Source organism: Lepidothrix coronata, unplaced genomic scaffold, assembly GCF_001604755.1.
Source record: "Lepidothrix coronata isolate B3197 unplaced genomic scaffold, Lepidothrix_coronata-1.0 Scaffold9, whole genome shotgun sequence".
In the NCBI taxonomy this organism is placed as follows: Eukaryota; Metazoa; Chordata; class Aves; order Passeriformes; family Pipridae; genus Lepidothrix; species Lepidothrix coronata.
In genome coordinates, this window is record NW_016690189.1 from 4,332,927 (window position 1) to 4,405,015 (window position 72,089).

General features: G+C 36.8%; 1 protein-coding gene across 4 annotated transcripts; it reads right to left on the reverse strand.

Annotated features, from left to right (window-relative positions):
- Positions 1-8,356: 8,356 nt before the first annotated feature.
- Positions 8,357-45,289, reverse strand: SLC6A15 (solute carrier family 6 member 15). 4 transcript variants are annotated; one of them, XM_017804577.1, is made up of 12 exons: positions 45,188-45,289; positions 34,316-34,795; positions 25,141-25,298; positions 24,566-24,692; positions 22,552-22,733; positions 21,224-21,334; positions 17,525-17,766; positions 17,227-17,419; positions 15,857-16,049; positions 13,894-14,053; positions 11,155-11,317; positions 8,357-9,717 (listed from the first exon to the last, which is right to left on the reverse strand). In XM_017804577.1, the coding sequence occupies exons 2-12, from the start codon at positions 34,602-34,604 to the stop codon at positions 9,346-9,348; spliced, it is 2,190 nt and encodes a 729-aa protein (XP_017660066.1). In that variant the 5' UTR covers positions 34,605-34,795; positions 45,188-45,289; the 3' UTR covers positions 8,357-9,345. The 4 variants fall into 4 exon arrangements, with proteins under 4 accessions (XP_017660066.1, XP_017660068.1, XP_017660067.1 ...); XM_017804579.1 differs by lacking the exon at positions 45,188-45,289 and adding an exon at positions 44,805-44,825; XM_017804578.1 differs by lacking the exon at positions 45,188-45,289 and adding an exon at positions 39,968-40,101.
- Positions 45,290-72,089: the final 26,800 nt, after the last annotated feature.

A 72,089-nucleotide genomic window follows, 5' to 3' on the forward strand; every position in this document is an offset into this window, starting at 1 on the left:
TAACAACTCTTATTCCTTCATTCCCAGTTGCTGGCAGTGTCCTGACTCCTCTAGGCTGACACCTGGCCCCTTCCCAGGGTCAGGGGAAGGAGATGTATCTAATGGAAATTGCACAGTTCTATCTGCACCAGAAGAATCCTCACTCATGTTAATTTAGAGAATTTTACAATATTACCAAGCATTACTCATTACAAAGATGGCAATTTCACAGGTCTGGTAAAAATCTGACCTGACTAGAATCAATTCCCAAATCTGTTTGTATTCCTTTTTTTCTTTTTCTGTTTTAATAGAAAGATAGAGATGAAAATTTAAAGGTGGGGAAATATCACATACACAGTGACCTACAAGTATACTTGCCCCTGCATGTAAGATATTGTCTTGGCAAAATTGTCTTTTTTTACAATCAGAATAATTTAATCTTAATGACACCTATCAGTGAGTAGAACTGTCTCCTCCATGTGGAAAGGAAGCACTTGCCAGCACAGATGAATTCTTTCTAATGCTAGTGATGATGCAGCTATATTAGTTCAAGACTAAACTGTCAACACAAATTAGGGGCCAGAGTACTGAAAATTAAAAATATACTGGCACACACTGCACAGTTTGACACAATTATGTGACATGCAAACCAGGATGTGTAGTACATGAAAGATTTAAAAATCAAAATCTTCATCCTTAATGGTTGCATAAGGACATGTTTTCACGGGGTTAAGGTGCATGACACCCATTAAAGTAAACAGAAGTTTAAAGCTTAAATCTTCTGTCCCACTTTCAAGACCTTCCTCTTTTTAGTATATATAGAGCATGAAATATCACATTTTCCTCTTAAGATTAACTTGCAGACCACAAAACAAGGGGTTAATCCATTTGGTTTATTATGCACCACCTGACTCACCTCCTTAACATCAAATAAACAAAAAAGCTGTAGAGCGGCGTTATTTTCTCAGTTTTGGAGGGGTTTACTCCTGTATTTTGTCTGTTAACAAAGGAAAGTGGAGAGGAATATAACTGAGCATCTCATTTAGTGACTCATTTTGTTGCTTTTGCATTTTTCTCCCTCTTTTAACAATTGTCATAAATCTTCTGGGGTTAGGGAGATGCAGACTCGGGGGACAGAGTGATGCTACCCCACAATTTGCTTCTGTCATAAAGGACAATTGTAAGACTGTTCAAAATCTCTGAAACCAAATGAGGTTTCCTTGGCTTTTGTTCTATTTATATTAAAGATTTACATCTAGGTCTCACTAAAGCTGAGTACTCATTTCTACTAGCTCAGTAAAACACTGTCTTGAGGGAACAGTAAGTATGTCCCACTGAATAGGTTTACCTATACCACCGTCTGTCAGTACCTTGCCTAAAGAAAACCCCATTTTTCTTCATTTCTAGACACAGTCTTAAAATCTGTTATACCACATGCTGAGTTGCTAAAGTATTTGGCCTGGACAGCACTCAAAACTTTGTATATGTCTATAAATGTGTTAGGAGTCAAATCTCAGATCTGGTTTTAGACACATTTTCAGTCTTTAAAGAAATGGTTTCCCATAGCTAAGTAATGCTATACTGTTAAATAAAATTAGCTATTCAGTATTATGACTGTGATGATGAAAGGTCAACAGCACACTCAATCACATTTCTAAACAGGGAAACTTATTGAGTCAGTTCAGCAGCAGCAAGAAAGCAGAGTTAAAAACTAAAGGAGTGGCAAACTATCATATTCACTTTGAAGACATGACAAGGCACTAACATATCTCCCACAATTTGTTCCAGAGACTATTAACATGCTTTAATAAGAATGTGTTTTACCAATTCAATACATAGTGTGAAAGTTCATGTACACATAAGATAGTTTTTTTATTATATAGGGGATTTGAGAATTGTTCCTACTAGGCCAAAATTTAGATTATCCAGGCATACATCTCTGTCTTGGTCTACATGATTGAGCACATATAATAATTTCATTAGTACTAAAAGAGAGAGGTCCATCCCCTATCCCACTCCACTGTCTATTCCTTTCCTGACTGTACAGCACCTCCTTTCTCATGCATCTGTGCTTGCACTCATTACATCCTTGTGACCAATCACTTTGACTCACAGCTTAACAAAAGATAAATTGGAATCAAAAGTGAAGCAGTCTGCTGGGCTGATGAAATGGATCTGTCTGTGAATGTGTGATGAATGCCAAAGTGGGAAGGAGTAAGAGTAGGAAGATAAAAAACAACCTCCTCCTCTTCCTCACCAAATTGCTAGATTTGTTCAGTTGCTTGTTCAGCACATCCCACAACAGGTGCTCCATCTAAGAACGGTCTGAAGTGTTTCAGAGAATAAGAATTATACCCCTGTGTCCTTTATACGGACAATACAAAGAGAAGCAGCATGTGTACACAGTCAGACTGTGATTTGGACCAGACTCTTGTGACCTATGCAGTGCTGGCACAAGGTTTTCTGTCCAGCACAGCAATACAGGCTCAGCTGCTCTGCATTCAAACTGTAAAGGCAATGAAGAATGTAGATAATTTGAAAGTCATTTGTACGTGTGTGAGATAAATGCTCTTAGCTTGCTTCTGCAAGCTCCAGGTACTTCAACAAACTGGTGAGTCCTGAAGGTTGCTGATTCTGTAATGGGTAAAAGACAGATACGGAAGGCTAGAAAAAGTTATCCCTGAAAACAGAAGAAAAAGGCTGTGTAAAGAAACTTGAGAATTCCAATTCAGTCCATTCTGTTGTTATTTAGTGATTGTTATAAAGTCATGATTTAGTGCCACCAGTGCTTTTTATATGGCTATATGACCATATTATCTGTATGCCATGTGTTGTATAATTTTCAGCTACCTGACAACTCCAAATTATCTAAAACCTTTAAGAGATTGGATATTTTTGCTATTGTTTATTTGTTCATAGTATAATTTCCATAGAGAGTACTGAACATTTCTAAAGCTGAAACCAAAAATCCATGTTTCTTTCTTTGGTGGCAGTGCACGTTTAAGCAATTTCTGCTCTCAGCTTTGCCTTCCTTTTTCCACACCGTCACATCCATTGTGTCAGCACAGCTGTTTGTGCAGCCCGTGGTGAAAATGGGAACCATCTGAGAAATCCTGGGGCAGCAGAGAGGAATCAAAATCAAAAGGAAGCTTATAACAATGTGTCAATTGAGATGTATGAGAGGCTGACCTTGCATTGTAACATCTAGGAGGTCTATGGAGGCCTTGTTAAGTTGACTCTAGAGGATCTGGGGAAAATTTTAGAGTCTCTTATGAAATTTCAAAATTTCATAAGAGAACCATCTTGGTTTTTTAGTTCAAAACCTCTTTGTTTATCTTGTGACCTCACTTTTAGCCTTTCACTGCTTTGAAGATTCTTTATGGAATAATATTAACCTTATTTGAAAGTAAACCTTCCTGAGGAGTAAAGACAGATCCTTAAGTGCCAACTCTTCTATCCCCTTTTTGCTCTTCTCTCAGAAAGTAAGGTGAATTGTAGCTAGATATATGTTTATCTATACATATAGATAGATACAAGGATTGTGTACAAAATGTTTGCAACATTTTTCACAAGCCTCTCTATTTTTTGTGTGAGGTAAGCAGTTTGTCTTTTATGTTTTTGCTACCTATGGGAGAGCAGAACATTCGTGACAACTTTATTATATACAATATTTGTGTAATTAAACTCAGATTTATTGAAAATATTTTATAGTTGAATGGAATTGAACATTCAATTTCTGTAGCGATGCACAGACATTAATGCCTCACCTCTCCATCTGACAGTTTCTCCAGAGTGCCTCAGTTTCTCCTTTTGTGATAGCAAGGGGTTGTCACACTTAAGTTTCACACAAAATGTTGCCCATTTATAGGTATATAATTCTGGAACACTTCACTGCCCAGATGCGTTGCATATGGGAGGCTGGGTATCTGGTTTCCATTCCAGGGACCAGGCAGTAAAATGTGTATCATTTAGGTGCTTTGAGTTTTTGGCTAATTTCAAGTCTGTGAGTAATGGCGGGTACTATTCATATCCTTGATCTAGGCAAATGCTCTGGAAATTTACCACAATGCTAAATCACAGTAACACAGTGGTCTCCATATCAGAGCTTTTAGTCACAAACTCATTTTCCTTCACCTCATATCATCATACATTGAGCTTTCTGTGCTTTTAAGTAATTATTTTTCTCCTTAAACCTTAAATTTATGGTACAATTTAGCTTCTATTTTACCCTGATAGTTACCCTGTCCTCAAATCAGACAGCTAAAATGAAATAATTTTGGAAGGCTACATTTCTTTAACATCTTTCCCCAGAACATCTCAAAATGCTTTATGAAAAGTAACTAAGCTTTTCAGTATGTCAAAGGCACTTGAGTACTTGAAGGGAAATTGATTCTGACACTGGCCAAGTCTTTCCTCCCAGCCCAGCATTTTCCTGTCCTGATTCATTCCTCCTCTCTCCTTCTTCTCCTATGCTAACAAAACTTCAACTACCTTTGATTCATACCTCTATTTAACAGCTATATCTAACTGAAGACTATTTCTTCTGATGGTTTGATTACATCATACTTCACACAGCCATCAAAATCTGTTTTCTTTCCGAAGTCCTTTTTTTCCCCTATACCTCTTAATCTTTCCGATCACTTACTTCCTATTCAATTTACGCTTTGTCATTTATGAATGAGCCTTATTTAAGCAGTATCTTTTTCCTTCTCCCTTCTTTTAATGCGCTTCGTTTCAGTTCCAGTCCCCTTCATCAGTCTTTTGACATTTCTTAATTCTGTATTTGCAGGATTGCAAACCTGACTCTTCTTTTGCACGTTTCCTTTTTGCTTGAATCAAAAATCTGAAAATCAACTGGACTTGCTTTGAAGGAAATTTCTTTTGTCTTTTCAAACCATTTTTCTTTTCACCAATTAGTTCAACTTAGTTAAGAGTAGTTCATATTCTTGAACTTCTAGTGTTGGAAAACACATTCTTCTTTTTCCACCTGTTGAGTTTGGATTGGACATGAGACATTCGGAGGACTTCACAAAACCAGAAAACAACATACCGAATAAAAAGGGAGAATGTTTACATCTGTTTTTTCACTGAATATATTATTTATCTTAACACACTAATTTATAGACTATGCCATGGGAGCTTTCATTGCCATTCTGTGCACTTTGTTGAGAAAAAATCAACAAAGACATGTACTGATGCTGATTTCGGACAAGAGTGTCTTGGTTAATATTTTTCACTCATTTTGCAGTAATGACATATACAGTATAAATGAAAGGCATGGTGGCTCTGTCAGAGCTAGTGAGAAATACTTTACACCTTCCTTACCAAAATGGTTAAACAGCTGCCCAAGGCATGTTTTACTAGCTGTACTACTTTTAAAACACTACCAGACATCTCAGTAGCTCTTTTCCTCAGAAGCAAAGTTGCAGGCTTAGGCTTAGCAGTCGTTCTGCTGCTGCCCCTTCTGAGGGCTCCTTGCTGCTCCCCCTCCCAACTTTCATCTACCTCCTTGCAACTTTCAGCATTTACTGATGATGGCAGTGAGAAGCACTGCAGTTTTCAATGAAATTATTAGTGTTAGTAGTAATATTATAGTCTGGGATTATCTTATTCCACTAATTAATTTGTCAACTAATTAATCTGCTAATTTAAGAAATGAGACTAGCAATTAATACAATATTAAAAAAAAATGCTAGAAAGTACTTATTTCAAAATATTGAATCAGGAAGCTACTGCTTGCTCTCAAGAACCAAAAGTGTACTACCTGGCAACAGGATACTGACAGCATGTTGTTGCTTTTGTTAGCATTAAAGATTTGTTTAGTCTTTCCTTTTTGAAAACAAACCCCAAAATATTATGAAAGCAGCAGAAGGTACAGATTAGTAAAGTTGTGAGCTTTAGAAAGACCATGATCATTCTAAAGAGTTCTGTTTTGGTAGAGAATAAAAATACGTTATCCTGCCCTTTTCAGAACTCCTGAAATTGCCATTTTACCAACACACATGAAATATGAGCACCATCCAGTGGCAAAGCAAGTAAATTACAGCTTATATGTAGATTTCCTTCTTTTTCTCAAACTACATAACCTAACTTGACATTTAGCTGTTTATATTAAAATCCCTTCATCTGTTTTAAACTAGCGTAAGTATATCTCTGCTAATTTCTCAAAGATGTGGTAGAAGTAGAAAGCTTTTTTTTGAGTACACTGCATCTCAGCTGAATTCATTTAGTATTCCATTGCAGATAATACACTCAAGTATTTTCTGAGTATTTAAAGCCCTTTTGCAAACACATAATTTTTTCTCTGCTTACCACTATCACAATCATAACTAATTTCTCCCTAGTGTGACAAGATCACTGTTCTCCTTATGCCAGCATGAGGATGGCCTAACATGTATCTGCTGCTCCCCAAGAGTAGGGTTACAATTGTTCAATCAGATCTCAGAAAGCATATTGGTTAGAGGACCCTTAGGCCCACTGCAACAAATCATATTGGAAATCTATTTTCACTTTTCGCATGGATGATTTTGTTTTAGGCCATTTTTGATTGTGTAAGACCCAAATAGGATTTTCTTTAATTTTAAGCATGGCTGACTTTCACAATGATCTTTTCCTTAAAAAAAACCCTGCAAATTAATTTTAGTTATGACTGACACAACATACAGTCATTCTGGCTTTTAAGTAGAAAAATACATTAAATCTCTCTCTCCTGCCCTCTTCTTTCACTACTTTGCTCCCAAAGTTGAAGTATCAAAGTGTTGCGTATTTCCTTGACTTTAACAGCAACTGTACATGCAATTTCATACTTTTGCTTCAGCAGTTCTTTCATTAATATGGAAGGACTTGGATGTCTCACTTTATAGTAATTATTTTTATTTTTTTTAGAGATTTAACTTTTTTTTTTTCAAGTCCTGTTTCTTTAGGCTGGACAGATAGTGTCTTTTTAAGCCCATCATACTAAACAGGTCAAAGAACTTCTGCACTTGAGGGCATTTCAGTCATGGTTATGATCAAATTATGAATCGAACATCTGGCAGTAGACAAGACATATTTTCTGGGCTTTCTGAAGCCTGAAACATTTCATGAGGCTGAGGTGAGACGTGCCTAACTGAAGTTAATAGGAAGCAACCAAATGAGAAGTAGTTGTTTAAATGAGTGGAAAATTTTAATACTCATTAAGTGTTCAAGGAAACAGCAAAAGGGTAGAAACAAGACATATATTCCCCAGCAGAATAATCTTCAGCAGTCTGCTAAAGTAGAATTAATCCCCGTTGTGATGCTTTAAACAGAAGTAGCTATTGCACTTTAATAGGAAGATCTTGCTACATTCATTTTAACAGATCTTCTGTAGCAGCAGACATTTGGCCATGACTTCACATCTAAAACTAGAGTCTATATAAGTAAAAGCATGTGTTGCTACAGTAACTAACCTGTAAGAACAGACTTCTGCACCCTGTGGACTGGGCACAGAGGGATGCATAACAACTACCCTGAACAGTCACTTTAGAAGCCTGATGTTTTATGATGTTAGAAATTTGCTGCTGCTCTGCCACAGCAAGAATATTTTGTACGTGCTTGCCCTGTGTCTCTACTGGTGATCCATTACAGACATACTAATATTGCCAACTGGTCAGTTATAAAAGAATAACCTGTTTAAATTATGCCAGTTCTTAATGTACCATTAAGTGCATTTTAGAGGACTATTTTAAATGCTATTTTATGTTCACAACCTTTATCAAATGTAAAATAAGCCTGATAATTAAATATAGCTTTTAGTCAACTAATGCTAGTTCAACTTTTAAATGACTGGAAACATTTCAAAAGCTCTCAGGTTAGAAGCGGAAAATTATCTGGGATTATTCTCCTATGACAAAAGAGATACGGAATTTTATCGAGTTGCTGAAGTGCTTTGGTTTAGGATTTTGCTCCTTTTCATTTGTTTGACATAGCTTTTCCACACTGACATGCTCAAAACTGTACTCTTGAGGCACAGAGCTTCAGAAACTTGCATTTATCTCAGATGAATTAATCTGGTTCTTTGATGCTGGGACAACATAACTAGGTTCTGCCCTTTGCTTTATTAGAGGTAGCTAAGTCAGAATTTATGCCTAACTTTAAAGCTCTCTAAGGTAAGGAATAGATCATGTACTAGCTTCCAGAGCATCCTGCCAGTTTACAGTGCTACATCAACTACTGTATTAACAGTAAATGCCCCTAAGAATAAAACACTGTCCAGTAGTTTATTAAGATGACTGATTTAGCGTTTTGTTTCCAATTTCTTTTAACATCTTTATTTGGCCATTCTTTCAGATAGTCCAGATGAGGGAAAAGCAGCCTGTGTTATATATAGTAAGTGTACTAGGAAATCACAGCCAAATACCTTATCAATCTCTTTATTCATAGGTTAAAATGTAATGCCATACAGTTCTTAACAATTACTTACTGAAAAAGAAATATCTGCATATAATAGAAGCAAAACTGAAGGAGACTAATTAAGAAAGCCATCTTGCTTCAACTTTTGAAACAATTACATACAGAATAATATACATATTTACATTATTAGTATATTATATAAATATAATATATATGTAATCTTGTAACCACAATAAATATCAAGGTCTTTTTTAGGCACACAGCATAGAAAAAAATGCAGAATCTGCACAATCTTTAAGATTCTTGGAGTGACTCACTCTAACATTGTTTTCACACTGAAAAAGAAATATTTTACACAAAATATACAGCCACGGTTTATGCAGTCCCCAGTGAACAGGGAATCTTTGATCGCCTTCCTGTAAGTCTACTCCTTGATTTTCTAATACTATTGCTCTATACAGCTATTACATAAGAAAATAGTTTGCAGGTTTGTTTTTTACTCAGCTAAAAGCCTAAGTAATTATCAGTGCTAACAAAATAAGTACAGCATATCTACACAAAGTATATACAGGTGTTTATACAAACACAGGTGAACTACTACTGAGTACACCTTTAATATTGGGGAGTTAACCTGAAATTTAGTTGAAAAAAGGGATTTTCAATTATATAACCTCGGAAATATTTCATCATTTGAGTGAGACCTGGGCTTCAGAGACAGAGAGCTTTAAACTTAGAAATTAATTTAAAAAATCAAATTCTTGGCTATGGTGGTAGAGTAGGCTGCCATTGAATTTGAATGTGTTTCCTTCAGTGCAAATAAAAGCCCAGACAATTTAAAGGGAGTTTTCTCAACCTGTATGTACAGTCATGACATTTAAAAGACTGTCACTATGGAGCACCTGAGATCACACTCTAGTAAGTGAAGCTGACCACTTCTCATAGGAGAACCATGATCAGTGAGAGAAGAAACAAACAGCCATTTTTTCTCTGTAGTTACAAATCAGACTCCGGCATGTCAGGCATATCTGCCATCAGGTACCCAATACCATAACGTCCATTTGGAGCAGTGTCCAGAGTTGGTGAGCCAGTCTGTTTTCGATATATGTTTTTGCCAAAGTTTGGAGACGGTACTTCACTTGGACTCTTCCCATGAATCAGACTTGTACTATCTCCCTCCAGATTAACAGGTTCCTTTATTATCCGACCTCTTTTGTAGGATACAGATGCCAAACTACCAGAACTGTCATCGATAAGGTTGCAATGGCGCACCATGAAGACTATTGGGACTGGCAGTATGGCCAACACCATCAAAGATATACAGACAATCATTCCCCAAGTTGGATAGCTGTGAAACTCTTCCGTAGCCTGAGAAACACAATAGAAAAACTATTAATACATCTTTACCAAAAAAGAACAAACAGGCAGTCCTCACCAAGGCCTGCCGTTTTCAAACACATACCTTTTTGTCACCCTGCACCCACAATGTGGGCACCACTGCAGATATCAAATTTGAACAGTCATGGAGATGTAGGATTTCTATCTGTCTGCCATTGTGTAACACTAACTGTTGCACAGTTTCTGAGACATTCAGAGCACTCTAGAGGCACCCAAATCAAGATTTTCACATTAGGCTGCTACATTTCTCTGTAGTTGTTCTTCTAAAGGATGCTCATAACAGTCAAGGGTGCAGTGGTATCTGTAAACTATGCCTGGCAAATAAGTCCTTGTTCTGTAGGCTAATAACTGGCCTTAACAGAGACTGTCTCAATTATTCCACTTTGTATAAACTTCATGTAAACTATAATGCATTTACTGGGGCACTGACTATCCCTCACACCTCCACCGCATCCATGCATCACTGGCCAACAGGCTTCCTTTGCCTAATTTTGTATGTGGAAAGGAATGATACGTTTGGTATTCTAAGGTATTTCTCTTTCTAATTTTTCAGGGTAAGAATCAAACGCAACAGGAGCATTGTTCTGAGAATCATGAGAAACCAGTAGTTGTCTGGATAGAGGCAGGCATCTATCTATAGTAAAGCCAATCTCTTGTATTTATCTTTTACCTGTCTTTGCTGCGGTTTCCCCCCAGCTATTTTGGACTATTGTCCCAAGATTATTTTCTCTGACATTTTACTCTCTATATATTTTGCATGACAAGCCTGCAGAAACAGCTGAGGGCTGATGAGCCTATAACTAGCAGAACTCTTAGAAGTTACCTTAAGTGAATCTCTTCTTGGAGCCAATGCGCAGAACTGATTGCTGCTCACTCTGGTAAGTTTTTTTCAAATCCAATACTCTTATTAGAAAAAGGTTTTAATGCAGCTGCTACCTATATTTTGATATGTGTTTCCAAAAGGAAAATTTATGATATGGCTAAATTCCAGTATTTAATGCCACTTAAAAAAACACTGATGAGATATCGAATTGATTTATTCAGTGTTATCACCCAACTCTTTTCTGCAGTAAAATAAGACTTCATGAATGTGAACAACATCTCCCAAACTTAAGAATTTCTTAATCATACATCAACAAATTAAAAGTCACCAAAAGCATGAAGGTTTGTGTCAATCAGTTATATTTTAAAGCAGAACTACTCTAAAATTAAAAAATGGTTGGTTTTACATCAAAATTAGTTGAGACAAAAAACCACATCATTATTTATACCGATTTTGAATTTCTAATTCCAATTTTTTTGTCTGTTCATGTATTTCTGAAATACTTCAGATACGGTCATTATGATGATGATGGTATCATGTATATATATATATAACATATATACACATACATACTATATACATACCGTATCTTCAATCCAAGCATTGTAGCCAGGAGGACTTAATCCCATTTGGACAATGCTAGCTACCAGCAAACATAACAATACAAATGGTGAAACATACTTCCACATGTAGTAATAATACTGGCTTGGAGAAAACCCAAGCATATCCTTCAGGTCCTCCATAAATCTGTGAAGGGATTAAAAGGTTATTGTTAGTGCAGACACTGAGATTTTGAGCACTGTAATTGATACATATCACCTAACTTGAGGGAACACACTGAAACAATGCATATATAGAAACGGCTGCAGTTTAAATTACTTGATGGACTGAAAACCAGAGCTTGTATTACTAGTTCTTCAGAACAGATGAATAAAAGGCATTGCTGCACAGTACAGTGACTTAGTAAGCTGCTTGCTGGACTGTGCTGCAAAGATATTTAAACACACCTTTTTTTTTATAAGATTCTTTTTTATATCTTCTTGTATTGTCTACTGAGTTGTTTATTGAGGCATATGTCATTACTTCCGAGGACATACACAACCAGCACCTCTCACAGATTCTGCAAAATTAATTTTTAACTCACATGTGTGCTGCAGTGTAAAAAAACAACTTTATGCAGAAGCTATGGTTTGCATCATATAAGCTGCTTAAATAAAACTTTGCCAAGTTATAAAACTGCCTCCTTGTTCCTCAAAATTTTAAGTTATAATATGAACAAAACTCCTATTTTTATACTTGTGACGGAGTATTCCAGAGCCAGAAGAAAGAGAAAATACTTTTAGAAATAACTTGTTAAGAGTTTTCACAAGCAATGATTAACTCCCTTGTGGTCCTACTTCCTTTTGAAATGTCCATCTAGAAAAGGTTCTTATAGCAATAAATATGTTTTCAAAGAAGTTACACATATGAAGTTTCTGTCATATAGACTCTCAAAACATTTTTTTTAACTGCACAGCTTGGGCCATTCTATTGTTTGTTTACACTGAAATTAAACACATCATTAAAAAGAAACTGAATTTACAAATGGATTGTGCCCTTTACAAATAGCCCTCTTTCTGAGATCTCCAGTTCTTCATCCAGTTGAACATAAATCCGTTATCTTTAAAGTTTATCATTGACTCCATCCTACTTATGCTCTTCTAAAAGCTATCAGGCTCCGCTAGCAGTGATTCCAGATTTTCCTTCTTGTCTACGTTGTCTCTTTTCTATCCTTTGGTTGTAATCCCTTTGGATGCTATGTTTTGGTTTTTTACTATCTGATCAAAGACAATGTGTCTAGGAAGACATATACATGGAACTTCATCTACAAGGAACCCTTGGTACTATTAGCCAATGACAACCTGAGGTTGTTGATTCTGACAGTGTTTGCAAACAAGACTGCCATGTTTCTTAAGGATATTCTGGAGAAATATACATCAGCAGAAATATTAGGAATAGTCCAGAGGGAATACATGGGTGTCATTATGAATGAGAAGTCTGGCTGTTAACTTTAGACTGCATCCTGTCAGAACCCCTTCTGAAAACATGAATCACCTGCACCCTGAGTCAGAATCAAAGGATTACCATATTTTAGCTATGCCTAAACATCAAATTCCTCACAGGTAAGCTGCTGGTTTTTGGCATGTCTATCTCCATTCACAGTGGAACACTCCCTGACTGATAACCAGGTCATTTGTTTCATCTTTTGTTTGCCTGTGTAAAATCATATACATGGCGTTTTTATATCTATGTGATTGATTATAGGATTATACATGCGGTCCAAGTGGGAATGGTCTGAGTAAGCAGACCAGGCACTATTTGTGTAAACCAGAACCAGTGTCTGGGAACCATATAATTAAGTTTTCTTATTACAGTTTTGTTTCACTACAACAACAGACTGGCTGATTACTCCGATCAAACAAGTGAAAAGTCAAATGAAAAACCACCCATTCTATGTCACACTTTTTGCCTGTGTAAAGAAATCACAGATGTTTTCATTACTTTGACATGTTAGTATAGCATACTCTGTTTGACCTGTGGGTGGCAAAAGTTATTTTTGACATAAATCTTTCTACTGAAGCACACGTTGATCTTGCTTGGTGAACACATTCTGCTGATTTTGGTCATAAAATGAAAAAAAAAAAAAAAGGGGCTTGATGGTCTTTTCACCCCATCACTGCCAGGTCACTTTACTTCATTGTCAACTGTTCTGCTTCCAAGTAAGTTTTGACTCGGTTCTTTGCTGTCATTTCCTCTATTTCCTCTCTCACAACTAATGCAAAGAACAATTAATTGCTACAACACCCCAAACTAAATCTAGTTCATAAACTGAAACTTTCTTCTTGTTACTTCCATTGAGTTTGCTTTGTTCCTTTCTCAGACTGCCTGGAATACTGCAGACCTGTTCAGAATACTCATTCTCATCTGCTGCTTAGACCACGGCTATTACTTCTTTAAATCTTTCTTTTCATGACTTATTTTGATACAAATTCCTCATACTTTCATATCCAGCCTCCTTTCTAACTCTCTCATTTTGCCTCTTTAACTTTATTCTCATTTCTTTGGACCTCTTACAATCACTCTTTGGGTTTCAGTGCACTGTCCTGATGTAATTTATGTTGCTCCAAACCTGTTCTTAATAACAGACTAGATTCTTGACCAGTTTCTATTTACTTGTATTTCTGTGTACATCACAAATACTTCACAAAATATAATTAAAATAGTAATAATTATTGTAACGAATACTGTTGATATGGACAGGGAGATACATTTCCTTCACTTACTTGTCTATTCCATAAATTCGGATGACCGCAATATTCTCCAAAATGACCACAATTAGCAGGGGCAGAGTAGCTGAGTAGTCATCAAACATTGTCACAAAATAATTTCCAGAGCGCTGCACGAAGATCAGGCCAATAAAAAATGCTACCAAGCAGCATATGACTGGAATAAAGAGAAATTCATTATTTCATATAATTGAAGTTGATAACATTTTACTTTTTAGAGAGTTTCAATTTTAACATTAGGAATTCTACCTCTTCCCTACATAATGGAAAAGTTATGAAATTAGATTTACTCGAATTGCCACATTACAGCAGTCCTGATTAAGCAGCAGACATTAATCAAGTGACTATTTCTCACTAAATGTAATGTGAATGCAAGGGTAAAATGAACTGGTAAGCAAAACATCATACATCACGTTACTTGGTCACTACTTTTTGGAAATCAGAAGTGAAAAGAACTTAGAAGTGAAAACATGGAAAAAGATAGTGAAAACGTTTCAGACTGTGATTCTAAAAAATATCAAGGCTGAATAGACTTCCCCAAAAAGATCATTCATGGCATGAAGTTCAACTAGGATCTGTCTAAATGTATTTGTGCATTAAGCATCAACATTTTCGTCCCTTCTTTTCGTTAGAACAACCTGAAATGTATTCTTTAATGCCTGATCCTGCATAATGGATCTCAATATAATTTTTTCCTACTAAATTTGTCAATAATATTATTACAAATAATATTATTACAGAATGCTTAAGTAGACATAAAATAAGTCAAATTTCAATAAACTGTGAAATCAATTGTAGGCTGAGCATCAGTCAGGCTGATTATTCTAGTTAAGGTGGCTTCTTTTCTCCCCACTGGAAACTTAGGCTAAGGATGATCCTCATCCCTGAGTGAGCTGTGGGATATGCAAAATATTTCAGCCACTGTGTAAATGAGCACATGACTGCTCCAGTGCTGGGATAACTGGGCTAGTAGCCTGGAATTAGAGGGTAGGAAAGTCAAACAGCTGGGATCACTTTCTCTGGAAGGGGGCATTGACAAAGCGATTGGAAAAGGGACACAAGTTCTTAGCCTCTGGATATGATCCTGTCAGGCATGAAGGAAAGACATTCCCTCATATAAGATGTTATATGTCACCCAGGCAAGTGGACCATCATGGAAAGATGTATTCAGTATCTGAGAGAATTAGCTGTGCTAGACATTACTTCTTATGACCCACCTGAGACTCCCTGATTCCCACTCATAGGATGATTTGAGTGACAGCCTAGAAGCAATCAGCAGGACTCGCTCACCCTTTAACAGCCCCATATGGTCACTGTGGAAGTCTATTGGAGAAGGGAGACTAACAGCAGGCTATCATGGCCTGCATAACGTCACATCACTGCTGAGCACAGCTGTGCTGGACATGCTGGAACTTCAACACACGCTGGAGTCAAAGGCAACCCGGTGGTATGCCACAATTGATATCACTAATGCATTTTTCTCAATCCCTCTGGAGGAAGAGTGCAGGCCCTCTAATTCCAAGCTACTAGACCCATTCACTTCCACTTGAAGGGATGTCCGTTTCTCTAGAGAGTAACTATACTGATTTTAGCATAATAAAAAATTCATCATAAATTAAGATTTCATTTAGCTTATTTAGGGATAAGCTAAATGCGTGACACAAATTGGAATGGAAAGTATTCTGGAACAGCCCAACAGGACTGACCATACAGAAACTTGTAACAGAAATTAGTCCTCCAATAAAATTTAAGTTCTAGGATGTTCCTGCTCATGTAACACTCAGAAAAATGTGTTACTGGCATATATTAATGTGCCTATGTACGGAAATACAGTCTGGAATACAGTGATTTACTGCTCTGTAAAATGATCTTTACACTTTCATGTCAAAAAACAATTTCATACTCTCAAAAAAAAATTAGCTTATTCCTCTATGGAGAAAAGAAAGTTTGTGTAACTTACCAGTAAGAATTTCTTTTCTGACTTTGAATGTATCAACAATGGGTGTGATAATGCCTTCAATGGTTCCAAACATACTTCCAAGTCCCAGATTTACTAACATGAGGAAGAACATGACTGACCAGAAGGGAGAAGCAGGGAAGTGGGTCATTGCTTCTGTAAAGGCAATAAAAGCTAAACCAGTTCCCTGAACTGCCTGTCAGTGAGGAAAAAAAAAAATGTTATTGTTCCTGAACTTTTTTTTTGGTTTTGGTAGTGTGACAGTCTGACTTGGTAATCATGCAGTGTCATCAACTACATCTTGGAAGGCAGAGTGGGAAGTTGCTATCTAATATGCAATTCTTCCACTTAATTAATACTATTTAGTGAAACAGTGGATTTGGCTGAGAATTTGTAACTTGATTGACATTAACAGTTCTTTCATAAAATTATAGAATACTAGGCTGGAAGGTATCTCAAGGATCATCTGGTCCAACCTTTCTCGGCAAAAGCAGTCTAGAAAAGATGGCCCAGCACCCTGTCCAGCTGAACCATATAAGTGTTCAATGCTGTGGAATCCACCACTTCCCTGAAGAGATTAGCCCAATGTCTGATTACTCTCATTATGAAAAATTTTCCTCTTGAGTCCAGTCAGAACTTATTTCTCTCTTTCACTGACGATTTTGCATGAGAGCTATCATAAAGGACTGCTACAAAATACACTCTGTTTTCTCCAGTAAGTATAAAAAAGACTTAATTTCTGTATCTTTGTTTCAAATTTAAATGGTAGGAATAGTACAGAAACTTTTAAAGTCTAAGTCACAGATTTTACATTTTATCTTCAGATCCTGGTGCAACTATATAGAGATCAGTGTTTAAATATGCAAGTCTCTCCCTAAAGCAAGAAGACTATAATTTCTTTTACAGATCTGTCTTACTGTAAGATTTCAAAACAGGATGCTATTCATTAAACAATTACCTGATAAGTAAAGAATAATTTTTTACTTTCAGTATAGTAGTATTTATATCTAAAAATGTATCTTAACATTGTAAGACATTGCAGTGTGAGGCATCGAATAGGTAAACCTCTGTTTAGTCTTTGAAAAAATCCTCATGGTCAATTCTTCTAAAAAACAGAACTTTAAAAACTTCTCACCTCATAAAGGGAATGATATAATGATCAAAAAAAGTGAAGACTATATTAAGACATCAGACCCAAAAGTCCTCAAGTGAGCTGGAATGCAACCTTGTTTTCATCTAGGTATTTATAGATGCACAACTCATAGGTACATTGTACTGATACTCTCTGTAGGTACACTTCACAGTTCATTTCAGGCCTAAAAATACGCATCTGTTCATATTCTCTGTATTTAAGACTTACTTAACACTCTCACCTTGTTAAGCTCATCTTCAATTTGACAAGATTTCAGACCAAGAGAATCAAACTCTTCTTCTTTAACTTTCTGTATAATGTCATAAACTAAATTGTAATCTTCTGCTGTAATGCTTGAGAAATTGATATGATGTGGGATCATATCCTGGCTGAGATTGCCCATTTTCAAAAGTTTTAAAATCTTCTCTGAATTCCTGTAAAACACAATAAAATAGAAAGATCAAACTCAGTGTTCTGTGTTAATTCATGAATGAAATAAACCATAAAAATAATTTTAAAAAAGAAATGGATATTCATACTGGATAACACATTTTTCATTTATGATATTGGCTTTGAAGCCCAGAACTGCAAACACCACCAAAGTTGCCAGCACAGAAGTGAAAAAATTGATGAAGGACACCAGTACAGCATCAAAATGGCAGTTGTTGTCTCTCTTGTTGTAGCTCGAAAAGGCAATGACTCCACCAAATCCAAGCCCTAAGGCAAAGAACACCTGAGTAGCAGCTTCTCTCCAGACCTTGGGCTCCAGCATTATTTCAAGCTGTTTGAAATTAGATATAATATATGTCAGCTATAATATGCATTTCTATTATATGAAATAAAACAACAGAAAAAAGATCAGGAAGACAATCTTTATCACAAAATTATCATACTCCACTACAAACATATTTTCATTATGATAAAATGAAAGCTGAGGCATCTAAATTTAAGCAAACTTATGGGCCAGAATTTCTATTGACTTTATATTATCTAAATGTCAGAGAAACATGCTACACATTATGTTTCCAAAAACGACACACTACTGGAGCTATGTAACTGAAATAGCAGCAAGTTACACTGAGAAATAAGAGAGAACTTTTTTTTTTACAGTATATACTGTCTTTGATATTTGTTAGAATTAAGATGCATTTTGGGATGATCAACCCTCAAAAATTCAATGAGTATGATGAAAGTTGCTTTGTTGTTACTTTTCAAACAAACATAAAAAAGTGAACATAAGATACACATGCTTATATGGAATTCTATTACATGCAAATATATAAAGCAAAATGAAATATATGAACACTGCCCATCACAAGCTGTATAGTCCACAAGTCAGATCTTCCTTAAGTCAGATGCCTTGAACTTCATCCAATATTAAATGGTATTTGAGGGCAAAACAGGTTTTTCTCAAAAAAATTGAACTGTATTGCTCATTTAGAGGAACTGTATTGCTCATTCAAAAAAAATCTTTGTAACAAAGTTACAAGTCACCATTTGTCTACCTCAAATTCTTCTAGATACTGAATAACAAAAAATAAAAAAACCTAGATGTCAAACTTAAACATTAGATTTTCTCAAGCTGATTCAGGGCCTCCATTAATGCATATGATTTTTATTTTTTTTTAAGCCCTAGGTTTACTAACAACAGTAAAACTAAAAAGCATCAACACAGATGACAGCATCATTAGACTGACTGTCTTACTCTGAGGAAAAATAAATCTGCTACTGCTGTAACATTTTGAAAAAAATTTCAGTTTTCCATGAAGATATAATATTTATTACAGATAGGTATCAGATAGCCTCTTTAGTCATTTATATATAGATAAAATACAATATATTTGGGGAAAGAAAAGGTATGTACGGGAATAAATTTGTTCCTGACTTAAAATTTTTATTATAATTACAATGCACAAGTAGCTATTTCAAGTAGTTCAACCTGCCTGTATCACAGGCATGCCAGAGTTTTTCCACCAGAGGGAGCTCGAGGAATATGCAGAATTCTACCAAATCTCCAAATGGTTGAAATATCAAAACACTTATCACTTTCCTCAATGTATCATTTGGTACCATCAAAAGTATTGTGTTCTCAGATACACATCATCTAGACTTTCAAAATAAGCTTGTAATTGATTTCCTATCAGATACTGCTTGTGAAATTTTGGGAGCTCTGCATTTCAGCTTCAGTCCTACAGTTTAACTGCAGTAGTTGATTTAAGTGGGTTTCTCATATATCTTTCTTTAGGTTTTCTGTTAAAATTATTATTTAGAATTTCTGCTTTGTTCAACAACCATGCCAAACAGAGAAATTCTCCCCTTCTACATTAGCCCTGGGCTTTCACATATGGGCACCAATGTGTGCCAGTCCTCTGCCATGCTGGCACAAGTCTTGTGGGAATGTGCTGTGATCGTCTGTGGTCAAAACGTGGTCATTTGCTCAGCTAACTGAAGCTGAAAAAGATGTCTCCTCTTCCTCTCTCACATCTATCTACCTGAAAAATTTTCAAGCTAGATTGGTTTAGCACAATTTTGTACAGTCTGTCTGCCCAAATACACTGTTAGCACTATGGAGTAAATGAACAACAGATGGGGCAAGTCTGAATTTCTTCAGGTAGTCTTATATGAACCTACAGTCCAAATTAGTGCCCAGATACAGAAAATTATAATTAAAATACTTTTGAAGGTTTACATTCACATATAATATACGTGACATGGAGGTCTCCTAACTTAAATTTAAACCACAACTTAAATTTTGGGATACAGAACTAGAAACTAGCAGAATAAATTAAAAACAATTTTTCTTTCGAGATCATTTATCTGAACACTTGAGACAATTGTATAATTAAGTATAACGTAACTATAAAGTAAGCATCAGCTGCAACTTATTTTAAGTCTAACTCAGATGAAATAGTGAGTAGTGAAGAGGTGTTGGTATTCAAGGGAAGTTTTTTTATTTATATTCCTTCAGCATCTAGTGGTACTTCTCCAGTCAAAGAAAGGATTAACACTGTGGTTGAGAAACCAAATTATATTTTCAAGACATCTGTATTCCACCTCTGTTCTAGACATCCTCTCATTAGTAAGCATTACATTTTTCTGTTCCTCAGGTTTCCCAAACTTGCTTGAGCAGCCTGCAAGTTCCTGCAGAACCATGACTCTCTAAAGTGGTGACAGTGAGTGACACGAAGCACAACTGCACCAAGGTGATAGCTAACAAAGGTCATTTTTATAGAACGACATTTCTCTAGACTCAGAACACCTGGAGTCAAAACAACTGACAAGACCCTGTCATCTGGCATTAGCCACTATGTGCATTGATTTTCATCATCTTATTATTTAGTTTTCATTTTTGAAATGTTAGTCCTGTTCTTCTCAACTATATTATGAAATGGACCTGTTGGAAAGTGCATTTCACAATACAACAGGAAGCCCAGCATTGTACATTCCTGAGTACGGCTCAAACTACTCAAACATGCTGTTCCTGTAGTATAGATACAGTTGCAAGCATTTGAGATGGGTGTGGGTAGAACCTAGATCTTCAAGCTAAACAATGATTCATAACATCCCTTATCACCTCCATAGTTAGAAAATTTAAAGCCCTGTAAGGCATGCTCCTGGTAAAAATATTGGCAGTACAAAATGTATGCTTAGAACTGCTGCTATCTTGGTGTGTCAACCACAAAAAACAGGACAAGGAAAGCTGAGTGGTGAGTACTTACACTACTATTAAATACAGGTCTCCTGTACTTGGGGCTACTATGCAAACAGCATTAATTTATTTACAAAAAAGGAAAAAAAATTGTTCTTTTTCAAAAGGGATGAGATAACTATGTAATGTCATGTGACAATTCAAAGTAAGGCACTGTGACATCCCAGGACAGAGCATTTCAATACGAGAGAATGGCAAAATATGAAGATTCACTTCTTCTCCATATTTGGAGCTCTCTAAACATCCTGAATCCTGTAAATAGCACTTTTAGTTGCTTTGTAGAGGCATCTAACTCCAGGAACCCTTATCTAAGGGAAGTAACTTTACACAGACCCTTGGAATACTTAAGGGCCTTTGGACTTTAGGGCTTGATATTGTGCCACTGAGGTAAACAACAATTTTGTAATTTAACCAAACAGAAACACAGCCAAATGTTCTATGAAGACAATAAGCTTAAATGAGAGCATTCATAAATGGTCAAATTGCCACCGAAACGTTAATACTCTACAAGCAGAAATTAAGCACATACCTTAGGTGTGAACATGTGACGAATTCCATCCACTGACCCATTAAGGAGCAGTCCTCTGATCAGAAAGCATAAAAGTACCACATAAGGAAAAAGGGAACTAAAATACATGATCTGAAAAACATTAAGAAGAAATTTAACATGACATTTAATGTGGACTTTATTTTCAATAGCTTCATTCACTACTCAGTATCCTCTGGATACATGACTGTATTGATAATCATATGCTCCAAGAACTATGCAGAACACTTCCCATTCCCCTTGTCTCTGCAGAAGAAAGCAAAGTCATATGACTATAATAGAAATTCTGTACTTTACTAAAATAATACAGTTGCCAGTGTTCACGAACTGATAACGAACCACTGGGTTTCTGGGGAAATTCAGTATGAATTCAATGAGATGACAACAAAGACAGAAGCAGACTTGTAGAAATGCTTCGCTTTACAATTGCACTTTGACTTAAGTACTGAGGATCGTTAAGATATGCAGTGTGCATAGGAACTCATTGTGTCTTCAGAAGGAAAGAAAACAAAGAGTCAATAGAAAGCACATAACCAATGAATTCAATCACTAAGTAATGCTTACTGCCAAACCAACAAAAAATATTAATCAACTCTGATCTTTCATTCCCCATCACTGAAAAGAAAACTTATTCTGTTTAGTTTAGTAAAATGATTCTCTGGTTAAACTTGTTACTTCTTTAACTGCAACGCTTTAACAAAAATTGGCATACCAGTGCCAAACTTTCTAATAGCAAAGAATTTTGATACTGGAACAAATTAGTTTTCCTCTGAAAATCCCATTGAGATCAACAGATCTAGCAAACCATTCATTAGCCAACCCAGCTGGCTGCATGCAAAGCAAAGAAGACAAGGTGACAGTACTCAGATGGCAAGGGATGGTAAGTCATTAGTTAAAAGAAACAATCCAGAATCCTACAAAGTAGCTGTGTTAATGACAGAAGCTTGCATACGTGGGTGCACTGCAATCATAATGTGAGTACACATGGAAACCTAATTCCTTAGACATTCAAAACACACAGACATGCTGCACAATAAAGCTGAGGTACAGTTACTTGCAACAATTATGCTGATGAGAAGCAAAATATTTCCTTAGATCTCAATTCCCACTATATTACTACAATTCCCTCTAAAATTACTGTAATTCTAATGCTTAACTAACATTCCTCTACTTGAGGATATACAAATACTGGGGTGAGTTCCCACCTGCTCCTACAGATTTCATGAGAATAAACAGAGGGTTCAGTGAACAGAAATATCCTGAAATGCTTCAACATAAAACAATACCATGCAGGTAAACAGTATACTCACTTTGCCTGAAGACTGAATGCCTTTGATCATGGCTAAGCATACCATGACCCAGGCAGCCAGCAAGCAGATAGTCATCTTCCAATTTAAACCCCCACTCTCTGAAAGAGAGCTGGAAATATTCAGTGCTTCTCTGTACCAGTAATAAGTGGTTGCAGAACTTTTTTCACACTCTGGCTCCACAACTGTCAAAGAGATGTTAGCAAGTAAAGAATAGGTTTGGGAGACATATTTCATAACCATTTTCTACCAATTCTCAATATTTGTAATTGTGCCATCATCATTTACTGAGAAACTAAACTCACAAAAAAGTCTTAAGACATTCTCTAGAAGAAAAAGTGACTGCTGTCAGTCAAAGGTTCTGGGTATATATTTTAAAACACCCCTTTGGGCTAATGTATTCCTCCACATTATGGTTAATCCTAGTCCAAGACAGAATTTATTTCTCACTTCACTACTAAATAGTAGGCAGGCTTAGATGAAGACATACATTCCACTTATCACACATAAGATTACATCATCTATCCATGACTTACATACTATGAAAACTATCTCTCTGAAATGAACACAAATTTGAAAACATGGAAAACAAAACCTCGATTGTATCCACTTTGATAAGACACTAAAATAAACAGGGACTTAATTACTATTATAAACAGTAAAATAATAACATGATACCAAAGTGATGAGAAAAGGAAATAAATGGTTCCTACAGTTATGTTAAATGAAAGTTGCTCTATGTATTCCAAAAGTGATTTTTTTATTATACTGTAATTGTTATACTCATATTTCCAAACAGTTTAAGAAACTGTGTGTATCTAGAGATATAACACATAAAAAGATTTCTTCAAATAAAATGTTTAAGTTTTTGTAAATTATTTATAACTAACAATCAAGTACATAGCTAAGGTATGTCCTGAGTTAAGATCATTAAGGGAAAAAAAGGGAAAAATATACTAATTTTAAGCAACCTAACACAGATGTCAGATCTTCACTGAAATAGCCTATCAAAAATGATGTTATCAAATATAATAACTTTCTCTAAGATTAGTTCAGATGGCCTCTGCTGAAGTTAGCTGACACATTGTATCTTAATATTTAGGCAGAATAAAGAGTACATAAACAACCACCGTGGTTCAATTAATGGACAATAGCTTGTGGACTACAGTCAATTTGACTGTGTGTCAACATTCACAAATACTGATTATTTCAAATAACTGAAGCACACAACTCTGGAAAAAAACAATATAGAAAGGTACAACTTTTCAAATGTCCCTAATTACATTCTTTATTCAAGTGGTAAATAAACCCACAAAAGATAAAGAAAATTTAGGATCTGAAATAAAAACAAAAATAAATAATTCATATTTCAATAGCAACAATAATGCAAAATGTGTAAGTGTTACAAGATAACCAAACTCAAGGAATAAGGAACTTTTAATGCTGTTATATAATAAACCCATGAAAGATCATCCCATTACAGAACAACCCAATGATCAATTATCTCATCTATATTAATTTACAAAGCAAACAGTGCTTTTATCACTTGCAATTCATTGATGTTTACAGTTTTCCATTTTGTCCTTTGTTAGTAACACAACTTTTTTCTGGGAAGTATCCTACTAATTGAAATGTAAAAATATTCTGCCACCTTTGTTTTTCACCAAGTAAGCATAAAAAGTAGTATCAACATCAGAAAAAAAAGAAACCACATTATTTTTCTTCTCCAACACACTAAATAGCATTCTCTTAATTTCATGACCATTTAAAATGCTGTTGACAGTGATGTTTCTTTATAAATACAGTGTATTTCTCTTAGATTAAGCTTCTCTGTTGTATTTTTTCCAAATACTGTAATGTGGCATCTTATTAAGACAAAAAAACAGCTTTGCATACAACACTTTTGCCCACAAATACCTTTTTTAATTGTATTTTTTCTACAATTCTAGATTTTCAAAATCTCAAATTTTATATATTTTATATAATTTTTGAGAACTTTAAATTATTATTGACTTACAGGTATGAGATGAATTTTTAACTAAAGGACACTGGTCCCATGGTAGTGGATGCTGAAAAGACTGGGAAAAATAAAACAGACTCCATCCAATAATGACATTGTAGTATAGAGCCACAAAGAAACATACCTATTAGAAAAAAAAAAAAAAAAAAGGTCAAAAAGTTACATTTCTAAAGTAAAATTAAAAAATCCCTGCTGAACTTCTGCATATTCTGCACGTTTGCCACTGAACCCAATTTTAATTAAGTCAGAATAAAAAGGGAATAGCTTCTCCCATTTAAGTATCTGACATTTTCTAAATTTTCATTTTTCTCTGTCTTTATCACATTACACCTATACTTTCACAGGCCTTTTTTTTGCCCAGAAGACTATTCCATTCCATAGCTCCTAATTTCAAAAGAACCATAAAACACAAGTTGACTGGTTTAACAGACATTTTTAATGGACCAATTCAAGTTTTAAGATCATTGTAAACTGACCTTGACCCGGCTACAAATAGAGGGCCTTTCCCTGCAGCAAAACAAAGTCTAAATCATGCAGCCTAAAAGCAAACCACACAATGTCAAAAAACTTACTACACAGCTTGCAAATCCAATTCCACCAAGTTTGGGGCTGATATAATTCCACACACCAATACTCCCTCGGCGTATCCTCTGCCCCACAGCAAGCTCCAAGAAAAAGAGTGGAATCCCTATTATCAGTAGCAAGATTAAGTATGGCACAAGATAGGCACCTATGAAGGGAACAAAGTATAAATCAGAGTAAATGAAAGAAGAGTCATAACTTGACAGAACAAATGTGAAAACTCCTAATTGCTTCAAGGTTGGATTACTGTCATGCACTGCAAAGCTTTTTGATCACATGCAAAGAGTAATTTTACCAGAACCTTGGTCATACATCTTTGTAAGATATTAAAAACCCAGACACACTGACTTTCTAAAGCACTGTAACATTTTTGAGGCAAACCTTACTGAAAGTGGGATATTATTAAAACTAGTTGTTCACTTGTGTGAAATTCTGGGCATTTGATCAAACTTTTTAGAAATATAAGCATCAGGAGCCGACTTAACACTTCTTAAAAAACCTTACACCTTGACTTGTATTGTAGATCCAGATCTTACAGTACTCACCAACTCTCTCCTTCAAGGCATATTTGAAAATGCAACTATTACTTCACTGTTATGCAAACATATGTAAAAAGAATTCCTGATTTTTGAGGTCTTATTCACATGAAGTGATCATACACAATCCTAACCAAAGGATGTATATCCATTTATTTCAGTAAGTCTAATTGCAAGCAAATATATACTAAGTGCACTGAAAAGTTCAGAGCCTAACCTTCTCCTTAATGTTGTGGAATACTTAGTACTAGAGCTAAGAACACATGTAGGCATCAGCAATTAGCAATGGGGCACTCAACTTTCTTTCATGTGCGACTCTTATACTGCAATATAGACTACTGCGCTGGCTGGCCAACTAACTCAAAGGGCTTAGAATTTCTGTTTGCAACCATTGCTTAAGAAAAGCATTTAAGAGATGCAGACTGCAGCATGTTAAAGCAAGACCACAGAAGCTTAGACTCAGAGCTATTAACTTGTATGATCAGTCTATTCATCTCTGTAATGAGAGAGATGCTGAACAAAGTTCAGAAACGAATTTGACATTTACCCTCAACTCCAACTAAGTCTTAATTCAAGTTTATTTATCCAGTGTCGACTTTCTAGGGCTTGTTTAGGAGTCTATCAAAATACACTGTCATTTTCACATACCTAGTGGGCAGCTTATCTCATGGAATACAGTTTATTTTAGAAAACTTAAACTTCCCTAGGCTCAGGGAAGGTGGTCTTAGAGGTTTTGGTACCATCCATTCCTATTCAGGTCCACTTGCTATTTTGCTCTTCATGAAATACACACTGATTGGACATCCCCTTCCATCACAAGTATCTTACATAGATACAAAGCATGGAGTAACTGCAGTCTTAAGGCCAAGACTAATGGGAAAAAAAGACAGAAGAAATAAAACCTGTGAAAAAACTAGGGCCCCCAGCACAAGACATTGACCTGTTGGAAGGAGCCCAGAGGCAAGACACCAAGTTGATCACAAAGCTGAAAGACAGACCTGAGAAAGTTGGGGTTATTCAGCCTGGAGAAGAGAAAGTTCCGGAGAGACCTTACAGCAGCCTTCCTGTAGCTAAAGGGGGCCTACAGGGGAGCTGGAGAGGAACTTTTAACAAGGGCATGTAGTGACAGGACAAGGACAAATGGACTTAAGCTGAAGGAGAGTAGGTTTATATTAGATATTAGGAACAAATTCTTTAGTATATGGTTGATGAGGCACTGAAACAGGTTACCCAGAGAGGTTGTGGCTTCCCCATCCCTGGAAGCATTCAAGGCCAACTTGGATGCGGCTCTGAGTAACCTGGTTTAGTGGAAGGTTCCTTGCTCGTGGCAGGGGAATTGGAACTAGATAATCCTTAAGGTTGCTTCCAGCCCAAAACATTCGACAATTCTGTGAAAAACTACTGGTGGACCAGACAAAGAATATTAATCTTACATACCTCACAGCTTCCAGCCCAAAACATTCGACAATTCTGTGAAAAACTACTGGTGGACCAGACAAAGAATATTAATCTTACATACCTCACAGTCTACAGGCTATGTTAGCATTGAACTAGCTTCCGTGTTTTATTTTCATGACATGATAATATGCTATGCAATGATAGTGTCTGAGCAGCATTTGGTCAAAACCTATGCCAGGCTCTGAAAAATATACCTGTTTTGAGGTTACAATACTCCCTTCATAGAGCCAAACATCACGGCCTATCTACCCATTTCAGCACACTACAGTGTCTACTGAAAGATTGTTTTTACTGAGGTAGCAGCTACATTCCCATTCAGTACTTCGGTGTCTCTTGTGGTTCACCTTCTATGTGCACATAATGGAAAGAATACAAAGGATTTACTTTCTACTAGGAAAAGAGAGACAGCAGAGACAGAAAGAAAAAAATGTGAGGGAAACTGAGGAACAGAGCAACAACCACATTCCAAAATGAGGGGTACTATCTGTCTTAAGAATATGTAAGACAAATACCATTAAATACCTGTGATTTATCATCAACATCCGCTCAAAACTTCTGCAAGGCAGAAGTCAATTCATATTGCAAGTGAGAAGCTCTGGCATCACTATCATTAAAAATCCAGTCATACAATTAATTGAAAGTCAACAGTACATAGTTTTTATATCATATAACTGTAAATTGATACAGTAATTGATACAGAGCTATTGTAAATGATACATTAGATCTTAATTAGGCAGGTGTGGCATAGCTGAGCAGAGACAAACCTAAACAGCTCAAAAAAAATTGGGGCCTAAGTGACTTACCCTGTATCCCACTGGATGACTGTACTAGAGCAGGAACTGAACCCAGCTCTTCAGTGTCCCAGTCCACAACCTTAATCACAAGGCTGCAAAGTTAAGCACATGTTTAAAGACTGGGTGGATGTGGGTATTTTATGGTGCAGTATGAATGTAAGTTGCAAGATTTATCAGTTGGATTCTACTAAATGAGTTAAATAAATGTGGTGTTAAATCTACATTACATTAGACATGACAAAACCCTGTAATTCAGCGTGGGTAGCCAGACAGCAGAGTTCACCACTATACTGCTAGGTTTGTGGAAAGCACCTGAAGTGCTAGTTTTCTGCTGAGCTCCTTTCAGATCTTTCCCCTCCCCAAAAAGGACATAGGGAAAGTTGTGCATGTATGAGTTTCAGTATGATACAGTTTGGGTGGAGCTGGATTATACAACTGCATATCACAGGTGCAAAGGGCTTCTGTGTCTAGAGTCAACATGAAACCACAGCATCTCTGGGCATATATTTTGCTGAAGTCTTCCCTTGAAGCTAGACATACTTCAAAGTAAGACATCTTCCCTTCATCCTAAAACAGAATTACTATGGAAACAGCTCAGCATGTCTCTTACTTGTCTGGGCATGAAAACACGGGTCCTTGCAGTATTGGATAAGGACTATTTTCATTTGAATTAGAATAATAAACTATACACACTGGTCTTGAACAACATCCTCCAATCAGTTGTCTGCTACCTCTACCAGCTAAGCTGCCTTCTGAATACTACAATTCTGTGTAGTTCTGGATGTCCAGGTCTCGTTTCTACATATACGAAATTATTCTACTATGAAGTCACTTTTTTTTTGGCATATTTTGGCCTTAAACACTGGCTTCCATATTAAAAAAATAATCTCAACTTCATAAGGAAAAAACATACCTCTTCCTTCTTCAATAGAATGAATAACAATGATACAAAAGATTTCATGAACTGGTGACTGTTAACACTGTGCACAGCATTGCTTTGATTTCTTAATTTTTTTATTTAATCAAGCACCACAACGGGATAGTTGGTAAATTGTCTCTCTTGATATTACAATAAGTACTACATTTAACAACATTATTGACAGAAGTGGAATAACAACATTTCAATTTAAGCTCTTATAAATGCTTAGGAAAAAAATCATAAAATTACATGATTCATAGTGATTAAAGAGTTGGAAAATAATTTCAAAAGCAGTAATGCAAGGTGACATAACCATTAGCATCTTGATAGTACAAAAGAACTTTTCTTCTTCTAGCCATTTGTGATGTAAACTGAAAAATAATTTTCCAAATTTGTTTCATCTGCTTCTGTGTGAGATTTTAATTGTCTAGTGTCCGATTTAATTCTTAGTCAGTCAAGGTGAAGTTTATCACTGTCTTGAAGAGAAATCCCAGTTCTTATCACTTACTAGACTATTACTAATAGAATGCAAGCAAGAAGCTAACATACAGATGAATATCAAGTTACGTTCCACGTCAAATGCTAAAATTTTTAAAGTTATTACAAGCGGGCAACAAAACACTATAGGTTAACAGTCTGCCAGGCTTCTGTAAGTGAAATTATTTACCACTACAAAAATACGAACTGCTTTTATCAGAAAAACTCTGATAGATGGTTTTATGTTCTATCTGTACTATCCTACTGATAGGATAGCCTTCCTGTCACTAGTTTCACTTAAAAATGTTCAGGTATGCCTTTTTACAAAACTGTGCTTAAAGGACGAAAATCCCCTTAGCCAATAAGTTTCAACGAAGAATTGCACTTGCAAAATAAAACCAAAACATTTTGAGCACACTACAGTACAACTAAATTTCAAGTCTGATAATATAGAACTCACAAACAAATATTGAAGTCATCAGCGAACTCAAGCCATGGAATATAAATTATTGATCAAAAGCTAAATAATAAAGCCATTGAATCCATACTCAAGTGTTGCAATACAAGGAAACACTTTGCTTCCATTTCTCTTATATTAGGACAATCGAACTGCAGCTCCTAACAACTCTCTAGTCTTTAACAGTTTTTATATTTCTCTCTCTGCAGTTCTCCACTATAACTGCTGTGCTTTTTATAAAATCACAGAACTTTACTGTTCCATCTGCTGGTATTTCTGTAGAAAATTCAGACTATTTAACTGTAAAAACTCAGGATGTGACTCTACCCAGGTCAATCTTTTCAAAACATACTGATGATATGTTCTGCTATAATTTTCCCTACACTGCTCATAGTTTTTATCTGTTTATCATTGTTTACTAGTTCTTTTGACTTTTTACATCACAGAGATATTAAAGATTGACTTAAAAAAATCAGGACAATTAAGTTAACACTCACAAAAATACAACATTAAATCTTTGGGTGTGCGGTATTTTGTGGACTCTTCACTTTTCTTCATAAAAACACTCAATTTAGCAGAACAGCTAATTTAATTTGCTTTTGTTACTTCTACTTAGCTGAAAGAAATATTCTACTTCTGCTAATCCTAAAGGAAAATGACAATATTTCCTTTGTTTGAAAAAAGTGAAAGGTGTGCAAGCTGTTCTCCAGATGACAGCAATGAGCAGCAGGAAAATATAGGTCTAGTTTGTCACTATTTATTACCCTTCTCAGCAAGACTAGGTAGATAGACCTGAGGGGTTCATTTTAAGGCTCACTATCAATCACAGAAAGCTGAGGCAGCTCTAAACCTATGGCATGCTAACAGAGGTTATGAAACTGTTATATAGGAACTGTGCCTATCTGAACAAACACACGTATTCATCTTTATGTAGTAAAAGAGTAATAAACAAACTGTAAAGTGCAAAATGGATATTAAAAACATTTAAAGCTAACAGAGCATACCCAGCTCCAGTGCAAATCACCTCTCAAGAATCAAGAAGAAAGAGGTTTTTTTATCTATTGGGCTGTAAAGAGTGGAAGAGGTTCCCCAAGTGCCAGAAAGGGACTGGGCATTGCCCATCAGGGGTAAAGAGGGTCTGTGGTGAGAACAGAGAGATCTATAGTCAGTTCTTCAAAACTACTGAGCATCTTCAGCCCCTCACTCCCAGAGCTTATAATTCCTTTAGGATCTCCTTCTCAAGTCAAGAAAACGAGCACCCTCAAGTGTGCTCAGTTACCTCCCAGCCTCTTTTTTTTCCTTTCAATACATTGTGCATTACAGCTACATCCCCAGTATGACAAGTTCATCCCATGCATGATAGCCTTTCCTCTCACCTCTCCCAACAAACACTTTTCTGGGAATGAGATAAGTGTGAGTCAGCAAAGAGTTGCCCAGTCTAACTGTAACTTAGTTAACCACAAAAAATACCTGATGTTACTCTAAATATTTATGAGTTTATATTAATTAAAGCAAGAGGAGAAACTGTTAAATAATCACAAGAAATAAAGTGCAGGAAACTGGTTTGGTGGTACAGACCAGACTCAGAAACAGAGACTGCAAAAATACCCAGGGACGCCCAAATTCTTTGTGCAGTGTAGCACTACACAATTTACTTTTAAAGATGGTATCACAGGTATCTCAGTGAAGCAGTACAGAGCTCTGAAGTCAGGATCGTCGGCATACCACAGGCCATAGCCATTAACAAACTAAATCTCTACAGAAAAGAAGGAAGGAAACACCCAATTTTTTTCTGCACATAATCCTTGAATAACATATCTATTTGGGCTAATCTGACTGTGCCTTATCTATGTTTATTTTGTTAGTTTTGCTGTTCTTGTCACGAAGGTTTAAAAAGAAGACAAAACTGAAGATTACTACACATTTAGGATTTGCCTTTTCTTTTACCGGTGGCTTTGGAGCACTATATTGGAAGAAACCTGTGAAGCAAAGTAATGATAAATGAGTAACTATGTTTTATACTTCTTTTTGGTTTAAATTGGAACAGGATTTATTGGTTTACCACTTTGTAATATATTCCCCTCACCTGATGGTATTTGCCAGATATAAGTTCCTTAAACACAGGGAAGAAAATGAAAAATGTTTGGACTAAACTGAAGGTGGAGACATAGTCATGCACTTCATGGAAAGGCTGTTCACCTTATATTAAGAGACTTCAACAGGTATTTATAGTAAAGCTTTATCAGCAGAAGATTACAGAACAGTTCTGACACTGATACTTAGAATGAGTTACATAAAACCACTCTAATTTTACCTAGAATAAAATATATTTGAAATAATATATGTAGGAGAAAAACAGAACCTCATATAAAATGTGTGTAGGTTTCCTTACCATGTGTTTGAGGTTTTCCCTTCCTCCCCCTATTCTTTTATACACTTGCGAGAATTATCTGTCCATCTGTGCACACATAAAAAAGCACCAATGTACTTTACACATTTCTAAGTTTTGTGTCACCTTCTCCATCTTGCATTATCATTAACTTGAAAAATCTAGCAAGCTTTAGCTCTAATAACCACTTCCTTTTCTCTGTTGTTCAGAAGGCTGCAATTTGCTAAAATGATGCAAAATTATTGTTAAAAGCTAAAAACATCCTTGTCTCAGCCACGTGCAGAAAACATATCACCACAGACTACATTACACATCCAAGTTCCTGCAATCACAGCACAGGAGAAAACCTTCAATCTGAAGTGACACCATAGTTATTTTTTCAAGTTTGAGTAATGAAGTGCCATAATCCCTGAAGTTGGTTTGAGGTTTCAGGGGTTTTTCGATTTTTTTTTAAAATGAGAAATTATTAATTCCTTTAATACATTTATATTTGATCTGAATTAAATTTACCGTCACTGGCAGAGTAACTTTAAAAGCACCTGCCTGACAGCATGAAACCAACACCCTAAGAAGCACACTAATGGATCCTTTCTGTTGGTTCTAAGAAGAATCCAAAGGGCTTGCAAAATTAGCAACTAACTACAATAAACACTGACTTTAAAAGGGACACAACTACACAAAATGAACTGTTGCAATGCATTATCCTTGAGACTACATCTTGACACCATATTCGGGATGAAATTATAGAGAATATAAACATTTTCATGATACACTTTAAACTATGAATCATTTTGTTTCAAAAATTGTTCATTAACAAATGTATTTTTTTTAAACTAGTAGTGATAAGTGATTAGTTCTATACTGTGTCTAGTAGTCTAGACAGGATTGCTATCCACTGAAAAGCTATGGCTTTTGAGAAACTACATTCAACATGTTCTCTCAGTTAATATTAGTCATAGATGAAGAAAATTTTAGGTTCCACGCAAATCATTAATCAACCATTTAAGGACTTACTCTCCAGAATAAAAGAAAAAAAAGGGCAGTTAAATGAGTGAAAAAAAATTTACAGTAACTAAATATAAAAGAATTTAGACTTTATCCTGAAGATAGAACATTTGAAAGTAGAAACTTCATTTTTACTGCTTGAACTGAGAGAAAACAAATTGAGAATTATACACTTATTATATTCTAAGTTCATTTCTATCTTTCTTAATTACATGAGTTGTGTCATTCAACTTCTAAAATTCACCAGGAGTAAAATGCTGTTCTTTATTTTCTGTACACATTCACTTTCTGTATCATAAAAAGTGACTGGTTTGTTTTGAATTCATCTAACCAATTAGCTACAATAGGACGTGCCTTAATGTAGTATAGCAGGGTACAGTATAGCATAGGATAAAAAAAACTAATCCTGCACTCATAGAGGAAGGAAAGTCTCTAGCCTCATACTTCAAACTGCATACAAGACCATAGATGGTCAATGAACAAACAGCCTGATGTTACTGTTTTAAGTGAAAGGTAACTTGTTATTTAGGAAAATAGTTAACCGTCTAACAGCATGAGAACAGATGCTGTCTCTTAGTGTAATGATTTAAATTATTCATTATCAGTAAAAGAAAAAAAACAAACAAAACCTTTTTCCCCCCTCCTACAGAATTTTGGTCTTCTTGTCAACAGTAAATCATGAGCAAATGGCCAGGAGCTAAAAGCTAAAAAGCTAGCAAGTTAAGGTGTGAAGCTCAGTACTGCTAAATTCTAAAAGACCAAAAGCCTTGATTTATTGACCAAGTACTATAAAGAACACTTTAGCACAACAATAACCAGGTCCAATATAATTCAGCCCTCCATAAAAATGTGTTTTGCTTAGCCGCTAGTTTGACCACTAGTTAAGTTCATATCAAGAACTTTCACCTGTAAAATGAGGAAATGGCATCGTAGAAGAATTTGCTACTAACTTTAATGGATACCTCTTTCTAAATAAAGAGAATATGGGTTTTTCCTCATAGGCTCTGGCAAAAATTAAAAGAAAAACCTGACAGAAAAAGCAGGTTTTACTGTGGCTATCTTTGCTAACTTCAAAACCTGCAAGGTTAGCATCATCATTTAGGTACAACTAGCTATATCACAAAACTTACCTCCACCATTTTTCTGACACAGATATGGGAATCGCCACACATTCCCCAATCCCACAGAAAATCCAACTTGAGCAAGGATATACTGGAGTTTGCTGTTCCAAGCAGGTCTTTCATCTTCTACATCTGAGCCTTCTTCAACATCTACATCTTTTTCTTCCCGGTCATCAACCATAAGTTCACTCTTCTTAAAGGCATCATCAGAAGAGTCCTCATTAGAGAGCAGGTCCTTAACTGACTCAATGACCTCATCATCTAATTCTCTTTTCACTACCTTGCTGTTCTTCGGCATTTGTAATACGAGACAAACACCAAGAAGTCAAGTTCAGCTGAGACAGACAGACAAACACTGAAGTAAGCTCTCCCTCTGCTTGGACAAAAATACTGAAGAAACAGATTGAAGACAGTGCCTGATGAGTCCTTGATACCAGCGAATCAAGAGTAATGACTTCTGTTTCTGAACGTTTGTTCTACCAAAAGTATCTGTGGGGGAAAAAAAAATAAAAAAAGATATTACACTACTATGCAGAGGAAATTTAATTTTGAAATCACGTGCTTTGTTTTACCCATTTCTGCTTAATGATTTGACAAGAGGAGAAAAAGAGAAGGAAGGGATGTTAGCTACTTCCAAATTGTAGGAAATAATTGGTCTTAAATATTTACATAGAGTACATTTCATTCATTTCCTGAGGGTTTTGTTTTGGTTTTGTTCCTAAAGACTGATGGGCTAATTGCTCATATTTTGATAGCATAACAAGATTCTTCTTAGCAGGCATAATGGGATATGCACTTTACATAAAATTTAGGAGCCCAATTCCATTACTTCCTGACTTTACAGCTGTACTTGAATTTATTAAAAGTATATTTTAACCTAAGTAGATTAAGTTGTTCAGTCCATTTCAGAAAGTCATGCATCAATTAAAATTTTGATATATGGTATGCACTTGGTGCTTCAAAAGCAAGAGTGACTTATTTTCCTGTTATTCTTCACCAAGGAATATATAATCACAACCATAGTTTCGAAGGAGAGATGCTCATCTCTTACGAGCTTTGATGCTTTGATATTTTTAATTATTTCCTATTTCTAAGAAACTATCTGAAATATCTGAAAATCCATAACCAAATACACTTAAAAGGCCTACTGTTTCAAACTTATATGTGCGGAGACAAAAATGCCCACATTTGAATATGTGTTTTTCTTAAACACAAGGAATCATTTAAAAAGACAGTCAGACTTGCTTGCAGCTGCTGTACTGAAGGTAACCATAATATTTTGGGGAGGAATGTTTTTCAGTAAATTCTTCTCTAATCACATGGGATAAAACTAGTATGTGCAAAGCCATCTGCACAATTAAGAGTCTTAAAAGGGATTTAAATTATGTGTTAAGCTTCATGAAAGCCCTAAAGAGGGTATACACAAGAAGTCTAATCAAGAACTGCTAACTGATGAGAATCAGAAATTACTCCAGGAAACATAAGACCTTTCAGCTTTTGCTTATGGACTTGTTGCAACATCTGGTCTGTAGTACAAAGGCTGTATCATGTCCTGACAAACTCTCATGCAGTAGAGAACTGCAAGGTACAGTTTGCACAGTAACTGAGAGATGAAGCACCTCATGGCTGCTTCTATGACTGACCCAAAGGAAATATGCTAAGCCACTGGAACCCAGCACAAAGCTTATCAAGATGAGACTTTACAGCAACAGAAATAAAACCTCTGTCACCACAAGTACTATCACTAGCCTCCTAGCCAACAGGGCAATTACCTTTTCCAATAATTTCCAAGGATTTGGAAGTTGAACTTCACTCCAGTTGCCTACTGAACTCCATTGTAACCTCTTTTCACTCATTCCCTAGACTCCCAACACTGTCTTCTCACTTTTCCTTCTGTTACTGCCTCCTCTCAGCAACTCCAGCTCTGGCAGTCAGCCCAAATTTTTTAAGCACAGTAGAGCCTACTTGGCTTGTGATCTGTTTCATGTTCACCAATGTCACTGGAGGGTTCAGGGTCCTATAAACCGTCCTTCTGCCATGCAGTGGAACTAGTATCAGGCTTTGACTTGATACCAGTTCTTAAAAAAAAAAAAATTAAGCATATGAGCTATACACAGAACAGTAGAATGGGGAAAGAGAGTTGTTTAGACAATAGAGAAATCTTAACACAGTATCCTTCATATCTGGGCTAAATAATGTCTGTTTGAGCCTCTTTTTATCTGTTCTGTCCTTTGCATTGCGAAGTCTTCAAAGGACTCCACCCTCTTGTAGTTCATATATGATGAGCTCTTAGCTCTGACTGAGATACCTATGTAGACACGAAATGTATACACCAGTAATACATTATGTTGAAGCATTTAAGCAGTCCTAATGGAGCTTTGGACTATAAACCACAGCATCTGGTACTTCAAACACTACTTTTAGTCACATTTTAAACATTTTTTCCTTTTGTTCCACTGATGTAAATTAGAGCAGCTTCTCAGTTCCTGTAATTAGTAGCAAGCTCAGGGATTACATTAAAATGAAACAACTTTTTCTCCATATTTAATATAACAGCTGCACATGTGGAACTGTCTGTAGGTCTGAAATCCTTCTCTAACTGCAATAAGCAAAAGAGATTTTCAGTCAAAAAGGCACAAGTCATCCATTAGTATTTACTGAAATGTTCTAAAAGGTCATATCTGTATTAATTATTTCAGATTCAGTAACTTGCAGGGCAGCAATATGATTTACCTAGAGCTCTCACAATTGAGTCAATTCCAACAGAAATTGCATCATTCTATCCTATCATGCATTAAACATTGTATTGCTACACTTCAAGATAAACTAGGCTTGATACTTTTACTCCTAGCATAATACCATATTAATTTCCCTTTAATTAGCCTTCCATTAAGCAGGACATTATCCACAGAACTACCATTATAAAGACTTGCAATACTTGCAGGGCTTGAGAAAATGTGGGAGACATGCTCAGCAGAATGGTCCATGGTTTTAACAGTACTGGTATTCTAATTGAATATGTTATTATTGGCCAGACTGCACCAAGGATACAGGACAGTCCTTCAGGACACATCACAAATCCAAAGGCAGTCCTCAATTATCAGAGTTAACAACTTGGTCTCTGTATTAAAGGAGTTGGTACTAAACCAAACGAGGAGTCCTACCTCACCAGACGCTACCATCAGGTACAAAGGTTTGAAGTGTGGTCCCAGCTGGTTTGTGCAAGGACCCTGCCAGTCTATGCTCGGCACTCCCAGATCACAGTCAGTGATGTGCACAGAAGCCTCTCTCTTTGATCCAAGTTAAACCCACGCAGCAGGCTGATATCAAACTACTCAGCCCAAGCTCAGTCTAGATATGAATGCTCCCGAGTGAAGACTGAATAGGGAGAAACTGAATAAGGTTACTCACCAGCACAGTTTAGATAAACATGAACCACTGAACAAGCTTGCTTTCTCTTTTTTTCCCCCCCATATCACAGTATTGAACTTTAGCAATTCAACATATAAAATGTTATTTTAGTTTCCCACATCATTTGGATGTAGTCCAGTATTGAACTGAAGTTCTTCATCAGCATCAAATTACGAAATATCACACCAAATTCTCTTAAACTCCTTCTTCAGTTAGTTCCACCACTAGTTACCTTCTACACTGCCCCATGCAGTAATACGGCATTATGTGATGGACGTTTTCTCCTAAGTATCATTTAAAAACTTAAATAACAAATCACCATTTTACTAAGGATTTATAAAACTAAGTATTGTTACATTAGGACTCCAAGTCCTAAACCCTGTCAGGAATTTTAAAACATTACTATGCTATCACCAGCACCTTGGATTAAAAGCAAAATGTCTAAAATATCATTTAGCCCTATTAAAGCCGTTTGTTTGTAGGTTGGAATTTTTTTTTCTGTCTTGGATTTAGATCATGGAATTTGATCAACTGGCTTAGCTCTGATTTCCAGGCAGTTTGTCATCCTTTTCGTGACTCAAATGATATCACCTGTCAGATAAAACACTGAAGGGAAATTTTTATCATCACATTTACTGAAGAATATGTTTCTCTGGACTTTTACACAATTGAAATGAGCAAATAAGGATGGTATCCCTTTTCATATGTAAAATTACATCTACAAAAAAAATCTAAAATTAAACGGACAAGTCTCTGTATTGTTTGAGGGAATTTAACTGAACGGAAATTGATAAACAGCTAGAGGAAATTGGTTCAGCTAGAAGAACATTTAGAAAATTATTCTGTCAGTGAAATAACACCAATCTATAATCTGAGTTAGCGTAAACAAATTTTTGGAAAAAACTTACTAAACCAAACACATAAGCTAGATTTTGATTAGGTCTTACTAGCATTGTCCCAAATCTTCGTTCGTGAAGCCTAGCCACGATGACTAGCATTGTCCCTGATATTTTAAAATCTATTTCTTTCTCATAGTGGAACATAAAACAGAGTGAGTCTTTTTTGACATATCAAGCAAACTCTAGACTCCAACTTTCTCTCTCAAAACACAGTGAGAATTTTGTTATTTTCTTCTACGGAGGAAGAATCAAGCCTTAATGCATCAGCATGCAGAAGTAAAGTAACCTGATTAGACTGCCACATTACTAGCAGATTAAGCAGTAATAATCCCTTGCAACAAGGAATTCAGACCCAAATTAGCTCTCTGGGAGATCCACGCTCACTACAGAATTTTTACTTCAGCTGCAGGCCTGCATTCAGAAATCCTGGCAAATTCACAAAATCCACTGACCAAACTGCAAGCATTTGCAGTAAGACCCAAAGGAACTTCATTAGTCAAAGCACCAAAAGACACACTGAAAAACTTTGCTTCACACTCTTTTCTCACAATCTTTCTTGTATGGAATGTGTAGTAAGGGAGTTTTGCTGATTCTGTCCAACACTCTCTGCTCCTCTTCACCGTTACACTGGTAATGAATCTTGTATAAGGCTCCTTTCGACACATCTCTATCAGACAGCTCTGCATGCCAATATACAGGCACCCATTAGAAGAACATATACTTCTAGTTGTCTCAACTGTGTAATACAAGTAAACAACTAAAAGTTATGAGGCTGGAGATTTTGCCAACATGTACAGAAAAACAGGCACAAAAAAAGTCTCACCAATATGAAAGTATAAATGAGTACAACTGCCCCACGCATTTGTGAGGTAATTTCATGTTTAAAACATCCCACAATATTATTGCAACAACTAACTAAATGTTAAAGAACTTCTACCGTTGCTTTTCTGACATAAATTACAACACAATAATTTTACATTGTGTTCCTTTTTAAAAACCAGCAGTTCCCTCTGAAAAGGAAAGGCCAAAAAACTCTCCATTCTTTTCTAACACAGTGTACTTTTTATATTTTTATAATCTTACTTTTACATACGATGAAAACACAGCAATTTGGCAAAATTACCTACATTTAATTTTTAATGCATTACAAATAATCCTCAAATCTTCACTGATCAGTAACTGTTTCAATCTTCAATATGAGTTGGAAAGAAAGGGGAAAAAATTAAAATCATGAGTTCATACTTCATAAAAGACTATAAAGAAAGTCCAGACTTTCTAGAAGGCTACTGTCATATCATAAAACCAAACAAAAAACACAAACAAAAAAACAGACCAAGAAAAGAATGGGTACCTTTTTAAGTTCAATGTTTGTCATTAAAGGAATAAAGAGATCAATGTTCTGTTCTTCAGAGCACTGTGTTCTTCTCCTATGAAGCAGTTAACATACCAATATGCTACACGAGGGTAGTAAAATGCAATAAAAAGCTGCAGCCAGTTCACATTACTTTAATCTCGGCTTTGAAAAAACGCAGTGTACCAGCCCAGTCCCACAAGCTTACGTCTCACATTCCTGTTCACCAAATCTTCACCTTGACTCCCAATGAAGAAATCAGGATGATTCAGCAGAGGACACAGAACTAAAAGTCAGAATCCTCATCACGGCATATGTTCACAGAAGATTTTTATTGATATTCATGCCAAAGGTTTCAGTCTGTATGAAATCACTGCAGGAGAACTATACGCAAACGTAAAGAAGAGGAGCCTTTGCACCAAAAGGAAACCTACAGAATGCATTTTAAACATGAGTCTATGAGCTGGGAAGAAGTACAATGGGAACAACCAACATAGAAAAACAAAAACCAAAATTTTAGGAGCAAGGGACTGCTGTGAGTCTACAAAAAGGAATCTGGCCACTGGTGCAGACTGGCTGAGAAGAACAGCTAATGACCATCACATCTGAGTGAGAAAGAGAGGAAGAAGACTGCAGGAGCAGACCAGGTTTTGTGGGAGTACTGCGATTGTGAAGAATGGCTATCGCTGGGGGAATCTGTGTACAGATAATTATTTCAGCAAGAGTTACACTGTGTTACAGTACTCATTGCAGAGACTGAATTACTGCTGCAATGCAGCATTGTGTTCTTTGGCGGAAATAGGAATATGCACCATAGCCTTTTTGCCTAGCCAAGCCCATTTGTATCTATCTACTGAAGCAGCCATTATGCTGCTCTTCAGCATGAACTACATGATCTAGCATTTTGCCCTACCTAGTTTAATACAACCTGTCAGTAACAGAGATTCGATAGGTGCTTATCATAATTATTCTACACAAACTTGCATTAGCATGTCTCAGAAAACATCAGTGAAGAATGCAGAGAAATCAATGTCATACGTACACAACACCATTAAAAAAAGGAGCTCTGTGGGCTATGGGAGACTTGAAAGCATTAGAAAAAGTAAATGTTTTTTATTCTGTTGTCAATATAATGAAATAATTTACACTATAGCAAAACTATTTAAAAATGCAAGACTAAATTCACACCTTCTGCAGATATAGGTAGTTACACAGACTTCAGTAACACTGCATTTGTTTCATATTGCTGGGAAGTTTATTCTCAGTTCCTACAAAATGTTCTTCCTGGCTTCATCTTACATCAAGACCCTGCACAGATTCAAATGCAGACAATTTCTAGCCCAGATTAGTCTCCTTAAACTTTAGTTACAGAAGAATACTTTCTACTATTACAAGACAAACAAAATGATTTGACAAAAATAGCAAAATTTCTTTCTCAGGATTGTTCATTATCAATAGACTTGATCTTAACAGCTTGTATTACTGCTTTCAAATCACTGGCCAAACAGAAATAGTTAAGAGACAGATTGTTACAACCTAGAGCTCTTAAATGTCATTTTGCTCTTTTCACTGAACATAAACTCTAAAGATTTTATTGCTTTACTGTAGTTTCTCACCTGCTTTCACAGATTTCTCAGTATTTTCTTCTCACAAATTAACTTCAATTATATACTTCACAGACTTACAGTATGAGCTAACTGTAATCTATTCAGATGGAGAAAATGTATCACTTATTCTGCAGTCTTTTATTTACACGTACTTTACTGAAGAAACAAATTCAGTAGTTACCACTCTTCCAGCTGAAGACAAGTAAAGTAATCTCACCAACTATGAAAAAACTCTACCCCCTTTTGGTCAAACTCAAAAGGTGTAACCACTGGCAACTTGAAACAAAATCTCCATTTTGTAACTTCACCATATAAGATACAAGAGAACCATGGGTTTATTGTACAATCTTATCGCAGTTCTCAGAAGTGAGAGGATATAAAAGTATATTTAGTATTTCATTAAAGTAATAATGTTAATTTAAGTCGTAAAATCAAGTACTGAAAGTCTGACTTTATCAGACACATAGTTGCCCTGAGACCCTAATTGTCTGCCCTCAGTTTACTTGTTTTACAAGTAAATCAAGCAGTCCTTGGGAAGAATTTCTGTGATTATTTCTTCCTCTGTTTTTTATGCATAAGCAAACAAGCTGAACTGATCATAGATGAGTTAGCAGAAATCTTACTTCCTCTGATTATTTAATTTCATTATATAAATCATGTTTTTAAGTAATGTTACAATAAATCCCTATGTTTTTAAAAAGAAACACTGCAAATGTCTTATTGGAGTTACCATCCCTTCTCCATTTTGGCTTAAGGAGAGCATGCTGAATCATTAACACTGCAGTACACATTTCTGACTCTTGAAATGCAAAAATACCATTTGCCAGCAGCAAAAAATTATTTTCCCAAATTGGGAAGTAGACTAGTGGTACCATGACTCGAGGCACTGCTGTCCACAGCGTTACATAACCTTTTCCTTTGCTGTCTCCCGTACAAATAAGGAATCCCGAGTCTTAAGAGTGAAGGATAAGAATGCAGAGATCTGTTTCAGTGTAGACATATGGGAAGTTCAGCCCAATTATTGCCATCGCCTAAAGCAACCATTCTGGTATTTACCACCATGCTTTCCAATTACTTTGTATGAGCTTGCCAGGTTTTGTGCTTCCAGCTCTTTAGTAGAATAGCACTGTTTTGTCAATGATACTTTTTTTCCTAAATTATTTGAGAACATTTTTCGAATAATGGCAACGTTACTTTGAATCAATTTTCAAGGAAGAAGGGAGTTGCTCAAGATGCCACCTGCTGATATGTCAAAGTTATTCTGCAACTGAGAATTCAGAGATCTTTAAAGTCACATGGAAAAGCTGCTACCATTGCTATGGTGATCTATAAAACACAGGACTGAAAACTGTCCTTCTAAAATCAACAGGTATTTTGTCTTTTAATTAAGAACACTATTGCTTGATATGAGTGAAACAGCACAATGGAAAGTACTTGGGGATACAGGTGAACATGTCCTTATATTGTGTAAACTTCTAGTTGTACTCTAGAGAATTTCAGAAAAAGGTCTTCCCAAAAAGATTCCTACCATGAATACTTCCCAAGTGCTGCAATTCCTTGCCACCTGAGCAGCAACTACTCCAACAGATCTTAACAACGCAATTTGTATCAAAAGGAATAGCAGCAATTAGTAGGTTGTGCTTCTGAATAACCTGTGATATTTTTATTTTCTGACAAATTCAGTATTTTAAAAGTTTTGCACATACAGGCTTTTGCAACGTGAAAAGAAAAAAAAAACTCTCTAAGAATAAGACATGAAAGGTCAACAGGAATCAGCTTATGCCGTAAAACTAGTTTCAAGATGCCTTGGCAGTTTCACATATTCAAGTTGCACTACTGGTGACACATCTGAACAGCTATAAAACGGTTTTGTTTTTCATGCACAGAACAAAACCCATGGGACTTTTTGTTCTTGAGTCCCAACTGCACAGCTGAGCCCAAAGGGAGTGTCTGATAGGCACTGAATGCAGGCTGAAATTCTATCATTATCTTAAGATAGTCTATGTGCAAACAAAAATCTTCTGTATTAGCCAAGACAAAATTAAGCAATCTTTCCTAAGTATTTTTACAGTTTTCTTTTTAATGTGATGCTGATAATGGGAAATACACTGCTAAACAGAAAGAAGCTGAGTACGTTGTCATTATTTTTTTAATCAAATGGAGTAAGCTGGCTGCAAAATACATCCAGTGTACATCAGATAACAAAATCTTTACCTTATTTATAATTTTCTTTGGAGGGAGGAAACAGAGAATTGGATCTCTGTCACAGCAACTCATCGACAGTGACGTACTACTTAAAAATTATTAGGCTTCTCTTAGAAATCCACCTTACAGCAGTGAACTTGTTATGTAGCAATACCACATGGAAAATAAAATGGCGGATGTGGTCTTTTACAAATAAAACAAAGTGCAATTTACTTAAACACATCAAATCCCATCACAACCCCTCATATGGCAGGTCAGTGTGACTGTGCAGCCACGTTTCAATCGTCTCATTTACTTCCACAACAAAAGCAACAAAATTCTTCTTGTGCAGAAATTCCAGTCTGCTCTAATACTACAAAAATCAGAACAAAACCAGTCAATGTGAGCATAGAAAATAAGAAGGATTAACAAGCAAATCAAAGAGAAGAAGAAGAAGGAGAAAACTGAAGGTCTGAATCCAGTCGGTGGATATGCCGTCGCACACGGTGGGATGCAACCATCAAAATCCCGAACAGAAAATAAATCCAAGAGGCACGAGGGCAGGGAGAAGGTCCTCATTACCATACCCACCCAAACATGGCTGACACCGGGGCGCACCAGCCCCCCGCCCGCCGGGGTTGCCTTCGCGGGGCGAGAGACGCGGGTGGCGCTGCGCTGGGAGGCACCGTGCCGGGCGACGCCCACGCTCCGCGGCAACAATGCAGCGCCCGGGCCCGGCCCTTGCCCCCGGCGGCGATGGTGCCCCGGGCAGCTTCCTCACCGCCCGGCACGGTGAGGCTCGCCCTGCTCTCCCAGAGCCCGGGGCAGCCCGTGCGGGGAGGCGCATCTCCACGGTGCTCCCGGGATGGAAACAGCCCTCGCCCCCGCTCCTTCCGAAACACGCGCTACACATGCATTCGAGGTGTTTTACGCAACACGCGGGAGATGAATGAAATTTCTTTCACTCGCGGTAGAAAAAGGATGTAAATTCTTCGCCCTTCCCAATAACAATAACTGAAACAGCCCTGTACATCCTTTTAACCTACCGCCGAGTTAAAGCACATGGGCGGCTTCCAAGGGGCGCTCGCTATTGTTTCCCGAGGGCCGGCTCTCTCCCCACCAGCGAGAGCTGCCGCCGGGGCGAAGTCAGCCTCTCTGGTGGGCTGGCGAGATCCCCCCGCCCCCCGCAGGAAGGCGGACAGCGGGCAGACAGGAACCCCCCGCACATCCTGCCCCTTCCCGCCCGCCGACACACACGAGGCCGGCAGGGCGGCCACGCTGCCCCCGCGGCGGGGCCGCACGGCAGCGCTGGGAAAGCCCGGGGCCGCCCCGCCGCGGCCACTGCCCGCCCCGCGCCCACCCGCACAGCGCTCGCCGCCCTGCTGTGCCGTGCCTTTTTCTTGCCCTGCCGTGCCTTGCCATGCCTTACCTCCGCCCGCCTGGCGTCAGCTGCGGAAAGGGGGGGTCGGGTGCCCCCGCGGGCGCGGATGGCGAGCGGGGCCGTGCGGGTGCGAGGCTCAGCGGCGGGCAGGCGGCGGCAGGCACATCTGCCCAGCCCTCGCTGCGGCGGCGTTTAAAGACAGACATAAAAGCGGCGGGGGGAGAGAAAGGGGGAGGGCAGCGCCGGGCCGGGGGAGCCGCACCTCCTGACGCAGGGAGGAGCGCTCACCACCCCCCGCCGCCCCCCCCCCCCGCCTGCAGCAGCATCTCCTCCGCCGGAGGCGGGCGGGGAGGAGGTAGACGCGGCAGCGGGAGGAGGAGGAGGGAGGCGCCATCAGCAGCGCCGCGCCAAAATCCCTGCGGCCACGCTTAGGCACCGCGGGTGCCTCATTTCTATGCTCATCTCTATCCTCTGCCGCCTTCGCTCCCCGCCCGAACGCGTGACGACTCCCAAGTCCCTTGTGCCGCTCACACGGGCTGCGAGCGGCCCGCCCTGGGCTTCCTGGCGGCGGGAGAGAGGAATATGGGCAGCGGGTGGCCTCCGGGGAGGCCTGGAGGCGGGAAGTGGGCACACAGGTGGGAGCTTCCTTGGGGAACGCGGAGGTTTTCCAGAAGAAGAGGTTGAAGGGGAATGAGGAGTGTGAGTCCTAGGAAGGAAGAGGGGGCAACCAGGAGCAAGGGGGCGATCGCAGGGAGTACATCTGTGTGCTAGAGTCCGGGAGGCGGCTGGGAGCGACCAGGGGTAGAGAATCACAGAATATGCTGAGTTGGAAGGGGCCCACAAGGATCATTGAGTCCAACTCTTTACCCTGTGCAGGACCGTCCCGAAGAGTCACATCATGTGCCTGAGAGTATCATCCAAACGCTTCTTGAACTCTGGCAGGCTTGGCGCTGTGACCACAGTGGACTGAGTAGGAGCAAGCCTAGAGGCTGAAGGAATGGAGAGAGACTGCAAGGAGGGTGGAAGGCACCGACCATCCCCGTGGTGATAGCGCACAGGTCTTGTAGCCCAGATTCTGGTATTTACTGCAGTCACGTGAAGGTGATGTTTCGCTTCAACATCCCTCCTAAACATTCTGTCTTGAAGTTTGTTTGTTCACTACCCTTCTATCAGTTTTTTCTTGGCTTGCATTTTACTTTGGGAAATGAAAACAAAAAGGCAGATCGATCATGTCTGGAAAGGAAGGCTTATAGTAAAGATGAGGAAGTGAGCTGTTCAAAGGCGCAGCAGCCAGATGGGAGAGACACATTGGCTTTGATGAAGATAGGCACGGTGGAATGGAGGGTGAACTGGTTTTAATGTTCACTATGTGAGCAGTTAGTGCAACAGCTTCAATCTTAACACATGCTGAATAAAAATACATAACCTTATTAAACCATGTGAATCAAGGAGACATCTTCCTTGAAAGAGTAAGGAAGATAGTCTGCCTAGCTGATTTGCATTTCCTTCCTATTTTAGTCAGAAACCTGTGATACAGACTTATTTTCATTTTTGTTTCTTTACAAAAGTAATTCATCATAGCATTGTGCATTTCTCATTGTTGCTAGTACATTTAACTAGTAATTTCCACAATGTATGTCAATAATGTGTAAAAACAGTCTTGTAACAGATTTTGCACGGAATGATTAAATATTGTTTGCAATTCAGTAAAAATGAACTTACCTTGAGTAAGTTTCTAATTGTGAAATAAGCTTCTTTTATAGTAAGTACTAATAAGAGGAATAATTCATGCTCTCTTTTGGCAGATCATGAGTGATACTTTTATTTAGTAAATTAACTAGTAGTGTTATCAGATGACTGCACAGTTAATAGAAATAGGAAAAGGTCATTCCTGGATCCCTTTAAATTCTGTGTACCGTTAATGATGAGCTTAGATCTGAGTTATGGTCCTACACACACACAGAAAAAGCCTCATTTGCTGGTCAGGCTTTCAATGTATCTGTGCTTGTAACTCAGAAGGTTTGAGGACAGAGAGAAAAAAATCTAAGTGGAAAGCAAGAAACGCCAGCATGACAAAAAAACATTATCCTAAAGCAAAGGTGAAATGCTAATGTACAAAACCTCTACCTTGTCAAAACTTTAGAGACAAAAAAGCACAAGCAAAGAAAACAACTGGAAGAAAAGCAGTTATGCCAATTTTATTTTCCTGCTAGATTTTGATATCTTGTCACTTGCATAGAGGTTTTAAATATGCTGAGTCGGAAGACACCCACAAGGATCATCGAAGTCCAACTCCTGTCTCTGCACAAGACAAGCATCAAAAATCACATGTGTCTGAGAGCATTGTCCAAACACTTTTTGAACTCTGTCAGGCTTGATGCCCAACCACCCTCTATGTGAAGAACCTTTTCCTAATATCTAATCTACACCTCCTCTGACACAACTTCAGGTCATTCCCCTCAAGGCCCTTCACCATCTTTGTTGCCCTTCTTTGGACAATCTCTAATAGCTTAATATCTTTCTTGTATTGTGATGCCTGAAACTGCACACAGTATTCAAGGTGAGGCCACCCCAGTGCAGAGCTGAGCAGGACAATCCCCTACCTTGACTGACTGGTTATGCTTTACCTGATGCCACCCAGGACATGGTTGGCCCTCCTGGCTGCCAGGGCACTGCTGACTCATATTCAACTTGCCATCAACCAAGACCCCCAGATCCCTTTCCTGCCACTGCTTTCCAGCATCTCATCCCTCAGTCTGTACATAAATCTTGAGTTGCCCCATCCCAGGTGCAGAATCTGGCACATGTCTGTGGCAAACTTCATATGATTGGTGATTGCCCATTTCTCTAATTTGTCGAGATCTCTCTGCAGGGCCTCTGCCTTTAAGGGAGTCAACAGCTCCTCCCAGTTTAGTGTCCTTGGCAAACTTACTTAGTATTCCTTTGAGTCCTGCATCCAAGACATTTGCAAACATATAGAAGAGAACTGGGCCTAAGATGGTGCCCTGCAGAACCCTGCTAGTGACCAGTCACCAGCTTGATGCTACCCTATTTACTATATCCCTTTTCACTCGACCCATGAGCCAGTTGCTCCTCCATTCCATGATGTATGTATCCAGCTATGTGATGGACATTTTGTCTCCTATATAACAAATATGTAACAAATATAACATATTTTATAATTTTGTTGAAAGTAAACATGTATGAAATAAGTCACTTAACATTTTTACACCTATTTTAGCTATTGAATAAGTGCAATCTTAATTAGCAATGAACTGAGTTCTCTAAAAGTCTCTTCTGCCCTGAACTATTTATATTTATTAGATTAATGGTATGGTATTCAGTAATAGGTGAAAGTTAGGAATAACATTCTTGTAACTAAAATGAAGTAGACAAGCCCATACTAAAAAAGGAATAAATATGAGTCAGTATGCACCAGTATATTTGAATGGAAACCATACTAAGTGGTTGTCATTATTACTGGTTAAAAATCATACTTCGGGTTTATGGTCTTGAACTTCCAGGACAGATCAGTTTAGTGATTCAGACTTCTCTGTAAAATCTGTTGCATATTTCAATAAAGACAGTTTCTTGTTATATGAGCCTTTTGCATACAAGTATCATTAATATTCTCAGTGCATGTAAATGACATTTTTTCACATGCTGGCTAAATGTGAAATTAGATAGTATTGCATCTTGCTCCTTTTGAATCTGTCACTGTTGTTAATCTTCTCTGTCTCAATGTTAGCTCAGCACTGAATTTCAGCTTCAGCTATTGCAATTCAGAATATTGTGGATTGTAAACTGAGTAATATCAGTAATTATCAACTATAATGGTTTGTATAAGCAGCCATTCCTATTTTTTCCACTTTTTTTTCAAAAAACCTCATGATCCAGTAATTCTGAATCACTTACATCTTTTTCAACCTAAATTTTTTATTTTTAAAATAGCTTATTCGGTTAAGAACTGAAGCAGTCTATTCAAGAAATTAAAATTACACTTCTCCAACCATTGTTTCTTCAGCAGAATAAATGAAGTACTTACCCTATTTTACTCAGAAAAATGAATTAGCATTCAGAATATTATTCAGATAGATACAAACTGTCATGTAAACAAACATATGAATTTTGTTTTTGAAAATAATACAGAAGGTACTGCTTACTAAGGAATGCTTCCATGTGTTATCACAGAATCACAGGATATGCCAAGTTGGAAAGGGCCCACAAGGATCATTGAGTCCAGCTCCTGGCCCTGCACAGGACCATCCCCAGGAACTCACGCCATGTGCCTGAGGGTATCATCTAAATGCTTCTTGAACTCTGTCAGGCTTGGTGCTGTGACCACTTCTGTGAAAAGCCTGTTCCAGTGTCCAACCACCCTCTGGGTGAAGAACCTTTTCCTAATATCCAATCTAAACCTCCTCTGACACAACTTCAGGCCTTTCCCTCAGGTCCTGGCCACTGGTCACCACAGAGAAGAGATCAGTGCCTGCCCCTCCTCTCCCCCTCACAAGGAATTTTAGACTGAAATGAGGTCTCCCCTCAGTCTCCTCCAGGCTGAACAGACCAAGTGACCTCAGCCACTCCTCACACGGCTTCCGCTCAAGGCCCTTCACCATCTTCATTGCCCTTCTTTGGACACTAAATGATAGTTTAATATTTTTCTTATATTGCAGTCCCCAGTATTCAAGGTGAGGCCACACCAGTGCAGAGCAGAGCAGGACGATCCCCTCCCTTGACCAGCTGGCGATGCTTTGCCTGATACCCCCAGGACACGGTTGGCCCTTCTGGCTGCCAGGGCACTGCTGACTCATATTCAACTTGCCATTGACCAGGACCTATACAAGACATTATGAGAATCTCAGAAGTTATATTCTCCATTTAAATCCAGGAAACTTATATGCTTAACATAAAATCATAAAATCATAGCAATAAAATCATACCCAGAGGAAGTTCTTTCTGATTCCCAAAACTCACTGAGACTAAAAAAAAAAGGTTACAGCAGCTCAAAACGGTACATGAGTTAAAAATAATTTCCTCTCATGATGTATTGTATCCAAGACAGTTCATTTTCCAGAAAATTGCTGGGAACATGTTTTTCAAGTGAATTAATACTTTTATGATAGAATGAAACAGGTAGGAGCTACTGTTTCATTTACTGCATTTCAGAATAACATGTAAATAGCTGAATCTAATATTAAGACAAAAGAGTGTTTATTTTCAGAAATCCCCAAAAGACTTTTACAGTTTTAATTAATGATAAATTAAATTTTGTGACAGCAAGGAATAAAAAGCATAGGATGTTCAGTTGCAAGCCATCCATGAGAGATAATTAAATGCACTTAGGCAAATAAATGCACACCTCTGCAGAGTATTGGAAACCATCAAAGGAACCTGAAGGTTCACAAGTCCATGAGACCTGATGAGATCTGCAGGTCCTGAGGGAACCACTATCCATCGTATTTGAGAAGACAAGGCAGTCTGGTGACGTTCCCACTGACTGGAAAAGGGGAAACATAACCCCCATATTTACAAAGGGAAACAAGGAAGTCCTGGGAAACTACAGACTGGTCAGTCTCACCTCTATGCCCAGCAAGATCGTGGAGCAGATCCTTCTGGAAACTGTGCTAAGGCACATAGAAAATAAGGAGGTGTTTGGTGGTAGCCAACATGACTTCACTAAGGGCAAATTGTGCCTGTCAGATTTGGTGGCCTTCTATGGCAGGGTTACAGTAGCAGTCAGTGAAGAGCAACTGACATCACCCACCTGAACTTGTACAAAGCATTTGACACTGTCCTGCATGACATTCAAGTCTCTAAACTGGAGAGACAGATTTGATGCATGAACCACTCAGTGGATAAGGAATTGGCTGCTCAGAGTCACAGGCAATGTCTTGATGTCCAGGTGGAGACCAGTGATGAGTGGTTGGTATTGGGGCTGGCACTGTTTAACGTCTTCAGCAACGACATGGACAGTGGGATTGAGTGCACCCTCAGCAAGTTGGCGGATGACAGGTGTTGGCAACATGCTGAAGGGAAGGGATGCCATCCAGAGGGGTCTCAGCAGGTTTGACAACTGCACCAATGCAAACATCATGAAAGTCAACAAGGCCAAGTGCGAAGTCCTGCAGCAGGGTCAGAGCAATCCCAGGCACAAGTACAGGCTGGGTGGAGAATGGATCAAGAGGAACTCTGAGAAGAAGGACTTGGGGGTGTCTGTGAATGAGGAGCTTGACATGACTTGGCAACATGCACTTGCAACCCAGAGAGCCAACCGTATGCTAGGCTGCATCAGAAGCAGCGTGGCCAGAAGGTTGACACCTCTACTCTGCTCTCATGAGACCCCACCTAGAGTATTGCATCCAGCTCTGGGGTCCTCAGCATAAGAAGGATGTGGACCCGTTGGAGCAAGTCCAGAAAAGGGCCACGAAGATGATCAGAGGGCTGAAGCACCTCTCCTATGAAGACAGGCTGAGAAAATTGGGGCTGCTCAGCTTAGAGAAGAGGAGGCTCCAGGGAGACCTTATAGCACCTTCCAGTACCTAAAGGGGGCCTACAAGGGAGCTGGAGAGGGACTTTTTACAAGGGCGTGTAGTGATAGGACAAGAGGTAATTGTCTTAAGTTGAAAGAGAGTAGATTTGGATAGGTAATAGGAAGAAATTCTTTACTGTGAAGGTGGTGAGGCACTGGAACAGGTTGCTCAGAGAGGCTATGGACTCCCCATCCCTGGAAGTGTTCAAGGACAAGTTGTATGGGGATTTGAGCAAACCAGGCTTGTGGAAGGTGTCCCCCGTGGCAGGGGGGTTGGAACTAGGTCTTTAAGGTCCCTACCAACCCAAACCATTTTATGGTTCTGTGATTCTATGAATGTGCTTTTGTACAGACCCTTCTAAATGCCCATCCAGGACATAGGGAAAAGTACAAATCCTCTGCTGCAGAAAATAGAAGAAAAAAAGTCAGAGTCATGGGTGTCATTGCTAGGGCTGTGCTAAGAGAATAATTACTTTGAAAATTGGGAAGCCAGCAGTTTACTGACTTGCTTTCTTTACATCAGAAAAGATGTTGTGTTGCAACACAACATTCAAAAAATAACATGTTTACATAGCAGTCTAAGGCTTTCACCTTGTCATGTACTCAGCTTTAGCACTTCAAATTAATTTAAACCATTATATTTTAGGCCACACACACACATAAGCATCACATAATAGTTCAACATACAGCTGAGCATAGTGATCTGTCCATGTCTTGTACTACGTCTTGAATGAAGTGATAAAATAATAAAATGTCATGAAGTTTCCTAATTTTTTTTAAAGCTTGAAGAGTAGTCATTTAAAGAAAATTATTTTTGCTTGTAGAACAATATGCCACATTTTGAGTAGTATATACTGAGATCTCAGTTCTGAATGGCCTTCATGTTCAGTTCATGCCTGAAACTGCACGATACTTAGAATTTTTCCTTATGTTTGAGCTACGTAAACTATTTTAAATATAATTCTTTTCTATGCTGTGGTGGTTTTTTGTCATGACATGGCATCGTGAGATGAACCAGAATGGAATCCTAGCCTCTCCAAATGTGTTCTAAATTCATGGATCTGGGATAACATGGGCTATGTTAATCTATACATTGCATGAAGAGAATTGGTTTAAAGAGAAGTTGCAAAATGTCTCTGACTGTGTTGGTTTCTCAGTGAGACTTCAGAGCAAACCAGTTTGACAGTATATTTTAACATATGTCCTCTGATCACAGGCTTCTGGGCTGAGAAAATCCAAACATATATCTTAATATCAGGACTGGCAAGGGCAAACATAAGGCTCCCCTCATGTCTGTAATCCTGTCACTCATCACTGCCTACAGAAGTTACCATTCTCTATTTGCAGCCTAATAACTGGGTTATTTCATAATAAGAAGAAATTCATGTTAGATTTTGCGCATCTTACACATGCTCTTTTGCACTTAGTTGTCGATGTGCAAGGCTGAAAGTAACATTTTTACTCCTGCATGGAATTTTCTTTAAATTCTGTGATACAAGGTACTGGTGTATTCCATATGCCTCAAGCTAAAACCCCTATGAATCAACCACAACTTGATCCTTGTGTCCAAAGGCACAAGCAATTCACATGAAATAATTTCATTTTAATACATTACAGTCACAAAGGAAATCTGAGGATATGTAGGCTTATAGTATATTAATAGCATATAGAATTTAGTTGGTTACCACCAATTAAGGCCAGGGAGTGAGGACCAAGGTACGTATTTTATTCACAGGATTAAGAGATTGGAGGGGTAACTTGCATTAGTAAATCCAGTTCTGTGACACCCTAGTCAGCCTACCTGTGTAAATTGTCCCTAAATTTATCGTGTTCGGCCTTAAAACTACTTAGGTTTCACCACTACATCATGTTGAAGATTCTCTAGAACTTCTCTTATGTGGTGGTTTGAAACCTTCTTGGAACAGTCACAGCCAAAAGGTCTTGTGCCGAAATGTCGTAAACTGTTTTCTGTCTTTCTATTTTGTGTATCACTATGTATTTATGGAGAATGAGTCTATCCTTTTGTCCCTTTGTTTTGGCAGTATATAAAACTGAGGGGTTGTAGAGCAATGAAAGATAATACAAAACAATCCTCATGCATATTAGTCATGTAGATCATGAAGAGGTATCATCTTGAGTCTTAAAGGAACGTGCATGTGATAGTTTACTAAAATATTATAATATTGAAGTGTTATCCCTAAGGTAATCTGTTACATTTCTGTGAAACAGGAAGTAGCTCACACACAGGACAACTGTGCACATTGTAGCGCATGTTGTTTCCAATTAAATATGGGACCAGAGTAAAGGTCCACCTGAACAGTATTTGTCTTCAGCAGTGGTAAATGCTAGATGTTTACAGAAAAGCATTAAAGAACAGTGAAGATATGATTTCCGGTACTATGTCAAATGTTTAATACATTTCAGACAACATTTCCTATAATTAAAATAAAATACTAGTTTATCAGATAAAAATAGGAAGCTAATATGCATGAACTATCCTTAGTAAACCCATACAGAGCTTACTGATTTTTATTTTGTTCTTTGACTACTTTTTCTTTCAATTTAATTGAAAAATCTTCATATGGTTGAAGTCAAATGAGTAGTCTCACTGTTTATCCTTAAATATATTTATTTCCAGACATATTTGCAATCTTGGACTTAATTTATTGATTTTCAAGAATTGCTAAGGAACTTCTTAGAAACATATTAAAACCTATCATGCATAGTACTTACTGGTATTCTGGGGTGGAAATAATTTGTCTTTTTCCTCCCTCAACTGTCTCCAACTACACAGAAATGGAAATTTTATTGTTGAGGTTTGCTCCATTTTAATCATTCTGTTTAGCAAAGCTACCTTTGCCAGCAAGAATTACACCACCAGTTTTGCTTGAAGACTGTAGCAAGCTCTCTTAATTTTTGCATATTTTACTTAAGGAAACTCTGTGCTTTCTTGTTGTGTAAGTCCACAAACTTCTGTAATAAATTTCCTAACTTCTTACTCTTGGCTTCTTTGAAACCAAAAACACAGTCACAGAATTACTTAACCACTCTGTTTATGCAGTTGAACTAGCTTGTGATAACTCAACTCTTCTTTAGTTAATTTATTTCTCTTATGAGTTCACTATTCCCCAAAACAAGTTAATATTAATATATTTTTGCTTCATTATTTATCTATAAATTAAAGCAATCTGTCACATGTCCTGCTCAGGTATAGTTGCTGTTGATAGTAATATTTAGTCTCCCAAATGTCTATAGTTTCTACCTTTATTATGCAGGCTTCATTAATATTTATGTTGCCAGTAACATTATTTTCTTCATATTAGTGTCCTGTTCTGAAGGTTTATAGTAGACTTATGGAATTATAACAACCAATCAACAAAAAAAAAAACACAAGAAAAACATACCAACTTTCCATTGCTACACCAACAAGTTATTTTAAACAAATGGATTTTATTCGTGTTCAATTCTGATTTAATTAAAGTTTGCAGCAACAGCTTCCAGAAACTACACACCATCTTAACTTTTTCTCTTTTCCGTATCTTACACGAGCAGCTCTAGTTATTTCATTTTACTTTCAGAGGTCTTTGCATTAATGTAAAGATATGTTAGTTATTTTCTCTTGAGTTTGTACAATTTCCCAGCTGAATTAGGCAGTCTTCCTCTGTCTTATATCCCTAACTTCTGCTCTTAACACTCTCATCACTGTTCATATTTTTCCTTTCTCCTAGACTACTGTTCTTCATTTTCTGTAACCTATACCACTCCATTTGTCAGTTTGTTTCTTCTTCTTTATTAAATGTAAGTAGACTGGTTATCTGAGGCTCTCTGATTTAAAAAAAAAAAAAAATCCCAAGGGACCAGCTTTGATCTTAGATATGATACCTGGGCTTACTTGCATGAATTGACTCCATCTGTTGAGAAGAATTCCTTTTTCTGTTAATGCCTCCCAGAAGTTGGACATCTCCCCTCAATCTCCTGTTCAGCGTTGTTATCTAGATCTGGATTTCCAAAGAACTGCTGCCTGCGGGCTCCACTTCTGAAGGCTTTATAATCCCAAATACCAATTTTAATAACCAAAGTGAGTTTTTGTTGTCTCACTCAAAAATCCTGAAACTCCATTTGTGGTGAGATTTCTGCTATGAGAACTGTTGGACTAGTAACACTCTTGTGTTCCATAACTTCTCACTTATATGAATTTTGCCCATGTCTCCTATTTATTCATGGTTTTCAATGGAAATCAGGAAGTTGTTTGGCAGCACATGAAGAGCAGTCAGTGGTTTTTCTGCATTTGAATCCTCCACAATCCACAGTCAGCGTCTTAAATCTTTATTATGTCTGAATCTGCTCAGTGGGCAGGCCTCTTGATTCTTAATGTCTAACCACGAAGACCCAACTCTTTTGATGTCGTAGTGAACTTTAGGCTCTCTCCCATCTGTTTTATTCCTATCTAAGGATCATTCTGCCTTGTAGAAATTCTTATGTTTCCTATGTATCATCCTGCCATTGTTTTTTATCTAGTTCATGATGATCTCTTTTCTTCCTCAAATTATACTATTGAGACGAGCTTCCCTCCTCCTATCTATGCCACCCCTTCTTATTTTGGTAGAAAAGAGGATATATTACTGCTACTGATTTGCAAAGGTACTTTGCAGTTTCCAGAAAATCCCAGTCCTTCTAACCACCTTAATGGTGCTAATTAAAAAAAAAAAAAAACAACAAAAAAAAACCAAAAACAAAAAACCCCTCCACTTTTTTTTTACCCTATCTCTTTTACTATTGGCTTAATCAATTTTTGTGTATCTTTTAAACAAGCATTTTAGCATTTTTGGCCTTTCAGTTTATAGGAACATCACTTAATGTTAATGACACTGGCTGTTGTAAAACCCCAACTAATTTAAGTTAGTACTGATTTACATTCTACTAAATAATCAAAGATTTTGATGTAAATAGCATCAAAACAAATTTATTTATCCAAAACTTAGATTTAATCATCTTTTATTTCCATTGACCTACGGGAACAATATTGACAATAAGTGGTTTATTCAGACAATTCTTTTTTCTCTACACTACTAGAAAACTTCAAGTCAAAAAAATACATAAAGGATTTGGGATTTGCGTTTTAACTATTTAACTGTTTTGTTAGACGTTGCACTCTACAGACTATTAAATAGTAACACTAATTAATTTAGAAGTGTTTTTTAGTGGGAAAAACCATAAAACTGCTCAATTGCTCATTTTTCCATGAAGACAGGTAGTTGCTGAAACTATACAACAAGGGTGTTTGCTTGTAGTTGTAAAGGCCTATTTTATGCTTTAATACTTTATTCCTTTATGGAATAGTAATTTATTTCTTTAACAGGTTAACATCATGCCATCACACGGGAAAACAGAATTGGTAACAAAATGGAAGATTATTTTTCCATTATGTAAATAAGTACATTTGTATTAACTCTGAACATGTGAGTGTATGTTCTAATATTGAAAATAGTTTGTATGTAAAAAACCTGCTGATTTTAGTAGTTATTTTTCACTTTTGTGAATTACAATGCATCATACCCAGTATTTCTTTTTTTTTAAAGTTATCTTGTTTATTGTCAATTATAATATGTGAATTTTAAACCAATTCAAATTTGCAATGGTGCTTTTATTTTGGACTAGAAAAATCAATAATTCTTTCAAATGTTAAACACTAGCTTACTTTTGAAAATCAGGTGCTATTTTCATTTTGATTTGGTTTTGGGTGTTTTGTTTGATTGGTTGTTTTTGCTATAGCAAATGAAAAAAATATATGTGTGTGTCACAATTACTTCAAAGACAGGATTTATCTAACACAGTGTTAGCCATCCCAATATTATTGTTACTTATATTCCTCTGTGGGGTGTGATAGGTTGCTCTGTGGATACCTGTTCTGTCCAGAAGCTGTAAAGAAGTCAAAAGGTTAGGTTAATCCAGACTCCTAGTTTTGAGGCAGCTAAAAAATTCCATTCCTCACACATGCATTTTATGTAGATACATATATGAGATCCCAAGTCCTTAATTTAGTCTCATTACAACAGAAATATTTTGACATGAACTTGAGATTCAAGCTATCTAGCTGTGTGCTTTGACTAAATCCATATTATAAGAATTTATGATGAGGAAGGATTTGAAAATGACAGAATGTAAGAATGCTAGTTTAAAAATAACAGACTGTAGAAAAATTCAGTTTATATATTCACCTCATATATTATTTTGCAACCTATGTATTGTATCAATATGAATATTATATAAAGACTGTTATGATTCAATTTGGGCATGAAGCTTTCTCAAATTATGTTTTTCTAAATATACATTTACAAATGCTGGAAATCTTTAACTCATATTTGCTGAAAATAAATATTATTTTCTGTATACAGAAGTCAAATTATGCGATATTTACACTGATATTCTTATTGGATGTTTTCTTTACAGAGTGTTCTGATTTCCCTTACTGCTAGACAAATGAGATATCAATGAATTTATATTATTTTGATGAGACTTTTCTTTGAAATTATACCTAGACTTTGAAGAGTCATTCTAGCAATGTTTTTAGAGTTTCAAAGTGAGAGATATTAAGCTATACAGGACTTGTGACTTAAAAACAAACCTTAAATGCAATTTGCAGATGTGATAGTGCACTAGCTGGGATACCAGACCTTGGCTGGAGGGTTTGGAGTCTGGGAAGACCTTGTTTGGTTAGTTCTTTTTCCTGGGGCTGTTGCTTTAGCCTGGACACTACTGTATACCTGAGAGCAGTATGGAGTGTTCTACTGTGGAATTGAAATCACAAACTAATCAGTAGACTTTGAGTTTATTTCCCTGTACGTGTGCTTTTCTTATGATACTACCTGGTTTACACGGTTCAGAGCTATGACAGCTGGGATTGATCCTGTGCTTAGTGAAATCAACAGCAAAATTTCCATGATAAGTAACAATTAGAGTTTCACAATCCTTGAAAATGTTTAAGTACACATGAACAAAAGCTTTACTTTGCTGCAGGTATGAACTAGCAAGAAATAACTCCCCAGAGTAAGAGAAGTAGGCAGGAATGTGCATCATGGCCATGACTGCCTCAGGGAAGACAGGCAGAGTACTTGTAAGCGCTGCTGCTTTGTGCATCAGACTTGCTTTAAGCCAAAATCTCTCAGAAAGTCAGTACACAGAACCAACTTTTCGAGAGGTAACTGATTGAGAAAGTTTGGCAAGCTCGATGTCCATGTTCAGTGAAGTATATGATTAAACAGACAGAAAGATTCTTTACATATACACATTCACAAAAATAGTATGTCCAAAGTAATGTATCTATTGTGAATATGTAAAAAGCAAAAATTAATGCTGGATTCACGTGAAAGCACCACTTAGAAAACTGATTTTCCTGGTTTCTTATCTTTAGAATGCAATGGTCTTACTGACATGACAAATGAGGACCACAAGACCCTGCAAAACAATCCCTGTCTGCTTCCTAGTGCTGATATTATTGTTTAATCAATGAAGAGGATAGATTTTGTTATAAAAAGTGAAAATATATTATTGACTTCCTAAGGGATCCCAGTGAAAAAGCATACAAATAATATTACTATTTTATCTGTAAAAGTAAACAGAATACACAGAAATAAACTCGAGTCTTTAATTATGGGAAATGCTTATTCAGACTGGGGGCAGAGAGTTACAGTCATGTTTACCCAATAGAACTGATAAGTGCTACTAAATTCAGTTGAGTATTTTTCCAGCTGTTTTCAAAAGCTTTCCATAAATCTGTCGAAATCTGGAAAAAGTTAGTAGAGAACAGAACGTCTTGCTAAACAAATATGCTCATTACTATGCCAGAGGGTGGGAGGATGAGATTTGGTACATACTTCATGGTGGCAATATGACTGTTGTGTAATTTTGGCCACCAGATTCACATATGCATAATGAGTATGGCACTTTTTGGAGGATTAGCACAAAACATGGGTATGGAGAAGCAGCAGCGCCGAGGGCTCAGTTCAGCATTTAGTGTATCTAAATCTATCTATCTAAATCTATCTATCTATCCAAGAGTAGACTATGCTGAAGAAAGTGATTTAGTTTAGCAAGTGTAGTTCTTCAAATATGTATGTACGTATGTTTGCAATTTTGTGTAAGTGTAACGTGCTCTGTTTCACTTTTTATTCATCAATAGAAATTGCATCCTCATTTGGGGATTTTTGCAAACTGAGAGAATCTTCAGTCATTGCAATTACTCAATTTATTTTCCTTATATCAAACTACATTTATAATTACTTTGAGTAAGCAGATACAGGCATTTAATACATAGAGAATTGTTCAAAACAAAAATTTAAAGACAAAGCTTTAAAAAAGATAATTTAAAACTCTGTCATCATTCTAGCCTAATTACTTTCTGCACTAGTAAATATTTATTTCATTGAGAATTTAACCTTGTATTTAAAAGAGAAAATTATCTGTTGTATAAATTCATTAGGCCAACTCTTTTGTTTATGCAGTTTGAATTTGGCTAGGGTTATAGTACAATACATACTCAAGGGATTGGCATTAAAAACTAATATGGGGTTAGAGGAGGGAAAGATGATTTCAACCCATTTTAGCTTTGCATATTTTTATTAAAAAATATGAAGATAAACAAACAGATGTTCCTAATTTCTCTTTTCAGTGATTTAGCAAATTAGAATTTTCTCTCTCATATCTGAGCTAAAACACTTCTATGTCATCTCCTTTGATCTGAGAAATAGAGGGATTAAAAATCACAGAAGTCCTGCAAACAAAATCTAAAGTCCCTTGGAAAAATTGTGTAAATTAATTTGGATGCATCACTGTGAAACCCAAACTCAATCAGCTTTTGTTCTAGGTAGAAAAAAGAGAGAGCTCTCTGTACCTTATATCAGCCAAGGGATGTTTGTTATGTGCAGAGTGCCTGGTGGGAAAGAGTTAGCTATAGTTTTTACACAGGTTAGCAAGTAAAGGGGAAAATAGAAGGAAACTTAATAGATCTGAATTAATAATGTGAGATGTTGGTAAAAAAATCCTGAGACTACATGCAAAAGAAAGGTTATCTTTCTACAAATGCAATTAAAATGTTGTATCATTGAAAATTATGACGTTTATGTGATGAAATTAAGACAGAATAAATAAGTGATTTCATGAAATGCCTCTGAAAAAAATAAAACAAAACACCTATGGCTTATACTCAAGTTCATTGAAAAAAAAAAGAACTAGTAAACTAGCATGTAGTGTTTTAATTTAACAAACAGACTTTGTTTGTTTTACAGTGGGAGAAGAAAGAGTATGACTGTACCTTTGTGGTACTTAGATGGATAGTGATTATATTACTTATATTGCTTGCTTTTTTATTCCAAGTCTGACAGGAATCAGATCAGTCATCCTACAAACAATGGACTAACATGAAAACAGCTTCAAAATATAACTCTTGTTGACTGACAGGTGTTTTTATCAGATAATACTTATAGAATTATATTTACTTTTACTGGAGCTGACATATATTCTCTCTATATAAATATGCATACATAAACTATTCATCTATATGTACACCTGTATATATACATTTTCATATATATACATGGATATATGTGGATATACATATACATATACATCCATCTCTCGTGTATGTGTCTGTGTATATACGTACATACCCTCACCTATGAATAAATCATGTATCACAGAGAGAGAGAGAGACAGACGGACAGACAGACATGCATATCCATCTGTCAGGTTCACCGACTCTCACGATTCAGCATTGCTTGCCTCTAAAGACTGTGGCTGACAAGCTGCTCTTGCTAAGCACAATGTGGATTTGCTTCAGGAAATGCACAATGACATTCAATGGTCAGGACACCAGTCAGGCCTGATAGTGTGGTCAGTGGAGAGAGTTAGTCCAAGGGTGGCATCAAATTCAGAACTCTGTGTCTTCTGGATGAGAACATAGCTACAGGGATCCTGGAGAGACTGTGCCTCTTGTAAAGGGCATTAGGATAAAGTAGTGTATGATAGAAATGCTATAGGCTTTCCACATCTGTGTGAGTGTATTCTCATGTGAATTACTTAAAAACAGGTCAAAGTAGGGTGATGGTAAAACAGCATGTGGCAAATCTACTTAATTGATATATTTGCTTCTTTTATTTGCCTGGCTTAACTGAACAGCTAATGCCAATTTCTAGAGCATGTATTGGACAACATTATGTCTATTGCATATAATCAAAAGAATGATATCCTGCCAGCTTCCCCGTTGTGAGCTGTAAAATTTGTCCTCTGGCTACACAAATCTCAAATTTAAAATGTTGTCATAATTTGCAAATATGCAGAAATTATTTACTTTCTGCATCTTGTTAGATAGACTAAATATAAACTCTACTATTTATTGTTCATTATCCACTTATTTCTTTTCCTGTGAAGTAGAAGTAAGTCGTCCTGAAACCTGTAGGGGATGAGAATCAGTGCCAAATGAAATCTGAAATAAAATCATCTGAAACAAGCAGCAAAGTTGTACATTCCTCTGCCATGTTTTGGTATATAGATTATAATCATTTCCCTTAGGATATAACCCTGTTCTCCTGACGACAGGTATTTGCTTCTGGCTATGGTTTTAAAAAGCATGTAAGTTACTTTAAAGCATGATTTTTATCAGTCTGAAATAGAGCCGTGCTTCTGAATCATGGATATACTTTAAAATTGCTTTTCTTTCACCATAGTGACATACTCTCAGATTCTCTAATATATGGACACAGATTACTTTTTATCTTTTTACCATTTCTACATATGAGAGAAAGTGTATATTTTTTTTTTCATACTGCACATTCTTTATTGTCTGAGAAACAAATTTTTGGCATGATATATCATTTTAGATGTTAGCATAGAGAGTACTCCAACTTATCGTATAGGACAAAATGTACTTTTTGCGACATCTCAGATAAAACAGTGATGACAGTAGAATGCAAATAATACTCAACCATTTGTTTAAATGACTGAATTGTCCAATAAGTTAAAAGCAGATGCATTTAGCTTAAAACAGACACGAGTTTCTGACCACAGAAATTTCTGAGCTGGCTTTTATTATGAAGATGAATTTCAAAATTAATTCAGCATTCAGGGTGTGAGGAATAGAAAACATTTTAGATGTCAACTTAAATATACTATATTTTCTTAATATGTGATTCAGTCATTTTTTCTTCTCTCTTATTTGTAAGTTGACCATTGAGTTATGAATGGAAAAAGCTACTGCAAATACATGCTGAGAAAAATGGACCATGAAGGACTGTCTTAGGGCTACAAATCTGTGGGATGAAGCAAGGCAATCCACAACAGGATGGGCAAACCTCGGAAGCAGAGACACTGAGCAAAAGAGTTTGTCTTCCTTATGATTCCACATTTACTCTACAATAAAACAGATACTACTCAGAACCTATTTTTATTCTCTTCTGTGAGTGACAATACTGCAGTAATAGAACAGCACCGACAAACTGGATATGTCATCCTTTAGGTGTAAGATAACTCAAAAAGTGGCCCAGATTTTAATTTTCGGCTGCCAGGTTCAAAATCCTGAACCAGGACTCTGGCAGGGTACATCCACTCTGCAGTGCCATGATAACAAGTATGAGATTCCGTTTCTTGTACCAAAGAAGGCAGTCACCTTCCTCACTTGTTTTCTCACCGCTGGCTCATAACAGTTGTTTGGCAATCGGTTTAGGGTGGGCAAATTCACAAGTACTTTGGTCATAACTTAGATAAGTAATTAATTCCTGTGTTTCTGTAAAGTTCACATCTTTGGCACCTTTGAAGTCATTATTAGATTGAGAGCTATTCAGAATCTTCCTTACCTTTGCCTCCTTTTCCAAAAATAGTCTGGTACTTTTCTCTGGATATAGCTATACACCCACTCAAAAGCAAAAAAAAGGTAATATGGTATCTAAAAGAGAGTTAAAATCTGTCTTCAGTGAAAATCAACTTTCCATTTAGCAAAATTTGAATTTTGCAATGTTGTAATATATTTAACTATTGAGTCTAAAAATCACTAATCTCTCAATTTTTCAGGCTGAAAATCATTTGGGACAAGGACATCTATTTTCTCACGCAGTATGGAACACAGTGGATCTCTTATACTTCTGTTCTCAACTCACCTAAATGTGAAACAATGAGTTTTAAAATATAACCTATCTTTAATGTAAACTTGCCTTAGATTTATGCCCTTGCATTGTAAAATATGGGAAATAAATATGAATGCTGGAAATTTTTTCGTAATAAAAGTCCAGACTATTTGGGTCAAGTTAATACAGAACTAAAATAATATTTGCAACCTTGAAAGTTAGTATGAAAATAGTTTTTCTCCTGTGTTCTCCAGAAAGGAACACAGGATTCTTGGCCTAGGTGATTTCAAACATACAGCTGCATTTTCTCATGATGAGGACACCTGCAAGCAAATGAAATTAACTAGAAATATTGGTTTGAAAATTCTAACTACTCAGAATTTTTCGCAAAACAATGTTTCTTTAAATAATATTAATCTACAAACAAAGAAGTGAAACCCACTTCATTAGCAATCATAAATTGTTTTTTACCTAAAAAAGGTCTAAAAGGTCTAAATAAGCCTGAAAGCAGAATGAAATACATTATTCAGAAAGTGTTTGTTGGCCAAAAGATAGAAAAAATTAAGTCAGAGTATGTATATTCTTTGCTTCCAAAATCCACTGATACTCAAATAGATGAAGAGGCAGAGAAAAGCTCCTATGTCATGGCTGAGCAGTAGGTAACAATGAGAAGGGGAGATAATTGAATCCATTATCAGATAATCACTGCTATGATGGAAGTGGCAAAATACAAGATGTCTCCACATATTAATGAGCATGGAAATAGTGTCTTCTAAAGAGAGAGGAGAAGAACTATCAGCAAAAGCAGTAATGTGGACTTAACACTTATTCATTGAAATTTGTCAGCTAAAACATATATTTTTTTAAAGCTATGGTTCAGTGAAATACTTCATATCAAGTCCAGAAACTTTAAATTTTTGTGAAAAATCTCAGAGAGCATCTAAATTAGTATTTAATTTAGCTTTGCAGTTTTTGGTTTGTTGGTTTTTTTTTCTCCTTTAACATCTTGTTAGGAATATTTCATCATGTTCAAAGCTCAGGACAACATCACATGTTACTCTGCATGTCTTAGCTTGGCTGAAAGAGCTTTTTGTCTACATTTTTTCTCTCTTATCTGATTAATTCAATTTAGCCATTTGCTCCTCCTTTCCATAACTGAAGGTTTGACTGATGCTGTGCATTTTGGTAGCAAGAGTAAACTGCTTTCTAATACAACTCCATTAGTACTGATAGAAAACCAGATGGATGCATGCTCCTCCTGTCTCATCCTCCTCTCTTTCATTCTTTTTTTTTCTTATTATTACACAATTTGTATTTCAAAGACCTATCCTGATGTTCAACCTTTTCTCTAACTTGGTTTGTGAAATATTATAGTTCAAATCAAAATGGTTACTTACAGCATTTTCTGCTAACTGCAGGATACTAAATGTGTATTGAGAAACAATGCCAACAATGTTGCTGGAATTAAGTTTGCAGGTTTAAGGGCATTATAGAGAGGGATAGATCTGAGGTCTAGAAATAAAACAAAAACATGTCATCCTGAAGTTTTGACACTGGTTTAACAGTATAGAAATTCTGCTTTTTAACTTTCACTTTTAAGAAACATGTTAAAATACTAAGATACTAACCAGCTATACAATTACTACATACACCCAGGTATAGAGTACTACTAGAAAACTAGAGTTTTCTGTTAGTAACAGAATTTTGCGATCAAGAAAAATGTTGTTTGGACATCTACTTCAAACTACTTCAAGCACTGAAGAACAATCAGTTATTTCTGCTACTTAAAAGAATTTCATGAATTGTAAATGTCTTCATTGAGGGAGAAGGATATATAATGTAAAAGTACAGCTAAACTTATAACCTAAATGCTTACCTTTTACATGGGCAGAGCACACATCCTTGGACTGGAGAAGCAGCATGCTTTTGTTCCCCGTGACTTTACCCTGATTTGCATATTGCACCATGATTCATGGCATTGCAGTCGTCTGTGTGAACATCAGCATGCCCACAGTTACCCATGGCACCATACCTGCGGACAAACCTACCAAGGGCAAGTGGAGCAATTGCTGTGACTCACTTACCTCCAGCAGTGAGTCTGCTGCTGTGGTTTGTTCCTCTGTTCACACACGTTCATAGGCACACACAGTGCACCCCTTTTCTTACTCAGGGAGATAACCCTACCAGGGTGATGTTAGTAAATATGAAAAACAAACATCAATATAAAACCTAAAGTGTGCCACTTCTAGCCCATTTACAATATGCCAGTACTCACTCTGAGTAATTTTGCTTAGTAGAAAAGGGAAACAATTGAAGCATAACCTCAGAGGATAATTAAAGAAATAACCCAGGGTTTTGCTTTAGCTTTCCTTGACATATTTTCTTTACAAGTTTCCCTTTAACTTTAATAAAGTTTTGCTTTGAGCTTCTGAACCTGCATCAGTGGATTTTTTTTTCCTCATAATGTAAACTTTACCTTGCAGGTAAAAAAAAAAGAAAATTAAGTCATGGAGCTATAATCATCAGATCATAAAATGAAAGGATTATGAGTTTTATGCAGGCTAAAAAAATCTTGGAATTAATTATTGTTTTGTGAGTTTCAGGTACATGTGAAATATCAGATTAATAGGGCCTTATTCCATTCCTATTTGATGTTAGAAGAGTGTTAAGTGAGAAAATGTAACTTATGCTGAATTTAAGAGCTCTTCAAACCAGGAAGATGTTGGAAAGTGATTAAGGGCTAGGCCCAGACAACTTCACCAGCTTTAATAGTTTAAATTAATACAAACCATAGGTTTAGGAGTTTTAACCTGAATAAGATGAATAAAATTTCATATCAAACAAAACACCCTTTTAAACTGAAATATCTTGTCTTCAAATTCACATATATAATCTCTGATATGAGCACTATCACTCAATATTTCCTTTCAATGTAGGATTACAAAGCCTATACTGTTGCTCATTATATACTTCTGTGAGAGAGATGCAGTAGAAAGAAGTGAAGTAATCAATCAAAGGCAGACATAGTTACAGCTCTGAAAGATCACAGAGTATGAAAAATTAGTAATAAGGTACACATTTTCTTATATATTAAACAGGCAAATCATTCTCATTTATGCTATATATGCATGTCAAGCATTTTAAAGACAATATCTAAATTGTAATCTAGTTATGATCATGAAATATGTTTAACATTTCTAAGGAGTTTTATGTTTTTGAGTCCCAACAATATTCAGAACTTCTTTTTTCATTGTTCCAACAAAGCAAAGGTAAGCTGCCAACAATCATAGAGTAGTGTGAGAGTTGTATGAGTTGCCAACAATCATAGCCTTTGTATGAGAATAAGAGCTAAAGGTTTCACTGTCCAAAGCATAATCTAAATTCCTTTGCTGAAAATATAAATAATGGAGTATGTCCCTGTATATATTCAGAAACTCAAACCAATTTTATAATTTTTCTTTTACAGGTATTACAGATGGCTTTACCATGTAATTTCTAGAACATTTAATGTCCATTAGCATCCTATTACTAAAATAAAAAACATGAATAGATATTGATCATGCCAAAAAATAGTCAAACTACTAACTACTTGCTTCAAGGGGTGCGGAAACGTATAAGTCAACACTGATTTCAGAGAATAGCCTGACACATTCCAAGGAAATTATTTTTTAGTTCTGCAGCTGAGGTTTATGCCACATGTCCTAATAGCTACAGCAAGAAAGTCAAAGAGAAATTTTGATTTGAGATGAACTCATTTTTGGAACTGTGCTCTAAAAGGTAAAAATTGGTAGGAAAAAGGAAAGGACACAATCCTAACATATATTTAGAGACAGTACTACTTCATCAATATAATTTTGATTTCATGTTGAAAAATCTAGATCTGAGACAGCAATTTTTTTCAGAAACAATGGCACTAACTTAACTTTGTGCTCTTGTGGTCTGTTGCTCATAAATGTAGCTTCAGATCCTACCATCCAAATTTCTCTTTCAATGAAGCAGCTTGCTACAGCTTCTTGCTTAAGAGGAAGATAGAGATTGTGGGACAAGCCAGATGTTTGGAGAAAAATGGCAAGTTCACAGAAACAGAGGAATCTCTCAATAATGCAGTGTTTTATCTGACCACTGTATAGATATTTCAGAATCTTGCTTACAGATTAAAGAGGCCTGTTTTATTATACATATGTGACAACAGGATGTATTTTGAACTGTTAAAAGGTCTGTCATTTTTTCCTCTGTGAAGATCAATAATTATGCTGGGGCTAACTCTGTTAAGCAGTTAAACTCATCCTCTTCATTCACTTCTCCCATCTTGTTCAGCTTCCTTATGTGACTGCCAAAATGTGCTCTGATCTGAACATTAGAATAACATTTTGAATAGGATTTAGTATTGTTTTGATGAGTACAAGGAAATTATGCTTTTTTTTTTGCTTTTCTTCAGTTTGTATTTTCTTATTTGCGAATTTGCTTTGTTAAAGAAAATTTGGAATCCACAGTTTTCAGACTCATTTGAAGATGTTTGCCTTCTAATTACAATCTGCACACACATTAGTCAGAGGAAAAAGTAATCCACTCTCCATCAATGTGACTAAAATCCTGCTTAGCACATTTCTTTTTACGAGGTAATTTCCATTCCAAATATGAAAAGCCAGCAATCTCTTGCCATATTACGTCAAAGTGTAAATCCCAAGCAAACATCAGGATGTAATAAATCATCACCTTTTAACACAAATTTCTCCAATGTAGCCCATACCCCTTGACTTTCTTCTTTACTAAATCATAAGGCACTATACACTCTGCTATGTGCTGTTTCACTTGGTCAGGGGACCATGTGCAGCTGGGAAGCCAGCACCATTGCTCCAAACAGCTCCTTGACCTTTCAGGATGCTACTGATCAGGTCCATCTGAATCACAGGAATGCAAAAGCACTGAGTCTTGCAAATTCCATGATAATACCATACTGGCATCTGAAGAAGGCCAAGCTCTATTTTCCCTTCTTTGTTCATAGCCATCGTTCCAAAGGGAAATCAACACGCTCCGTGCATTTGCTCAGTAGCCCTGCCATCCTTTTATCAAAGTGTTTTTCAGTGCTTGATCTTGCTGCAAAGGTGGTATGTGCATGAAGTGGGAATGGAAATTTGGAGACACATGGTGAGGAAGGGACTGTAGTAGTGTGCTCTTCCACAAAGCAGCACGAGCACAAATTGTAGGACATTTTATAAAATGGCAACAGATGTTTACCTTGACTATACAGACCTAAGGTGTTTTTTCCCCCTAGCCATATAAAATTAATATTAATCATCAGTGTGATATTAAACAGTACAAGTTAATAGGACTTTCTACACAGAGATGATGAAAAGGAACTTTCTTTAAAATGCTCAAGCAAAGAGAAGATGGGTTATTTTACTAGCAGTGCCATGCAGGTTCTTGTCCTGTTAAAATATTTTTGTTATTACTAATTACTTATGTTCTAAGGGTAAAACAATGGTTTCTCAGTTCATACATAGATCATTTCACACTGCATTTCACACTGCCAGAGTGCACATGAACAAGCTTGTGTTTCGTCAACTAAGAGTAAGCCACAGTCTTGATGATATTTAAGGTGCAACACAGAGTACAGATTTGACCAGTTCTATGTGCTTTTCTCTGGAAGAAATTTGTCCTACATTTGACATTTTTTATTTATTCATTTCACATAGTCCTAGTAACAGATTCATATACTTCTATATATTATATATATTTTCCAGTAGGCTAATTTAGGGGTACTGAGCCTTTTCCACAGGGACCTAAGAACTTCTAAGATCAGTTTTATTTGGCTGAAGTGAGAATGGAAATTCCATTTTAAAGCTAAATTATGCAGCTCTCAATTAGAGAAAATTGAAATAAGGGAAGAAAACAAAAGCTAGAAGGTTTGTACACCCCTCTCCTTCTGCTGTGTTCTTGAAGGTCAGTCCTTGCTCTCAGTCCCTGAGTGGTGTTTTAGTGAATGCCAGTGACTTTCTCAGTGACACCACCTCTGCTCTGGTCCCTAGAAGCATATTCTGGTAAGGCTGAAATTTGTCTGTTCCTTGCTGCCCACTGCAGTCTCTTTTATGTCTGTGTGAGACTGAGCAGCTCTCACGGTTGCCTCTGCCCCTCTGTAGTTTCAGAGGAAAGATGCAATATCCCTCCGGACATCCTACCTGATCTCATCTTGTCAAGTACAAGTAAGCCCTCTCCAAACCAAGACAGAGCGACCAATGCTTTGCCTTATATTTGTATTTGTCAGTCATTTTTACTTTGTTACTGCTTAAAAATAAGTCTTGATCTAATTGTACTAAACACTGCATGAACCTAACTGATGAGAAAGTGTGTGTCCCTAAAACCTTTTAGTCTAAAGGATAAGACATAAATACCAGATGAAACAATCACCAACTGGATGAACTTGAGGGACAATGTGCTCAAAAAAAAAAAAACTAACTACAGTTTAATGCATTCTGCATCACAGCCACAATTTTCCCATTTGTTTTTGACTGATAACAGACTGAGAGGTAGCACTTCCCCTGTTAATGCTTAAGTTGGTAAAATGTTATGTTAAAAAAAATGTTGGAACATTAGTGGAATGAATACAATCCTTGAGAGGTTTTGGCCTTCTAGTTACTTTCAAATGAAAATAAATGCAGTAAACATCAGAGTGATTGTTTGCTGTCTTATACTATTAACAAAACTGGTAGTTCTAATAAGAGGCAAGTCAAAGAAACTTGAGTGCTTCTCAGTCTCTCAACCTTTCTGTGGGTTATCCCACCAAAGTCATGAGTTATACTGGATTGGATTCAGGCATAAGAGGTTGAAAATTAAAGTTTTGGTTTAGGAAATTAATGTAAATAAACCAAATCAAAGTGCAAAGAAGGGAGAGATTTCTTTTTCCTTTGCCTTTCCAGAGGGAGGAAAAAATCTATTAAAAGACACTTCCCAGTAAAAGTGAATCTAAGGAATTTTTGCTTAAAATAGCTAAATGTATATTATATTCACAATCCTTTTATCAGTCCTTTAATATATTCCCATAATTTTTCCTCAGTGGAAACCAGCAACTTATGTCCATTGTAATTATGATTCACTATAATTGTGTTTTCTTAAAGAATTTTGTCAAAATTTTAAAAGGATAGCAATAAAAAAAAAATTAGAGGCATTATTTCTGTAATTATTCACCTTAGAAAAAAGTTGAATTTTAATATTGTAATGACATCTAGACAATTTTCTATTTAAAATAAATCTTAAATTTTAGGTTTATATCCCAATGTAGGGGGAGGGATATAGAGAATTTGTGTCTTGTTTAGCTTTATAAGCAACACTTAAAGGTTCAGATGTATTTATCAAAGTGATTCTTCATTCATTTCTGCTTCTGCCATGTGGTTTATTGATTTATTTGTTCTACTGAAAATTTTCTGTCAGCTGTTCACTTTGGCCACCTTACTTTTCAAAAATATAATTAGTAAGCAAGCACTTCATCCTGGGTTAAGGATGTGAGAACTTCTGGCAGAGGCAGCTACATGCGTTGTGGGCAGCTGCAGTTTGCTAAGTGAGCCTGTGTCCATGGCCAGGTGCACTGTGCCCCTCTGCTGCAACTGAACTTCTTCCCTTCCCTCAACTGGGTCTTGTAAAGGTGGTTCAAGGTCTTCTGTCTGACTTTGTGATCTTTAACATGGTAATGATAATTATAATATATTGCACTATATTTAGGTACAATAATTTATCTACACCTCAGAGGGCTATGTTGCTTTTGTGGTCCTTTCATAGGTAATGGAAAAAAATTAATCCCATCTAGTAGTGAATTTAAAAGTGAACAAGTTTTCTGGATGTGTTTTGAAGTGTCTTCACTTTTTCTTTCCTCTGATATGATCAATAGTTTTCGATTTGTCAGTCAGGCCATCTCAACTCAGCTGTTAATTTAGAAACTTCTGGAAATAGAATTTTTCACCTTCAGTTTTCTATTTAACACATTCCAATCATCACTTCTCAGGTAACATGAAAGATAATTTCTTTCTCAGCACAGGAGAAAAAAAATTTCTAGCTATTTTCAAAATTATTTTGAAAGAATGGATGGGAGCTGGACGCAGTTCTTGGCTCACCTTCTTTCTTTTTCTTTGTTGGTTGGGTTTTTTTGCCTTTCTTTTTTTTTTTTTCTGGAAACTCTAAAACTGATAAGAATAAAGCTGTTGAGGCAGAGTAATTTTGAAATATTAGTTTGAAGTCTTACATTTCCCTAGTATCTTTTTAACTAAGAATAGGTTACCCAATTATGTACTGAATAGCATAAACTACACCAGTA

Excerpts from the sequence above, each read along its gene's own strand:
- SLC6A15 (XM_017804577.1), bottom strand. The coding sequence starts at position 34,604 with ATGCCGAAGAACAGCAAGGTAGTGAAAAGAGAATTAGATGATGAGGTC. Across the intron at positions 24,693-25,140 it reads TTGGATTTGCAAGCTGTGTA|GTATGTTTCTTTGTGGCTCT; the intron begins GTAAGTTTTTTG and ends TTTTTCTAATAG. Across the intron at positions 21,335-22,551 it reads GCATTCAGTCTTCAGGCAAA|ATCATGTATTTTAGTTCCCT; the intron begins GTGAGTATACTG and ends AATGTTTTTCAG.